The sequence below is a fragment of the Cnephaeus nilssonii genome (assembly GCF_951640355.1).
Source record: "Cnephaeus nilssonii genome assembly, chromosome: 9".
Lineage (NCBI taxonomy): Eukaryota > Metazoa > Chordata > Mammalia > Chiroptera > Vespertilionidae > Cnephaeus > Cnephaeus nilssonii.
Window position 1 is genome coordinate 88,905,530 of NC_137080.1, and position 72,089 is coordinate 88,977,618.

General features: G+C 41.4%; 1 protein-coding gene across 1 annotated transcript; it reads left to right on the top strand.

Annotated features, from left to right (window-relative positions):
- Positions 1-23,313: 23,313 nt before the first annotated feature.
- Positions 23,314-47,497, top strand: GLO1 (glyoxalase I). The gene is made up of 6 exons (XM_079780636.1): positions 23,314-23,468; positions 37,383-37,465; positions 40,953-41,093; positions 42,828-42,895; positions 43,756-43,845; positions 47,051-47,497. The coding sequence occupies exons 1-6, from the start codon at positions 23,385-23,387 to the stop codon at positions 47,137-47,139; spliced, it is 555 nt and encodes a 184-aa protein (XP_079636762.1). The 5' UTR covers positions 23,314-23,384; the 3' UTR covers positions 47,140-47,497.
- The last annotated feature ends 24,592 nt before the right edge of the window (positions 47,498-72,089 follow it).

Here is a 72,089-nt window from a genome sequence, read left to right on the forward strand (position 1 = left end):
TCCAAGGCCTGGTGGTTCAACTAATTCTAAAATTTGTGAATACCCAAACACATTTTTTCTTATTTAAGTCAGAGTCTATTTCTGTTGCTTGCAGTCAAAGAACCCTGGTACAATATAAAAGCTTAAATGCTCATTCATAGAGGCTGGGATGAGAGCTACCTCTACCTTTGATAAAAGAACCTGACTTTGTCCCATTAAGCAATGTGTACATTCCCTGGAAAACAACTGCTTTCTCAGCCTCCCGAGGGTAGCCATGTGACACAGTTCTGGCCAAGAAGACAACTGGGGCTTTCCTGAAAAAGTGGAGGTGTGTGACCGGTGAGGCCCTTTCCCACAAGTGCCTCACCCGTCACACACTGGGATACTAGGGCGGCTGGAAGTATGGGCCTTGGACCTGGATGTGATGTCCAGAGCTTCATGGGGCAAACATGAACACACAGCCAACATGTTAAGAATGGCAGAATAAAAAGAATCTGTGTTCTGGTGGCATTGCTGAGCATTTGAACCATTGCTAGTCACTGCCTCCCTTGTTACGAGAGAAAAACAGACCCACTATTAGGATTTCTGACTTACAGCTGAACATATTCCTGGGTGGCAGATCATAATAGGGGAATGGTTTCTAAAAATCACAATGCAACTGTACTATGGGATACCGTACAACATTGTTTTAACATAGAAAATGTCAACTGCAAAAAGCAAGTCAAAAATAAAACATATGCCGAAACCGGTTTGGCTCAGTGGATAGAGCGTCGGCCTGCGGACTGAAAGGTCCCAGGTTCGATTCCGGTCAAGGGCATGTACATTGGTTGTGGGCACATCCCTGGTAGGGGGTGTGCAGGAGGCAGCTGGTCGATGTTTCTCTCTCATCGATGTTTCTAACTCTCTATCCCTCTCCCTTCCTCTCTGTAAGAAATCAATAACATATATTTAAGAAAAAATAAAATACAAAAATAAATAAAACATATGATCACATTTTAAGTGATATAAGCATTTATATGTTAGCACATGCATATAATAAAGACATGTAGAGAAATATTTACCAAGCTGAGAAATGTGCTACTTTGTAGATAGTAAAAATAATGATTAAAAATAGGTCTATCCTTCCTTCTGACAATTCCCCTCCTGTGAATTCTTTCCAATACATTTCCTAATCCACATTGAATTAGCGTCAATGATTTTCATTGAGGCATTGTTTAAAGGAACAAAAAGTTATAAATAACCTAAATTCTAATAAAAGGAGTTAAGTTTTGAAAATCATAGTTACATTAGCCTCAGGGGGGGCGGGGGAGGAAGTAATCCATCAAGGAGTTAACAATGTTTATTTCAAGTGAGGGAGAATGTGGGTGATTTTTATTCTAATGGTAGATATTTTCTTATATTTCTATAGTTTTCAGCTATTACTATAATTTTTAATGAGTTGTGAAAATATGGGCCATGCAATAATGCACCAGGGTAAGAACTGTGAGAGACAGAAAATCCACAGAGCAGACCTACTCAGTACGTATGAGTTTACATATTTTGTTGGGGAAGGAAGATATACACATTCAACAATTAGATGAAATTAGGGGAATATAATCAGGTGCTGTACAGGAGTCTGGAGAGCATGGTCAAGTGTGGTTTGGAACATTCTGGAAGGCTCTATAGAAGAGAGTGCATCAGGTCAACTGGAGGAGGGGCAGGACTTGGCTGGGTGGAGAGAAGGAAGGCATTCTGAGAGACAGGAAGGTGGAGAAAAGCTCACAGAAATGACTCTGGTATGAACAGAAAACAATGAAGGGACTGGCTTACAGAGAGCAGAAGGCTCATGTCTGGAAGAACAGGAAATCAGACCAAACAGGTCCTGTGTGTCCAGGTTACCATGGGTCTTAGCGGGTAATTGAGCGGTTGCACCCAATCCCATAACTAGCAGCACAAGGAAAGATTTACTTGGCAGGAGTAAGTAGTGTGAACTTCAGAGGAGGAGTCTGGTAACAGAGATACTGGTTTTCAATCTGGGATACTAGGGCGGCATGAAGTATGGGCCAGCCATAAGGCAGCAGAGTTTAAAGCAAAAAGGGACCAGTAGGAGGGACACACACTGAAGATAAAACCCACAGGGTTTGGAAGGTAAGGAGTCTAAGGCCAAAAGGATGGCCTGTGCACCTAGTTATTAAGACAAAGGTCTAACTACCTGGTAAACTGTTAATTATTTTAAGAATAACGAGAACAGTAGGAGAAGCCAGATATTTCAACTGACAGCTGCAGCAGACAGATGTGACCAGGACCACAGGGAGCGGCTGCTGAGCTCTTGGGTGGTTTTGTGACTATTTCTAGTCATCTGAAAACGTGTGTACAAATTGGCGCCACCTGTTTCAGGGAAAATCCAATTAAATTCTAGAGAAAATCTGTATTCCCCAGGAGAGGTCAGTGATTTCTATAAGAATGTTTTCTCCTTAAGTCATTACAGTAGCCCAGATGGAGTGGCTCAGTTGGCTGAGCATCGCACCAAAAGGTTGTTGGTTCAATTCCCAGTCAGGGCACACATCTGGGTTGTAGGTTCAAGCTCTAGTCTGGGCACATACGGAAGGCAACCAATAGATGTTTCTCTCTCACATCGATGGTTCTCTTCCCCTCTCTCTCTCTCCCTTCCTTTCTAAAAATCAATAAATGTATTCTCTAGTGAGGATTAAATAAACAAACAAGCAGAACAGAAACAGACTCAGATACAGAGAACATTTGACAGTTGTTAAAAGTAAATAATTTTTTAAAAAATCATTATTAATACCTGAAACATATATATTTGGATTTAAATTGTATTGTTTTTAAGATATAAGCTTCTGATCAATTTTCTTTATAAATGTAAGATTTCCCATGTATAAGAGAAAAGACAGGCTGCACTTTAACGTTTATGAACTACTGGCCAGCACAGACCCCGGAAAACATCCTTACCCAAACCAGGCGCATCTCCTTCCTGGTACAAGAATTTCAATGTCTTACAACCATCTTTCATAAAAAAATAAGTAAATGGTTCCAGCTGTTAAATAAAAGGGAAAAAAATCAATAAAACGACGAGGGTACTACAATAAAATGAACCAAGCCCTGTGTTAGGCATTTTACATACTGTAATCTTCATCATTTTGTAGATTAAAAAGAAAAAAAGAGGCTCAAACAGTTTATTCATGATACACAGTGTCAGGCACATCAGAGGCAGAATTAGAATCTGAACTAATTTAACTCCAAAATTACTGTAGACTATAGGGTGAATTCTATTTCTGAACCTCACCAGAGGATATCTTTTCCATTGTTTTTTTTTTTTTTTTTTGGGGGGGGGTTGTTTTTTTTAGAGAGAGAGAGTGTGTGTGTGGAAGGGAGGGGGAGAGACAGAGAGAGAAACATCCATGTGAGAGAGACACATCTGATTGGTTGCCTCCCACACGGGGGATTGAGCCTGCAACTGAGGTATGGGCTCTTGACTAGAATCGGACCCAAGACCCTTCAGTCCATGGGCTGATGCTCTAATCACTTAGCCAAACTGGCTAGGGCAAGGGAAATTCTTAAAAGCGGGTTTGGGGAACAGAAAACTTGGCAGATTAATTGTTTTGTTTGACCAATTATTTGAGTAATTAAGTTTTTAGCAATTGTAATTTGACCCATATTGTAGCCAAACTAATATAAAAACAAATTATTATAATGACAGTCTTCTATATTTATGAGCTTGAAGTTCTTACTTAATTATGAGTCAATGTAATATTTTAATAAGTAGAAAATTAAACAGATCGTGTAAACAAAACCTCACACACATCATTTGGGAAATACAGTTACTGAACCCACTTCACTGATTTCATACATTGTCTCTCTTGAGCTGTGTGTTTCTCTTCACTTATTGACCATATGTGGGATGTATCCCAAGTCTGGCAAAGCCTCTCCCCCTAGGGCAATGGTTCTCAAACAAAAGTGCGCATCAGAGCAGTACCTAGAGAGCTTTCACAAATACAGAAGGCTGGGCCTGAACCTTTTGCATTTCTAAAAGGTTCCAGGTGGTGCCCATGCCCCGGGTCCTGGGACCAGGTTTGGGAACCACCACGTAGGAGGTGAAAAGGAGCCACAGTTATGTGCAAGGTTCTAGCCCTTAATTTTCTACTCTTCCACCTCACACATAAACTTGACTCTCTTGCACAATTATTTCAGGTTGTAACCTGAAAGATACAAAAGCTGTCAGCACAGCTATTCTTGCCCAGTTCCATAAATACTTCCTTGCTGCATCTGACTTTTATGTCCCTTCAGCTTTGAAAGCATACAAATTCTCAGAAGTAGAGCACTTGACTAAAAGAGATCACAATACCAAATGCACTCCATTCTTTTTTAGACACATTGTTCTCCTGAGACCAACAGAGTGAACGTTGTCATGGGCCAAGATCATGACTGCGGATTTAAAATTCACTTATAATATGTAACGTTTTACAAATAGTTCATCTGCGCTGCACCACAACCTTGCACTAGGTAAGGCGGCATTATCATGCCCCTGGCCGAAGAGAAAAGTGGAGCTAAAAAGAATTTGCGTGAAAGATCCGAGACACAACCACAGTGCAGAGCCCAGAACTGACACAGACCAGCACCTCCAGATCCGTGCTCTTTCCACAGAGCCGTATTGTTGCCTCCTTGACTTTGGAAAACACTTGTCATATAAGTCAGGAAAGCAATGTATGGGACTAACCTTGAGCAGTGCTGAACGAAGGGAACAGTAAAAGTGGAAGCGACAAAAGCGTGAATGCTAAGAGGGTAGAAATCTCTGGTTTGATGAAGGTCCCGGCAAGAAAAAGAGTCCCAACAAAAGAGCTTTCAATGCCTGAACCGGTTTGGTTCAGTGGATAAAGCGTCGGCCTGCGGACTCCAGGGTCCCAGGTTCGATTCTGGTCAAGGGCATGTGCCTTGGTTTTGCGGGCACATACCCAGTGGGGAGTGTGCAGGAGGCAGCTGATCAATGTTTCTCTCTCATCGATGTTTCTAACTCTCTATCCCTCTCCCTTCCTCTCTGTAAAAAAATCAATAAAATATATATTTTTTTAAAAAAAAGCTTTCAAAGAAACTTCATAACAAAGAGGCTACTTCTAGAGGCCAGAGCAGAGTCAGGGGAAACTGTGGCACTAGCACCAATATAACAGGACTAGCAACAAAGGAAAACCAGTAGCACCCCAAGGCCTGAAAGGGTAGGCATGGGGAGAATGGTGTAGCTGAAAGCAGGTTGAGAACTGGAGCTGTGGGAGAGGGCCCGCTCATGAGGAGCTGTAGTTATAGGAGAACATGACCATGGCCAGACAAAAGGCCAAGTGGGGAGGGTCAGACTTCTCTCCCCCTCTGCCCTCCAGTCTCCTGCTGGTGTCTCCCAGTGGCTGAGCCACTTGGAAGCCACAGAGCAAGGGAGCCCAGGTGATGGATTCCAGAGAGGTCATCCTTCCAGGCCACAGAGAAGGGTGAAGCAAAGTGGAGAATGGGTCTGAAGGTAAACAAAATAACTATACACCCTCTGTTGTCCACAGCTTTGTAGTGCTCTTAATAAGCTGCTTTCACACCAGGCTTCACATACATGGATAACTTTTCCGTATACAGTCTTCTCAACCACCACACCAACCTATGATACCCCTTGTTCCTCGTTCCATCTTCTTACTCACCTGTCCACCAAGCTTGATGCAAATTTACTGCATGTCCTTGCCTTGTCCTTTGGGTGAAATAAGGGCTCTCATCTCTCCCAGATTTTGACATTGCTTTTCCTCCTGGCTATCCTTTCTTCCCTCCACTGTGGCTTTGCAATTCACAGACATTTCTAAAGGCATCACCTTTCCTGTCTTGATTCTTCCCTTAAGCACTAGATTTCCCATTCCGTGCAGCCTAAGCAGGATCTGGCCTGGTCTGTGACGGCCTTAACAGAAGAGCCTAGCCACACAGACCCAAAGTCTGAGACACACTCCAGGAATGACAAGAGAAAGGGTTTGCAGAACATGGCACTCCCACTTCCTGGCTAGCATGCTAGCCAGTGAGAAAGACTTCCTCCAGGCACAGGATGCCAGTCCAGAAAGCCAGGGAACAGATATTTAAAGGTGAGATGACAAGAGATGACAAGCTCTATGGGCACTCATCTCCCTTAGTCCTGACAGCTGTCCTCCCCTGACAGCACTGGCCAAGCCCAATGCCCATGCCTATGCCCTTTGCAGAACTGCTGGGATTCCATTGTGGGGTCAGCCAAAATGTGTGGCCTAACCATTTTTAGGTGGAACAAGGTGATTACCCATCTGGTTTCCTCCTTTACCAAGTGCAGGAATGGTCCTTGGGACAGGCCTGAAGCCTGGGCCTACTGAGAAACATGTTTTTAGAAATTGGCCTTTTCTTCATCTCATAGTCGCTCAGGGATGTGTATAGGGTTTTGGGTTTTTTGGGTGTTTTTTATTTTTTGTTTTTTTGCACCACTCTTGAGTTTAAGAATGTGCAGATACATAGCGAGAATTGCCAAAGGAACCTAAATAACTAGTAGGGAAGGGAGGCCAGGAGTGTATTAAAACAAGCAAAAAAACAAAGCAAAACAAAACACCAGAAACAACTTGAGAATAACGCAGAGAAACCTCTTGCCATACGAGTGGAATCATCCACAGCCAAAACAGCCTGCGGAATCTGTGGGGTCCAGGGTGAAACGTAAGTGCAGGACTGCTTATTTTAAAAATTAAGAATTTCAAGATGGCGACAGCAGGTCACTAAACCCACTGCAGGGCCCTTCAGCACAGGGGCCTGTTTAACTATCCAGCCGGCATGCCCGTGAAGCCAACCTTGACCAGACCTGTACTTTCCCGCAGGGAACTTCGGTGGCCTGAGAAGCCATACCCTCCTTCCAGGTGTTTGCTATGGCACCTCTTGTTTTGTGTATACGTCTCCATGCATCTTTCTAACCTTCGCCATTAAAATAGCTCAAAGGTATTGATCTCTCTGCATCAATCACATTTCCCATCTCATGTAACACTCTAAGGGAGTTGGAAAATAAGTAATCCCATTCATACTGTCAGGGAACTGCCATTGATAAAGTTTTATAAGGCCCTGGAAGAAATAAAGGGCAGACAACTTTCCAGAACTTGACAACACACGACATTGCATCAAGCAAGAGAGAGGCTTTTTTTAGGAGCCATTCCACAGAATCGTGGCTCCTAGAGCAAGCTAACGAGTTTTGCCCACATTTGCTGGTCCCTGTGAAAGCAGGGTGCATAGATCCTGATGACGACAACCTCAGCACAATACCATCACCCACCCAACTCTCTCACCAGTGCATTTGGTGGGACAATCAGCTCACCACCAGCATGTATCTGCTCACCGGTCTTGCTGGGGCTCCAGCCCACTCCACTCCAATAGTCGATAAAATGCTCAAGCAGCTTTTTATTAGTAGCAGTTCATTATTAGTAGTAATTTTGTTGAGAAACTATTTAGAACCAGAGCTACCAGACAGGACGCTATGATACTGCTTCTAAGAGCTGCTAGGACAGTCACAGCTTACCATCTATCAGTATAGTTAGGGTGGCCATATAAACTCATCATCCAAAACTGGGACCCTTTTAGGAGTGAAAGGAGGGACTGTTAATAATTATGTCAGGAAAGTAGGCATAATCCCAGACTGGCCCTGGCACGCTGAAATGTCTGGCAATCGCCTCCTTGTTTTCTACCAGACTCAGGCACTAGTCACTGTTCCCTAGCTAAGATTTCCGCAGTTTTTCTATCCAAATGATCTACATATGTAGTTCCTATAAACTGTCCTTTTAAAATATTACTCTACCTATGCTTGCCTATTTCTCTAACTTCTAAAGTCATTTTGAATTAGAATTTTGGCCAAATTCTAGTTGCTAGCTCTTCTCTTTTCTTCCTTCTCAACAGTAGACCTAACTAGAAATGTCATCCAACTGGCTATATTTCTATAAAATAAAGCTTCTCTAGTCAGTGAAATTCCAACCTTCTCTTTCTAAATGTGTTGTTGTTCATGACTCCAGTTTCTTAAACCAATCACTTCTCCAAAGAGCAATTTGAAAAAGAATGACAAGACAGACTTACAGATGGGCAATCCAAAAGTAATTCTTCGACGGTTACTACGTCCAGGCCAAGAATTTCTGATATGATTTCAAATAAGTATTTGTATGAAGGGTCAATTTGCAGTCTTCGGCTTTCCCTTGCATCTCTAAACCTTGCCTAAAGAATAAACACCACATGTAAACACTGTAATTATAAAGAAAAGCTAACAATGTTATTTGTATTTGAAATAAAAGTGACATGTATGAATCGTAAGCAAAACCTGTCTCTCTTTCAATGTCTCCTGTAGGTTGGGAATGCCACTCATACTTCGGAGGTATTTGGATGACCTATGGGAAGACTGAGAAAGTGCTTCAGAAAGCATTGATTGCACCGTTCTGGGCGCGGGCCTGGCTCGAACTCTCTGTGTCTCCTCCTCATCATCGTCTGGAAACAGTATTCTTTCACTGGAAGGAATGAGATTCAGAAGATCGCTTCCCACAGAGGAAGGTCTTTTTTCAGAAAAAGAGGCCGCAGCTAACCCGGAGGGCGTCACTTCCGGGGCCTTAGCCTGCGGAGCTTCTTCGCCGTCAGGAGGAGGAGCCGCGTCTCCCGGAGGGGGCGGGGCCGGGTCTCCGGGACCCGGAGGGGCGGGGTCTTCGGGACCGGGAGGGGAGGTGCCTCGCGGAGGGGGCGGGGCCTCTTCTTCCGGAGGGGGCGGGGCATCCTGCTCCTCGCTCATGTTCGCCCCTCTTTCCTCCTGCAGAGCACCTTAAGCTTCAAAACCTGGAGTGTAAGTTATAAAAAGTTTTCTTTTGAAACTGTGCAATAAATTGAGTGTTATGTGTCCATTGATTCCCCCCCTTGAAGCTAGACAAGTAGCAAAATCATCTATTTCTCCCTTACTATGTTATCTACAGAAGCTAAATTTACAGGAAATTATTTACGTTATTTCATTTTTCAATTACAGTTTACATTCGATATTATTTTGTATTAGTTTCGGGTGTACAGAAAGATGATTTTTTTAAGAGTGCAGCGCGTGCGCGCGACACACACACACACACACACACACACACACACACGGTAGGGGCCTTTCAAACTATAAGAGCCCCTCCTGATTATGATACCACCCGAGGGGACTGAGGCTCCACACACACCCCATCCGTCATAATAACCACCTCTGTGTGTGTCTTCTTACCTCAGTTTCCTTGGAATTTATGTAAAGCTGTTTAAGGAAAAAACAAAAACGCAGCATTGAATTTCTGAAACTTATTAGAATATTCCTTCCAGAGTACATGTTCTAAGCAAAGAGTTCAATTCGTGCTCTAGTAATTGAGTGCTGGCATAGGGAAGAGATTAACCAATGAACTTATATGCATATATGCATAACCCATGGGCAGACAATAGTGCAGGGAAGGCCTGGGAAGGAGGGTAATGGGGGAGCAAGGGGGACACCTGTAATACTTTCAACAATAAAGATAAAATTTTTAAAAGAATCTTTATGGTTAGTAGTTTGCAAACACTGAATATAAGGAAACTGATAACTAGGTATTAATCACTATCACGACTGAAAAACAAATTCTAAATAATTTCTATGGTTGAAAAACATTTTTTTATTGTCTAAATAAATCATGTATCTAAGACTCTCAAAAGCATGTACCTGAGATTTTCGTTTAGGTGAGATTTTGCCTAGGGGAGCTGTAGAAATCTTTCTCTAACGATATAATTTGAGATGCAATTTCAATGTGTTGATTCATCATCTGTAAGTCTGTCTTGTCATATATAGAGAGGTCAGGGTTATTTTCAGGTTAGTTTTAAAAAGTCATTGAAGAGGGACCATGACCGAGGCTGGTCTGACCCAGGACAGTCTGGAATGTGTAAACCATTTGCTCCTAAGCGTTCTTGGTTAGGGAAAATACAACCTTGTCACTCATTCATTAGCTGACTGTAAATTGCTCAAATTGTTTGGCCTTGTTTAATTTTTTGTCTCAGTTTTCTTTATTCCAGTTGCTAAGGAATTTCTCTCTCTTCTTACTATCCTGCCACATTACCACTTCCAAACACTGATGCAACTATTTAAGTAAGAGAAGGAATACAGCTATGTTACTTTATATAGAAGAATTCCTTAAAACTATAGCAAAATTCTAAATATATTACATAGTTAAATGGGAAAAATCTGAGTAAATATCAATTAGGTTACCACATCATATATGTTTGTATATATGCTGGTTATTTACATCAACATGTTTGTAATAGCAAAAACAAGCAAGAAAACAAACACATTTCCTGGAAACAAACAAAATGTCCCTTCATAAAGGACCCATTAATTATACTGTAATTAATACTTGTACTGTAATTGTTCTATAATATTCTCCCTGTCCAATAAAATTTTAATGCAGACATTAGCAATTTTAGGATAAGAAAAAACTATATATACAGATATAGAAAGATCTTTTCTATATATTGTTACATAGAAAAGAACAAGGTACTGTACATTGCATAATAGCAATTGTATAAAGTTTTTAAAGTGTACTTATGCCACATATGGTATTTCATCTATTCCAAGAAGCACTTTAAAAAAAATGATTTTAGAGAGAGAGAGGAAGGGAACAGAGAGAATGAGAGAGAGGGAGAAACATCAATTTGATTTTCCACTTACTCATGCATTCATTGGTTGATTCTTTATGTGCCCTGACCGGTGATGGAACCTGCAATCTTGCTTTATCGGGACAATGCTCTAACTAATCGAGCTGTCAGGCCGGGGCCCTAGGATACACTTTAAAAAAGGTTTAATTGGCAATATTTTTTTCTTTCCTCACAGTTTTTCCTTTATGTAATTATGTATATGAAATTTGCATTTATGTAATTGCATAAAATTTATGTACTTTCATAGATCAGTAACAGTTTATATTTGGTAAAATGCACTAAAAGCTTAAAATTTAAATTAAAAATTAAAAGCTTAAAATTAAAAATATAAAATGTATGTAATTATATAAAATCAGTAATAGTTTAGATTTGATGAAAAATATTTAAAACTTTCCAGGGAAGATTCACAGTAAATTAACAATGACCACCCCGAGTGAGGAAGAATGGAGGATGTAGAGGAAGAACCTCACTTTTCAACTTTATAACTTTCTGTATGGCTCTTTAAAAAATACAGCCATGCCCTGGCTGGTAAGAGCAGCACCCTGTGCACCAAAGGGTCACAGGGTTCGATTCCTGGTCAAGGGTTTGTACCCGGTTTGCAGTACCAGGGTTCTGGGTTCATCCCCAGCTCCAGTTGGGGCATGTGCAGGAGGCAACCCATCAATGTGTCTCTTTCTCATTGATGTTTCTCTCTCTCTCCCTCTCCCTCCCTTCCATTCTCTAAAAAATAAAGGGGGAAAATGTCCTGGGATAAAGATTAACAACAATGAAAGCTAGCCATGTGCATATTTTACTTGTATTGTATGTGTGTATATCATATATAATAACATATATATGTATTTATATTTCATATATTTATATTTCCCCCTATCTATTTTAGGATTTAGCAAGACTAATTCTGCAATGAAGAGGCAGGTCCTTACACACTTTGCTGGCCCTAACAGCACAGAGTGAATGCAGGATAAACACTTGTTCATCTTCTCCCTCCTCTCCTCCCATCTCCTCCACTGATAAGTTACTGCCACATGCAACCATTTTAACCTTTTGCACTCGGATGTCGAGTGTGACGGTTATTGAATGTATCAATAATTTGAAATATTAAAAAATCCAAATAAATAAGTTTGTATGAAAAGAAACTCCAGTTTTTTATTCTACCCCCGCGCTTTGTAAAATCTGGGGTATTTAAAAAATTAAATCTCGAGTAGAATAAAGGAATCGAGAAAAAAGCAAGCGAGTGCAAAGCGTTAAGTTCTCACCACCCCTTCTCCTTAAGTTCAATTTTGGAGGTTCATTGGATGTCCCCAGTCACCCCTAGGCATTTTCAGGAGCTTTGAGGTGCTGGACTCCTCTACGCATAGAAATACTGAAATCAGCGAGTGCATGCTTAGGAGCGAAGGGGCCAGCCACTTCACCCACACCCCTTTCTTGGACCATTTCTATAAGCCCATCCCTTCTTCCTTCTTGATCATTGAGGGTCTTCTGCATTCCTGGCCTCTGCGGCTACCCACAAAAACCCAGGAGCCCCACCAAAGCAAACGCACAAATGCGGAGACAGACTGGTAAACACGCAGGGTGGCCAATGTCAAGAAAAGGTGAATTAACGAAGGGCAGAGAGAGACTGGCAGTGAAAGAAACTTCTGAAAAACACGTGACAGAGAGGGGAGTGTTCTAGGCAGAAGGTGGGATTAATGGGGTGCAAAAAGCAGGAGAGGGCCTAGTGGTAAATGCAGTGGAGACTTTTCGGGGGTAGGGGACCGTGGAGGAGAGGAGCAGAAAATAAGGCTGGAGGGATAGGTATTTTGTCTGTTTTACTTTTGAATTCTAAAAAAGGGGAGGAGGGTGTGAAGTCGCTTAGCTGTCCCGCGAAGAGACTGGACTTTACCAGGGGCAGTGACTTCGCTGGGGTTTGTGGCTGGCTGTTACTTGGGAGGTGGGAGACTGAACTTTAGCACCGACTCCACTCCCCGCAAAAAGGGGGCAAACCCGCCAGCGCCGGGCTCCCCGGCCGGAGCGCGCACTCCCCGCCGCTGCCCCAGCTCACCCGGGCCACCGAGCGGCCGCTTCGCTGGGCTTGCTGCTCTAGACCTTCTCCGCGGCCAAGGCTCGGCCGTTGGGAGTCCAACAGCGGTTCCCTCGGGGGCGCACCGCGCAGGCTCGGAAGGGCGCTGCTCCGGGAGGGTGCGAGGTGCGGGGCGCTGGCTGCAGGGACGCGGGCGCCCCCACCCTCGCCCCCGCGCGCTCTCTGGGGACGCGCGCCCTACGCAGCGGGGAGGTGAAACAGCGTTTAGGGGCCCAGCCACTGAAGAGAGACTGCCTAGAGGTGGAAATTTGGGGGGCGGGGGGTTGGGAAGGATTTCAGGATATGCTTTGAAGGGACTGGCCTGAAAGTGTAAATATATAAAAGAACGTTTTCTGTAACCTTTACATTTTCTGAAGTTAGTATTTCACTTGAGAACCTAAAATGTTTTCCTTTGAATTCCTTTACTCAGAAACCTATGACTGATGATGCAAAGAATATAAAGACTGAAGAAAACTGACTTAGAAGTCCACACCTGCCTCTTTCCACTACACTTCTGCTTTTCCTGCAATTCCCTGACACTGTGTGACGGGTGTGGTTTAATTGGGTGTTAACGTCAATCTTGGAATATAGAGCAGATCAATTTACAGTGAGGACTGAGAGATCTGCCAACTAGAAAAAAAAAACACAATGATCATTAAAAAATCACAAGAAAAGTTAAATAAACCAAGGTCCATCCATACTAAGAAGTAGCACGCAATGATTATACAGTGAGGTTTCGGCTCCATAACGGCCCCTGCACATCTTGCTGAGTACACCAAACTGCAATGCCTCACTGGCCTGACCCTGAGCAATCGTGGTGTGGCTAAGGAGCTCACCTTCCAAGCCAGAGGGACTAGCTTGCTTACTTTGTGCCACAAAAGATGCTGACCCCTTAGCCCTGGAACCCTCAGCTGCCTTCCCAATCCACTGCCTGCGTCAGGGCCTCTCGTGTGGCCCAGTGGGACCTGGGAGCAGAACTGGCCTCCCATGTGATACCCCTGCTGTTTGTTGGGCTGTGAGAAATAGAGTTTCTCTCTGGTCCATCTTTCGACTAGTCTACTTTGGACACTTCAATTATGGCAGGTTTACTAGTAATCCTTGCCATCTTCTCACTCAGAGGTATCTAGCTACACTAATAAAAGGATAATATGCTAATTAGAACAGACGTCTTCCGACGACCTTCCAGATGTCCTTCCTGACAAAGCCGGGGCCGGGCGAAGCTGCCCGTGGTCCCAGGCTCCTGCGGCTGCAGCCAGCCCAGGAGAAGCCGCCCGTGGTCCCAGGCGCTTGTGGCCGGCCCAGGCAAAGCCGGCCCAGGTCCCAGGTGCCTGCAGCTGGCCAGAGGGAGGGAAGCCTGGGTCCTGGGTGTGAGGGCCAAGGCAGAGGCAGTTAGGGTGATGAGGCCAGCAGGGGAGGAGTTAGGGGCGATCAGGCAGTCAGGCAGAGGTGGTTAGGGGTGTTCAGGCAGGCAGAGGTGATTAGGGGTGATCAGGCAGGCAGGCAGAGAGGTTAGGGGTGATCAGGCTGGCAGGCAGGAGAGTGGTTAGGAGCCAGTGGTCCTGGATTGCAAGAGGGATGTCCAACTGCTGGTTTAGGCCCAATCCTGCAGTCGGACATCCCCCAAGGGGTTCTGGATTGGAGAGGGTGCAGGCTGGGCTGAGGGACACCCCCCATGCACAAATTTCATGCACAGGGCCTCTAGTCCTATATAATAAAAGCATACTATGCTAATTAGACTGGACGTCCTTCTGGACAAAGCTGAGGCAGAGGCTACTGCCATGGCAGGTGGGGGCCGAGGCAGAGGTGGCCACTGTGGTGGTGGGGGCCAAGGCAGCCGCTGCAGCGGCAGGGGCTGAGCCCCTTGCAAGAATTTCGTGCATTGGGCCTCTAGTATATATATAAAAGCCTAAGTGATGGTTAGGACTGGATTGACCAGAGAACTGGACAACCAGCTGGTAGCTATGATATGCACTGACCACCAAGGGGAAGACACTCAATGCAGGAGCTGCCCCTGATGGTCAGTGTGCTCCCACAGCCAACCTCCCGCCATCCCTCCCCTCTCCCTCTCCTCTCCCACCTGGCTGGCCCTGATTGGCTCTGGGACTGGGCGAGACAGCCCCGATTGTCAAGGAGGGACCCCACCCATGCATGAAGTCGTGCATTGGGCCTCTAGTATCTGTATATTCTGAGGTAGTAGAAAACAAATTACAGACTATCATATCCTTTAAAGAGCTTTAAATATGTCTATGTGCCCTTACCTACAAATTCCTCTTCTGACAATATATACTAAAGAAATAATACTTAATATGGACAGAGCTTTTGTTCAAAAGATGTGCATTGCTGCATTTGGCTTGTGGCCTGTGATCGATGCAATAGTTTAATTGACTCTGGCAGAGAACTAGGTTCATGAAATACTGCCCATGATAGCACTCCTCAGGGTGCCTGAGATATGGAAAAAGTGCACCTTCCAGAGAGTTCTCTTGAGGCTTAATAGAAACAAAACACCATGCAGCACATATAACATTTTATGTGGTTAGACTGCCCAAGACCCTGAAAATTAAATGTCCCTAAAAATAAAATGAGAGAATGTACATGAAAACACTTAGCACAGTAGTACATAGTAGTACATAATGCTACTTGCTATTGTGCTACTTGTTAAATATTAGTATCAGTGTATGGAGTACAGGGGGGAAAAAATACTGAATTAGTAATCAGGGGACCTGAATATACCCTAAGACTATGCTACCCAATAACTCAACTAATTTATTCTGAAATTCAGATTGTGAAACTGCTTTAGTCCTGAGTCTCCTTATTCGTAAAATGAAATGCAGGAGATGAGTTGATCTCTAAGTTTCCTTCCTGTTCCAAAAATCTATAACTCCACGATGAGTTTGATTTCAAGCCTCAGCAACTGAGAGAAAGATGATATTATTGATAGAAATAAAAATGTCAAGACAACCAACTGGAAATGTCTAGATGCTGTAGGTAAGAGCAGTTAAAGTGCACAGATTTTCAATATTTGTTACATTATAACTGTCCTAATGTAGCCACTTGATCATATTATCAAATAATTTTAGTAGCCAACCATTCAAGTAAAAAATCTATGACTATAAAAGGCTAAGTGACTGACTCTCCACCTGTTCAGCCATCCAACCAACCGACCTGCCGCTATATATGCCGCGCACTGACAATTTAAAAATAGATGTTGACTCTCACATGTGCAATGCATGTAAAGCTCTCGCTGGTGCCAATTGCACACGTTTGTTTTGATCTGTCATTGTCCATCGTGAACTTGGTCAAGACGTCTATTATAGAGAAAGGGCAAATAGTGATATTAAAATATTTCTTCTAATTAATTTCCTTTCAATGTGCAGGAATCGTGCACTGGGCCACTAGTATATAAATATTGAATAACTATCCACAGTTCATTCTCTCTCAAGCTTTCCTTCCAGGATTATTGGTTTATGGCTGAAACAGCACATTAATACCCCCTGTTTAGTTGTCCATTCCATTTAGTAAAAAATAAAATAAAATAGACTGCCAATGCAGAAATCTAAAACAACTCACAGTAGAAACCTGGGCAACTAATAATAAGATGTTCATTAAGAAAAATTAACAACCATGAAAGCATTTTAAACATACTCTGAGTAGATTTCTTAATCTTAATATTACTAACAAAAGAAGCCTCTTATAGTGGATTGAATTGTGTTCCTTTAAAATTTGTCTACCTGTGAATGTGATTTTTTTGGAAATAGGATCTTCATAGATGCAGTTGAGGATCTCAAGATGAGATTATCTTGGATCTACAGTAGGCCCTTAGTCCTATGACTGGTTTCCTTAGAAGAGAAAGAAGAGGGAGCTTTCGGACACAGGGAAGAAGGCCGTATGCAGACGGAGCAGAGATTGGAGTTACAAAGCAAGAAATATCAGGAGCCACCAAAAGCTAGGAGAGGCAAAAAAGGAGTGTAGCTCTGCAGACACCTTGATCTCACACTTCTCGCCTCCAGAATTGTGCGAATTTCTACAGTTTTAAGCCACCAAGTTTTGGTAATGTGTTCCAACAGTTCTAGAAAACTAATATCCCTTCTATCAAAAAAGGAAACTCTTTTAAACTCTTTTTGGAATTTGTCTTCACAAATAGTTACTATTCTAAACTACAGATGGTCCCTAACTAGATGATGGTTTGACTTATGATTTTTCAACTTTATGATGGTGAGAGGAAAGTGAAACACATTCAGTAGAATCTGGGTAGGCTAAGCTATGATGTTCGGTAGGTTAGGTGTATTAAGTTCATTTTCAATTTACAATCAGCTTATAACTCCATTGCAAGTCAAGGAGCATCTGTATTCCTTCCCCACTACTGCTGTCTTCCCTTTGTTTCTATATGTGGTGCTTATTACTTTTACGTTTTAAAAAAGTATATGGTCGCCCTAGCCGGTTTGGCTCAGTGGATAGAGCATCAGCCTGAGGACTGAAGGGTCCCGGGTTCGATTTCAGTCAAGGGCACATGCCCAGGTTGTGGGCTCAGTCCCCAGTAGGGGTCGTGCAGGAGGCAGCCAGTCAATGACTCTATCTCATCATTGATGTTTCTATCTCTCTCTCCCTCTTCCTTCCTCTCTGAAATCAATAAAAAAATACAAAATTAAATTAAATTACATTAAAAATTATATGGTACCATATTGAAGTATACAGAGGTAGGAAGAATAACACATTTACCCAACATCCAGCTTAAGTTATGAAACAATGTCAAGACATTTATATCTCTCCCCTATTGTTGCCTTCATGGCCCCTTGAGGAAATTATGTTCCTAAATTTGGAGTTATTTATTCCCAGGCACTTCCTGATTTCATTACTAGGTGTGTATTTAGCCCTAAGCAATCTATACTAATAAAAGGGTAATATGCTAATTAGACCAGGTTAACCGGCCATCTTCTGGACGTCCAACTTCCTTCTGGTCAAAGCCATGGTGGTGGGGGCTGAGGCAGAGGCAGTTAGGGGTGATCAGGCTGGCAGGGGAGAGCAGTTAGGGGCAAGATCAGGCTGGCAGGGGGTTAGGGGCAATCAGGCCAGCAGAGGAGGGCAGTTGGGGGCGACCAGGCCAGCAGGGGAGAGCAGTTGGGAGCATTAGGTAGGCAGGAAGGTGAGTGGTTAGGAGCCAGTGGTCCTGGATTGCAAGAGGGATGTCTGACTGCCCGTTTAGGCAGGGATTGGGCCTAAACCGGCAGTCAGACATCCCCCAATGGGTCCTGGGTTGGAGAGGGTGCAGGCCAGGCTGAGGGACACCCCCACCCCACCCCCATGCATGAATTTGTGCACCTGGCCTTTAGTAGATTATATTGTGATACATTTTAAAACTTTGCAAAAATGGTACTGTGCCATATGGTATTTCCTGCAACCTTTATTTCATTTCCATTTGTGAGATTTATCTATGTTGAAATATGTTCCTCTGACTCATTTGTTTTCACTTATGTATAGAATCCACTGTATGAAAATAGTACACCCTATCTTCTTGCTGTTGAACATTTAGGTTTTATCACATTTTGTTTCTATTCAAACCACGTCTCTTATTCTTAGGATATAGGCACAATAATCCTCTAGGATATATACTTAGTAGTGGATCCTAGGATGTACTATCTTTAACGTTCCTAGATACTGTTAAATTACTCTCCAAAGTGTTTATAATAACTTAGGTATACACCAGCAAATGTATATGATTATCAGTTGTTCCACATCCACACCAACATTTGATTCTGATAGACTTTAAATTTTTTTTTAATATTTTATTGATTTTTTACAGAGAGGAAGAGAGAGTTAGAAACATCGATGAGAGAGAAACATTGATCAGCTGCCTCCTGCACACCCCCTACTGGGGATGTGCCCGCAACCAAGGTACATGCCCTTCACTGGAATTGAACCTGGGACCCCTCAGTTCGCAGGCCAACGCTCCATCCACTGAGCCAAACCAGTCAGGGCAGACTTTCAATTTTTTAAGTTTTGTCAATCTGAAGGGCATGGAAGGAACCTCCTTTTTAAATTAAATTGCTTTTCCCTATTTACCAGGACCATTTAAAATATCTGTCTATTCGTTATTTGTGTTTCCTCTTTTGTAAACTGTTTTTCTCTTTTGTTATGTTTTCTGTTGAATTGTTTATCTTTTTCTCATTGATTTGTAAGAGTTTTTGCATATTATGGACATCGATCCTTTGTGGGCTATGTTCTTCCACTCTGGTTTATCTTTTGACTTTTCAAAAAATTTTGATTTTATTTATTTTTAGAGATATAGGAAGGGAGAGGGAGAGAGAGATAGAAACAGTGATGAGAGAGAAACGTCAGTTGGCTGCCTCCTGCACACCCCCCACTAGGGATAAGCCAGAAACCTGGGCATGTGCCCTGACTGGGAATCAAACCCAAGGACTTCTTGGTGCATGAGACGATGTTCAACCACTGAGCCATACCTGCCAGCCTATCTTTTCCCTTTTTTATAGTGTGTTTTAGTAAAGATACATTTTTCTTTTTATATTTTATGCTTTTACACCTCATTGATAAATTTCTACCACAAATTCATAAAGATATTCTCTGATTTTTATTCTTTATGTTTTGAAATTTTGTTTTTCTCATTTATATCTTTGATACACTAGGACTTTGTTTTTCTTTATCGTAAGAAATAGAGAAATCTACATTTCCCCCTATAAATATAAACTATGATGTCCTAGCACCATTCATTGAGAACTTCATCCTTTCCCCCTGATATCTATATCAAGTGTGTGTGTGTGTGTGTGTGTGTGTGTGTGTGTGTTAGCTGTGTATTGTTGCACAGCAAATTATCCCAAAGCTTAGTAGCTAAAAACAATAAGTATTTAATTTTTTGTTTGTTTTTTTAATGTGTTTTTTTAATAAATATATTTTATTGATTTTTTTACAGAGAGGAAGGGAGAGAGATAGAGAGTTAGAAACATCGATGAGAGAGAAACATCGATCAGCTACCTCCTGCACACTCTCCACTGGGTATGTGCCCGCAACCAAGGTACATGCCCTTGACCAGAATTGAACCTGGGACCCTTGAGTCCGCAGGCCAGTGCTCCAGCCACTGAGCCAAACCGGTCAGGGCTAAAAACAGTAAGTATTTATTATCTCATGGTTTCTGTGGGTTAGGAAGCTGGGAATGGTCTGGCTGGGTAGTTCTGGCTCAGGATTTATCATGAATTGAAAATTAAGGTGTCAACTGGGGAAGCAGTCATCTCAAAACTCTACTGGGAGAGGACCCACTTCCAAGCTTACTCATGTGGCCACAGGCAGGCCCCAGGTTCTAGCTGCTGAGAGTAGACATCAGTTCCTTGCTCTGTAAGTCTTACCATACTGTTGATTACAACCTGACAGCTTGCTTACCTTCTGAGTGAGAGACTGGAGATAAAGCAAGTGAGAGAGCTCCCGATATAAGAATCACAGTCATATAATCTAACCTCAGAAGTGACACCCCATCGCTTCTGCAATAGCACAAGAGTGTGAATGCCAGGAGGTGGGGATCATAGGGGCCATCTTACAGCTGCCTAACACTGTTCCCATTTATTGACCTACTAGAGGCCTGATGCACGAAATTTGTGCAAGAGTAGGCCTTCCTTCCCCGAGCTGCCGGCACTGGCTTCCCTCTGGCACCCGGGACCCAGGCTTCCCTCACAGTCCTGACTTCATCCTGAAGGTCATCTGGAAGGACATCTGGTCTAATTACCATATTATGCTTTTATTATTATAGATACCAGTGGCATTATCACACTGTGTTACTGTAGCTTTATATTAAGTTGTTATCTGGAAGGTTAGGTCCCTACTTATTTATTCTCCAAATGTGTCTTGCCTTTTGGGAGGCTCTAAAAATAGAATCTAGAATTAATTTATTCAGTTCATCAAAAGCCCATAAGATTTTTATTGGAATTGCTTTATATTAATAAATTAATTTGTAAGCAAATCAATATTTTAAGACACTGAGTCTTTCTATCCATTCACCTGGTTTATCTCGCACATATTCTAAGAAGTTCACTCGAGGGATTTGAGGAGGAAAAAAACACACATACGCAGACAGTTTGGGTGTCTTTTCAATAAAATATCTCAGATAAATTTCTTTTGTCTGGGCTTGCTATACAAAAATTAAGTGTTAACACACAATATATATGCAGAGTTTGTGTATTGCCTCAATTTCTGTGTTTAGTAGCTTTAAGGTCTATCTCCATGTTAAAGTTCTGTAGTTCTAGTACATTGAGTTTTGATGATCTATCCCTCAATAAGTTAGTACTAGATATGCACAAAATTTGTTGAAATTCTTATCATGCCCACTTTTTTGCAGTGGACATCTATAGTTCAGTTTGAATCAACTCTCTCTTCTTTTGGAAACTGGTTTGCCGCCCCCCCCTACCCCCACCCCTGCAACCAGGTGAGTTCTAATCCAAACTCCAAACTGCCAATGGCAGTGCCTTGACCACAGGAGTAAGCACAGGTCTTAGCCTCGGCCAATCATAGCTTCTCCCTGGATTTTATCCAATTGGAATTCAGGGAAGAGATTAACTCCTCTCTGGTGAGAGATTGAGAGGCTAAAAACTTCAAGTTACTAGACAACTGGAGCAAGTGTGCCTGACAAAATGAAGCTGACATGAAGAAAGAAGTGAGATGAGAGACGGAGACATCTTGGTGGTGTCCAAGGGCATAGTCCCAGATTCCTGATGCCTGATGCCGAGGCATCCCTGCCCTGCTTCAGTTTGATTAGGTGAGCCAATAGGTTCCCGTTTTGCCTAACCTCTTGCAAGCAACATTTCTGACATCCATCTATCTTCTTGCTAATTTAAAGAGACCCTCCTATTCACTTAAAAACTCTCAGCTCTGGCTGGTGTGGCTCAGCTGATTGAGTGTCATCTCATGCACCAAAAAGTCACTGGTTCGATTCCCAGTCAGGGCACATGCCCAGGTTGTGGGTTCGGTCTCCAGTCAGGCTGTGTGTGGGAGGCAACCAATCGATGTTTCTCACATTGATGTTTCTCTTCTCTCTTCCTCTCTCTCTAAAAAGTCAATAAAACATTATTTAAAAAAAAAACTCTCTTTCACTCATTCATTTATTAACAAAGTTCTTTTCTAAGTTATGTATTCACCAGTAATGATAGTTAGTCTTTTAACAACAGGAAATATTTATTGAGCATATATTTTGTTCTAGTCATCATAGAACAGTGTGGATCCTGAGAAAGAAGATACCTGCTAAGAAGGGCTCTCAGTGGCTTAAATGGGCTCAAATTGAAAAAACAGAGCCTAGCAGCCATTTCTACACAAGGAACATCTCATGCAAACTGCATTTCAGGGAGAATCATGCACTAAGCTATCTGCCTCCAGCACTGAACTGCCCACCTGCATTGTGTTTCTGTCATTTAAGCAAGCCCTTACAAAGGAATTTCTCAAGCAGTGGGATTGAGGCTTTCCCCATCAAATTGGGACTGTACATCTATATTCCCATAAGCATCTTCACTGACCAATCAGAACAGTGTTTTTTTGGACCAATCAAACTTTGAGAATTTGGAGTCCTAATTTGCATAAAAACGGAACAATCAGGGAAAAGGGGCAGAGACTTTTACCTATATAAGTCAGCCTCCCTTTGGCTCAGACAGTGCACTTTCCCTTTCCACAGAAGACTGAAGATGAGTGAAAGCTGCAGACTGTGTTTGCATGGTTGGAGCTGAAACACTTTGATCAGACCAGTGCAGGAGCAGAAATAAGCACAGTGGAGCAGGCCTGAGTGGAGCGGAATAGAGCTGTCTAACCTGGCCCCAGAGCAACCTGGGTCAGTGCTGTTCCACAGCCATTAGCCTTGCTGTATCACAATTGAGTTGTTTGCACTAAATAGTTTCCTTCTTCACCACACCCCAAGTTGGGGATTCCTGTTGGCATTGAATTGGCACCAACAACCATCAGTTGACAACAGTGATGACTAAGTCTTCAAATGAAGACAATTAAAATATGTGTCTCAGCGGAATTAACTTAAAACACAGTGCAAGTTCTGGATCTTTGACTCATGAGTGTGAAACAATGACAAATCTCATTTGATCCTCAACCAAATCCTGCAAGGAAGCTCAGAGGGGCCAGTTATACCACGCTAATAAATAGTGGAACCAAAAACTTGAACCTAGTTTTTTTTACTAAGTCAATTGTTTTAATTATCCTGTTCTGTTTAAACTTAGACTTGGGGATTTCTATACTTTAAAAACAGTAACTCCCAGTTCTCTTTCCATCAGATTCCAATTTCCTATCAAGTTGCAGCCCTGAGGTATGAGTGGTTCCTGAACTTTAACAAAATTAGGTCATCAAGCAACGAAGAAAAACCACTCTTGTCAGACAACAGTGTTGTTTGTTTGTTTGGTTGATTGTTTTTCTCGCCCCTTAAGCGGTCCTCCATTAGGCGCAAGGCACCTTGGGAGTTGTAGTCTTGGGGCACAGACCTCTGTGGCTGGAGGCGCTGACTCACTGGCACTCAATCAGCACAGAACCAATTTGCTCTCCGCACAGCTATTGGCTGGAAGGCAGCGGGTGCCCGCCCCGCGGCGCGACGCCGTGGCTGGAGGAGGCAACCCCGGGCAGGGCGTAGTGTGGAGCTCGCCGCGTTCCCGGGTACCTGCGTCCGTGATACAGCAGTGCAGCCATGGCAGAACCGCAGCCCGCGTCTGGCGGCCTTACCGACCAGGCTGCCCTCGGTTGTTGCTCGGACCCGGACCCTAGCACCAAGGTGGGCGCAGAACCTATTTCTCCCGAGTCGGGGCCCAGCGTGGCGCATTTGGGGTCCAAAGATAGAGCAGATTCCCGGGCTCAGCCAGGCCCGGCTCGGACTGGATTCGAACCCCATTCGGACCCCCTTGGACGGGCCGAAGTGGGCTGGGGAGAGGACTAATGGTGTGCAATGGGGGTTCCGTGAGAAAGTCCATTTCTTCAGATTGTTTCAAAGCCTGCAACCCAACTTGCATTAACTTTTTAATTTGGGGATGTTAACTGGAAGCCACAACTAACTCAAGAGTCAGATTCGTTGCCTGTGGGTGTGCGTGTTCCCAAGGTCAGTAACCCGGGCGGATAAGAAGAGCAATTTCAGAACTAACTCCCAACCCAGGTTCCAAGGTCTCTGTCCATGCCGGCCTCTCCCAGCCTGCATCATTTTTCCATCACTGCCCTGGCTCCGGGCTCAACTCCTAGAAGCTAATTTGATCACTTCGGGTTTAACCCCGCCCAGAATTTCGCTTTTCCTTCGCTTCTACGTGTGTATGCTCACAGCCACCCTTCTGCCCTGCCTGTGCGAGGTAGCCCTAGGAGAGATCACAGAATCATGGAGCTTAGATCCGAAAGGAATCGTAGAAATTTCTTCACCGATCTACTCAGTGGAGGAATGACCTGTTGCACATGAAGGCTTTCATCCCTCCAGCTTGCTTAACGTGTCTGTACTAAGAGCCAGTGTAACTAACTCACTGAGGTGTGGTACTTTCGTGCGTTGTCAAGATTAGACACAGCAGTCACTGGGGGATTTATTCTAGTACTCATCAGTGTCAGTAAACGCCTTCGTGTATTTATTCAATGGGCTGGGGAATTTCTAAATTCCTTGAAGATTAAATGTGCTTTATGCAGCCCTCTAAGAGGGGTGCATGACTTTGGTCCCTGCTTGCTCTTTGCCTTCAGGGCAAAGAGTCATGCACCTGTAATTGCTAAAGCCTCTGACTAACATCTGGTACTTAGGCAAATATATATAAAATCTCTCACACTCATCTCACTTGTATACCTTCTCATAATAATACTTAGTTATTTCACATAGAGTCGTTCAGTATATATTAATTTCCCAGGTAACTGGGGATTTTATGTATTGGGCTAGTAAAAAAACATTTTCAGGGAGATCTTTATGAAATTTGTTCAGTACACTTCCTCGCATTCTTAACTTACACTTCTCATAATCTAAATTTCTCTTGGTGATTTGGAGTAGTTCTTTTTTGAGATCAGAATTTTTTGGCCTTTGAAGTACTACCATGTGGGGTACATAAAATGGGATCTGTACTAGCAGCTTATATATATTGAGTGTGTCAGGCCCTGGGTTGCTGTCTTAAGTACATTACTTAATTTAATCCTCACAACAATCCTGTGAAGCAGGCATTATCTCCATTTTACAAATGAGACTCTGGCACATAGGCATTGGGTAACTTGCTCAGGGAGGAGCCCACACTCCCAGCCTCCACTCTATTTGGCTTCTGGAGTACTGTTTTCAGCACTAATTTTGGAACTTGAGATGAAGTAAATTAAAAAACCTAAATGAATTAAATTCAGCCTGATTACTGATTACCTGCTATATATAAAGAACGTTTGGGGACACTGGGATGAACAAGATGAGGTCCCTTCCCCAAATATACACCAACTCTAACATAAAATGGAACTGGGAGTAACGTGCTATTAAAATTAGAAAGCACCCTGGGAGCACAGGAGGTAGAAATTCTTGACGATAGCATCTGTGATATGGTGTGGGCACAGGGTACCTGGAGTCTGAAGACCTACAGTTGAATCCCCAGTTCTATCATTGGCTGCAGTGACTTTAGCAGGGCACTGGGGCTGAGTTTGTAAAAGGAGCATAAAAAGGGCTACTATGATGATAAAGTGCATTGGTGTTCTCAACTCTATGAAAAGTTATACAGTTTAAGGTTGCATTTCAATTGTGGGGATCTGGGACTACTCAAGCAGAAGGCGGGGGTGGGCCCATTTCTTGAAAGATGGATGGGATTCCAATGCCACATGGGAGACAGAATTACATAGAAGGGCATTCTAGGTGGAAGACACCTCTGAGCAGAAATGTGCTGAGATATCAGAAAGGTTCTGGAGAGGGAAGTTATGTGTTTTTGGTTGAAGTCTGGGGTCATCTAAGCGGTGAAGCAGTGGTAGAGAAAACTAGAATGGTAGGGTGAATCCAGATCATGGAGAAAGCTTTGAATGTCACATCTAAGGAAGCTGGATTTATATGAGTAGTGAGGAACCATTCAGGGTTCTGTTGAATAGGTTGGAGGGATCCAAGCCTGAGGTGATGAGGTTGCCTAAAAGGCTCGTCCAGAAAGTGAGGTAAGTGATGAGGTTGCTATGAAAAGGAGAGAGCAGCAGTGGTGGAAAATCCACTCACTTGTTGATCATTTGCATCTCTGACATAAAGGTAGACAAAAGAATGTACAGCTGACCATATCCTGGGCTATATATTATTTGGCTAACTTTCTTCAAAAGGCCAAATACTTCCTTTCCCAAGTAGTAATCTGAAAGTCAGTCTTTCTACTGTTTTCATCAATGTCCTCTGTTACAGTAATTTGGAGTGGTAGGTGATAGAGTTGGGGAAAACTTTCAGGGATGGTGACATTTAAGCTTAGTTTTACCAAATACAAAGGAGGTAGCCAGGTAGAGTTGGGTGCAAAGGTAACGGGAAGAAAGAATGGAAAGGAGGAAGAAAGAACAATAGCCAGAGAGAAGCATCCTATATGATAAAAGCCTAATATGCTAAGTGTCTGGTCATCTGGTCATCCGTGCAATCAAAGTATAATATGCTAATGATATGCTAAGGCCGCTCAGTCACTCACTATGACGTGCACTGACCACCAGGGGGCAGTCAACTGGTTGACCAGTCACTATGATGTGCACTGACCACCAGGGAACAGACGCTCTGACCAGTAGGTTACCTTGCTGCTGGGGTCTGGCGGATTAGGATTGAGCGAGACAGACCGGACATGTCCTGGAGCCCTCCCTCGGTCCCTCCCCAGCTGGCCAACCTCCTGTGTCCCTCCCCAGCCCCGATCATGCACCGGTGGGGTCCCTCAGCCTGGCCTGCGTCCTCTCGCAATCTGGGACCCCTCGGGGATCAGAGAGCCAGTTTTTACCTGATCCCGCAGGCCAGGCCGAGGGACCCCACTTGTGCACGAATTCGTGCACCAGGCCTCTAGTAGTATATATAAAAGCACAATGACATCAGAAAACTGATGCAGGGACCTACAGGTAATGATACTGAAGTTATAAGCAGTGCAAGTTGAGGGGAAGGTACACAAAGCAGTCATTGGGATGCTCAAAGAAATTATGATCACTCATTATGTTCACTTGTTTTTCTCACCTTGTAAAGATTTGTATTTATGTGTTTTATTAGTATATTTGTGCATAATTAAAGTAAGTATACATTTATTGAGGGTGCATGCTTCTTGTGAACTCATAAGGGTATGAAATAAAAAACATTTGAGATTACCAGTTTAGGGAAGTAGTGAAAAAAATGAAGTTAGAGAAGTATGCATCAACCATATGTACTTGCTCTTGATACTTTATCTTTTAAATAATTTTTTTTATTGATTTTAGAGAGTGAGGAGAGAGAGAGAGAGAGAGAGAGAGAGAGAGAGATCGGCTGCCTCCTACACATCCCCTTCTGGGGATCGAGCCCGAAACCCGAGCATGTGCCCTGACGGGGAATAGAACTGGTGACCTCTTGGTGCATGGGATGATGCTCAGTCTACTGAACTACACCAGCTGGACAATACTTTATTTTAAAAGTTGTAATGCACTGCTGAAGGATTAATTTTTAATCCAGAAATGGCACAATTGGGTTTTCATTATATAAAGATCAATCTGGTAGTATTTTAGGAAGATCATTTTGGACTGCGTTGTAAGCCTGCAAGAAGCAGAGACAAGGAGGCTATTGTAATCACTCAGGCAGGTGATCATTAGAAAGGCAAGGAGAAAGATTCCAGAGGGATTTAAGCAGTCAGGTTGATGGGATGCTTGGATTGCATTATGGAGGAGTAGAGAGGGATTAATCTAGGAAGACTCCAGGTATCTGACTCGGGCTAGCAAGGGATTCTAGAGGTGTTCCTTGATGGGAATATAGGAAGGAGCATTTATTTTGGCTGTGATGAATTTAATATTTTGACCCAGATGGAATTGACGAGTGGGCTGATAGAGACATCACTCCAGAGCAAGGCCTGGGGAATGCAATTTGGGATCAAAAGCAATAGTTGGTAGTAGAATTCTGGGTGTGTTTCATAAGTATAATAGAAAGAATAATAAGCAGAATAGCTTACTCTGAGCCAGGCACTATGCTAAGCACTTTCATGCATTATCCCATTTACTTTTCAGCTGAACCCTACAGGCTGAGAATTATAATTATCCCCATTCTAAAGACATGAAAACTGAGGTTTAAGAAAAGTAATGATTTACTCAAGGTAACGGTGATATAGTCAGCATTTGAACCATATTGCCTCTGAAGAATTATTTCTCTCACACTGCATGAGACTGGAAAAACCTCATGATACTGAGGGTTTCTAGGGTTTTCCTGTTTCTCTTACCTGTTGTAAGAGTGGTCTGGCAGGTGTGTTTACCAATATCACAGGTAATTTTTAAATTTAAGAAACTTACCTTTATGTTTCCTAGCTATTTCTGTCTCTCTTATCTATAGGGAAAGTATGCTTGAAATATGTTGTCTGTTGATTTATAGAGTGGGAAAGAAAGGACCAAATGAAACCAATTTAGATAAGATAGAATGAAAGTGAAGGAGTGGCTGAATCATTTTCTGGAACATTTGTTAAATTCCGACACAGGTTGAGTCAGGGAAGTAACACTAGAAGGAGGAAGGTAGTAAAGAAAAAAATAAGTTGTACCATATTGTGCATCAACCATGAGCCCCAGCTGTCACATAGTAAAACAGTGTTGTTGCCCTCAGATATACTTTCCAAAAGGATCTTTCACTGAAGGCAATCGTGATTTTAAAAAGTCAGGAAAAAACATAACTGTCACTTTTTGTTTTATAGGAGATATGACAATAGGGTAAAGAGTTCAGCCCTTTCCCCTTTGATGTGATTCTGATCTTTGGTTAACTCTAGCTTGTTTCCCAGGAAACAATTAAAAATGGTGTTTGTTCCTTGGGAATACCATTTATGGTAAAAATAACTCAATTGGTAAATTGCATCTGGAGAGGGAGAATTATAATTTCCTAATAGGAAGCCATAGCTTTGGGCTTCCCTGAATGCAGTGACTTTTGTGGAGATTCTGGAAGCCGTGCCTAAGGAGTTGCTACTAGAGGTACTGGCTCCTGCGGTGCACCAGGTGGTTCCCACGCCTCCCCAGTGTGGATCTTCCCCCTGCAGCTGGGCTGTCTAGCTCCTTTAAGCACTCCTGCTGGAGAGGAACACCTAACGCTGCTCTGGTGTCCAGCTCTTTTCCCGACTGACACCCTTTCAGCCTGTGGTTGGTTGTTTAGTTGAGCCATAAGACTTCAACTGCTCGCGGTGATGCAACACCTTTGAAAATTGCTTGGGAGAGAGTGTTGGTAGGCTCCAAAGGGCATTGGCATCACTGTTACTAAGGCCAACACACACACTTTAGGCCAAAGAAACTTCAGTTTTTCTGAAAATTTGGCTTGTGCTAAATTTAAGTGTGAAGTTTCTCTTTTCTGAAGACTGAAGGGGATAGAGGCAATAGAGATCTTGATTTTGAATAAGATGTACTATCTTACAAAGCCCCTTAGTAACAGTTCTAGAGAAATGAGTGTCTTCATCACTAGAAAGAGAATCTGAGAGGTAGAAACCACAAAGTCAAGCAATGTTTTTGCCATTATTCTGGCTTCTTGACAAGTTTTGATATATCCTGAAACAGACATATAGTGACCAAACATTGTTGGGGGCAGTTGTATAAAATCCATTTGTAGACTTCTTCTGGGAATGGAGTGTACATACTTTTTCCTATTCCTCATGATAAGTACATTATATATAAAACAAACATAGGAGACTGAAAGGTGAGGAGAAGGCAGACTGGCTAGGGACCTCGAGACCCTAAGACCACCATGGGAGTGGGTTTCCTCAGTTTTCTTTTTGCCTCATATAGCCCAGACTTGGAGCTAACAAAGCTACCAATCTGGAAATGCCAATGGGTGCAGACCAAGGAAAGCCTCTCTCTCTCGCCTCAGGACCAGGAAATGGGCAATATATCCTGATAAAACAGAAACTTTTAGACAACAACTGCTCTGCTACAACCAAGCACCACAGAAAAAAACTATGGCTGCAGCCCCACCTACACCAGCAAAGGCTGAACGGGGAGTCTGGTCTACCCAAGGGGCAATAATGAAGTGCCTAGCCTACCCCTGCCACGGTGGTGTCAGAGAAGACTGAATAGGGAGCCAGAACTTTCATCTCGCCAGGAAGTAACAAGCTTTCCCCCTGTGCTGTGTCAGTGGAGAAACATGGGAAACCTGAAATTCTACCCCAACCCAGCAGCAGAAGTATTTTAAGAAAATCATAAAGGAGAGAGTAAAGGGATGTAAAGAGAGGTAAGGTTTCTATACTTGATTCAAACCGATAAATAATGACACCAAGTGACTGTGATAAGTTACTTATATACAAGGGCGGGCAAAAGTAGGTTCATTATAATAATAAATAATACAATAATTAAATAAATAATAATACAAGAATAAACTCTGTTTCACATACAACTGTAAACCTACTTCTGTCAACCCTGTATATAACGAAACACCAGAGCAACTATTGAAAATGCTACACAAAGAAATATGTGTAAAAATACTCTAGAGAAATAAAATGGAATTATAAAAAAATGTTCCAGTGATCTATAGAAGGGCAAAGGAAAAGAAAGAAGACAGTAATAGCCGGTTGCTCAGTGGTCATAGCGTCAGCCCATAGACTGAAAGGTCTCAGGTTCGATTCTGGTCAAGGGCACGTACCTGGGTTGCAAGCTGGACCCCCCGGCCCAGTCAGGGTGAATGTGGAAGGTAACCAATAGATGTGTCTGTCTCACATCGCTGTTTCTCTCTCTCTCTGTCTCTTCCCCTCTCTCTAAAAATCAATGGAAAAAATATCCTCAGGTGAGGATTAACAAAAAAGAAAAAAAGAAAGAAAACAAAAAACAAAAATAAGTAAAATGGCCAACTTAAGCCCTAATGTTTCAACAATTACATTTGATGTAAATATATCAATTAAGACAGAGTAGATTGAAAAACATGCCCTTGCTTATCCATATATGATGGAATTTATTGTGCTGATCATTATGTAAGTTAAGTCATTATGCTGTATACTTAAACTTACATGGTACTATATGTCAATTATATCTCAAGCTGAAAGAAAAATTAAAATATGCCCCAACTACATGCTATCTATATGAAACTCCCTTCAAATATGATAGAGGCAGTTAAAGTAAAAGGATGAAAAAATATATATTATGCAGACAGTAATCAAAAGAAAGCAGGAGTGCCTATATAAATATCAAACAAAGTAGATTCCAGAGCAAAGAAAATGATCATGGGGAAGTACATGATGTAATGATAAAAGGGTCAGTTGACCTAGAAGGCAGCAATCCTGAATGTGTTTGCACCAGACTGCAGAACTGCAAAACTATGTGATGCAAAAACTGATCTAATGGAAAGAAGAAATAGACAGATCTACAGTTATAATTGGAGGATTCCATACTCCTCTTTCAACAATTAGTAGAGAATTAGCAAGTAGATAGATTTAACAACACCTTAAGCAAATAAGATCTAATCAGCAAGAACATGTAATCAACATTTATAGAACACTCCACCCAATAATAACAGAATACACTTTTTTTAGGTGCCCACAGAAAATATTCCAAGGTAGATCATGACACAGGCCCTAAAACCAATTTGAACAAATTTAAAATAACTGAAATAAAGAGTGTGTACTTCGACTATAATAGAATCAAGCTAGAAATCAATAGCAGAAACATAACAGGAAAATCTTCAAACAATTGGAAACTAAATAATACATTTTTTGAATAATCCATGGGTCAAGAGAATTCTCAAGGGAAACATTTTAAAAATACATTGGAGAGTTTGGCTGGTAATGCAGGCTGTGAAAGAATTCACAACTAAGACAAGAAATGTAGTGAGGAAACTTATTTTCCTTTCCAAGGGAGGAAAGGGCCAAGTATTGCTAGTCAATACAGGGCAGGGACCAAACTGGCTTTTGTTTCTAAAGAGCAAGCAACTGTAGTTGCTAAGTGACAAGGAAGGGAGGGGGATTGTGTTGAATTTGAGCAGATACCAGGGGTTGTCTTGAAAAGTTAGTTTATTTGCTTTCCAGGAGACAGTCCAGCAGATGTCCTATTTCTTCCAAGCCTGTAAAACACACTTAGAACAAAGTTATGAAGAGTTTAAAAGAGGCTTGTTTGACGAGGAGGGGAGAGGGGAACTTTCTACTAACTAGAAACTCCTTGGTGCGAATTATCCCTGAGTTGTGAAAACAGCAGGGAGAAGGGGCATGAAAGATTGCAACCTTGAGAGTAGCTTATCTTGCCCTGAGTTTGAACAGAGGAACTGTTTGAATCAGAGGAGCCAACAATCTTGGGGTTTAATTACCAGATGCTGTGGAAGGCCACTGCAAAGAAAAGGAGAGGCCTTTTTCTGTCTTTACAAAAATGAAAGCGGAATATCAGCTAACAGGGCTAAGGGGGAGAATTTATAGCACTAAATGCATACATTAGAAAAGAGGAAAAGTCTCAAATCAGTCATTTAAGATTCCTCCTCAAGAACCTAGAAAAAGAAAAGCAAAATAATCCAAAGGAAGCAGAAGGAGGGGAATAATAGAGTAGAAATCAATGAAATTGAAAACAGAAAATAGAAAAAAACACACAATTAAACATAGTTGATTCTTAGGAAAAAGCAACAGAATTGACAAACTGCTCTATAACATAAGGAAATCAAATTCATAATTAATCATCTTCCAAAAAGCCTATCTCCAGGCCTAGATGATTTCACTGAAAAATTTTTCTAAACATTGAAGAGGAATTGACATCAATTATACACAGTCCCTTCAAGAAAATCGAAGAGAAGGGAACACTTCCCAGTTCATTTTATAAAGCTAGTATTACCAATGTACTAAACCAGATGAAGACAGTACAAAAAGAAAAAACTGCAAATCAATATCCCTCACAACTATAGACATAAAAATATTTGACAAATTATTAGCAAATAGAATTCATCAATATATATAAAGAATTACACACCATGACTAAGCAGAGTTTATTCCAGGTATGGAAGGCTATTTCTATGTTCAAAAATCAAAGTAATTCACCACATTAGGAAGCTAAAAAAGAAAAATATGATCATATCAATTGATGTAGAAAAAGCATTTGACAAAATTCAATACCATTTATGATTCCTTCCCCCCCACCCCCATAAAATAATAGGAATGGGAACATCTTCAACCTGATAAAGAACATCTATAAAAACCTTACAGCTAACATTGTGCATAATGGTCATGCGTTCTTCCTAATTTGGGGGAACAAGGCCAGGATGTTTGCTCTCACCACTCTTATTCAACATCAGGCTGGAAGTTCCAGCCAGTGTAATAAGGCAATAAAAGGAAATAACAGTCATACAGATTAGAAGGAAGAAATAAAACTGTATCACATTGTACATTTTTAAGGCAGAGAAGTAGATAGCTTGGGTTTTCTATTTACAGTAGTAATTAACATTTCAAATCATTTTTTAAAAAACTAGTGTAATATATTGAACCCTCCCTCAACAAATTATGGACTTACATTGACTTGTGTTAGTTTGCTATTACTGGTAAATGACTTAAAACAACACAGATTTACTATCTCAGTTCTATAGGTTAGAAGTCCGACATGGTCTCACTGGACTGAAATCAAGGTATTGACAGGGCTACATCTCTTACTGGAGGCTCTGGAGGGAAGTCCTTCCAGAGTCTTTCAGATTATTGGCTGAATTCAATTCCTTTTGGTTGTAGGACTGAGGTCCCAGTTCTTTGCTGGCTCTCAGCTGGGGACCATCCATAACTCCTTGCACACATGCCCCTACATCTCCAAGGCAGCAGTGGCACATTGAAACTTTCTCACCCTTGGAATCTGACTTCCTCTCCTGCCATACCTCTCCGCTTCTATGTTCTTTGCCATCTCTCATTCTTTTCTCTGTTCCTATACAAGTTTTTAATACCTCATTAGATTACATTGAACCCAGCTGGATAATCCAGGCTAATCTTCCTATTTTCAGGTCAGCTGATTAGTAACCTTAATTCTATCTGCAAAGGTCCTCACAGCAGCAATTATTAGGTGTACCGGTTAATAATGCAGATTTTATAATCAAAGAAAACACGATAATTTCAAGAGAAACATCAAAAGTGCTTTATTCAAAGTAATGCCCATCGCTAGCTAAACATTTCCCCAACTTTCAGGTAATTTGTGGATACCGTCCCAATAGAACTTTTCTTGTTTTGAGGCAAACCATTCAGAGACCCAATTTTCTACTTCTTCATACGTTTTGAAGTGCTGCTCAGAAAGTGCATGTGCCATCAATCGTAAAAAGGGGTAATCTGAAGGAGCAAGGTCTGGTGAATAAGGTGGGTGGGTTCATACTTCCCAGGCAAGATTGTTTAACGTGTCTTTAACTGGTTTTGAAGTGTGTGATGGTACATCATCATGAAGCAAAATTACTTTGCGTGTCTTCTGGCACATTCTGATCATTTCACAATCAAAGCGTGGTTCAAATTGATTATTTTTTGTTGGTAGTGATCAATATTAACGGTTTCACCTGGTTTTAGAAGCTCATAATACACCACACCTTCCTGATCCCACCAAATGCAGAGCATTGTCTTCTTTCCGAAGCGATTTGGCCTTGCAGTTGATGTTGATGGTTGACCTGGATCAACCCATGATTTTGTGCATTTGGGATTCTCAAAATAAATCCACTTTTCATTGCCTGTCACAGTTTGATGCAAAAAAGAATTTCTTTCATGCCGTTGAAGCAACATTTTACTGATGACTTTTTGATTTTCCATTTGTCTTTCATTCAGTTGATGTGGCACCCATTTTCCTTCCTTTAAAATCTTTCCCATTGCTTGCAAACGATTGGAAATTGTTTGCTGAGCAATGTTTAATCTTTCTGCAAGTTGTTTTTTAGTTTGACATGCATCTTCAATAATGCTTGTAATTGTTGGTCTTCAAACTTTTTTTGGTTGACCTGGACATTCTTTGTCTTTCACATCGAAATCATCACATTTAAAGCGTTTAAACCAGCGTTCACAAGTATCTTGAGATGGAGCATGTTCACCATAAGCTTCCCAAAGTATCCGATAACTTTCAGCAGCACTTTTCTTCAAAATAAAGTAATGAATTAAAACTTCCTGCAAATGCTCTTTTTGGGCACGAAATTCAACGTTTTTAAGCATAAAAATATCTATGATGGTAACACCTTCAGCAACATGACATATGAAGTTTTGAAGCTTGCTGTCAATACAACAAAATAGCATACATATCAAATCGCATATATATCAACATATGTGTAACTCCATCTATTGGAAAAAAAAATCCGCAGTATTAACCTGTACACCTGGTAGTGTTTCCTAGAATAACCAAGAACATCTTTAGAATTTAGTTCTTGCCTGCAGCTCCCTCCAGAGACTACAGTGTATTGGCTGTGCACCATGTGTGGTGTGAGGAAGGCAACTGTCCCCCGTGAGGCCTGCCAGAGTTGTAATTGCCTTGGTTGGACTTACATTGTGGCCTGGAGCCAGCCTCAAGCAAATACTGTAACTGATAGAGAAGCAGCAGTCACTCACATTAGCTGAGAAGAATATTCGCTATTTTTGTAGGGTTCACAGTGCCTGTTTTAATCTCTGCTGGAACAAGAGTAGGAAGCGGAATTGGTTCTGTGGCTTTTATTTTGGTATCACTCCATTGCAGTCGCTGAGCAACTTTGGAGGGATATTTGCAGTTATGTTCAACGGGAGAAATCAAAGCCTAATTGTGAGTGCCAGCTAGTTGCCTGGATGTCAGTAGCTGCTTTTTTCTTTTTCAGCTGTTTGCCGAAACAGACTTTTAGGAATGTGACACCTGACTGCGAAAAACTGTCCAGATATTCTAGAAATGTAACTTCAGAGCCAACTGCCTTCTGTGCGATTATAAACTGTGAATGAAGAATTAAGTGATTACATTCATTAAGATCAGGGTATTACAATAGTTTTTAATCTAGTTTTGTTTTAAATGAGAATTTCAATGCTTGCAATAAAAGTACAATTTTGTTATTTAAAAATTTAGCAAAATAGCCCTAGCCAGTTTGGCTCAGTAGATAGAGCGTTGGCCTGCGGACTAAAGGGTCCCAGGTTTGATTCCGGTCAAGAGCACGTACCTTGGTTTCAGGCTCCTCCCCGGCCCAGACCCTAGTGAGGGTGCGTGCAGGAGGCAACTGATTGATGTGTTTCTCTCACATCGATACTTCTCTCTATCTTTACCTCTTTCTTCCACTTTTTCTAAAAATCAATGGAAAAATATCTTTGTGTGAGGATTAAAAAGAAATTTTTAGTAAAATATAAGAATATAATTTCCTAATGATGCTGAATGAATCACATGTATTTGTATTGTATACTAGAGGCCTGGTGCATGAAATTTGTGCACGGATAGGGTCCCTAGGCCTGGCCGGCGATCAGGTCGATTGGGGCCTTCCTTCCACGCCGCCCTCTGGTAGTCAGTGCACGTCATAGTGAGCAATCAAACTCCCAGTCGGTCAAACTCCCGAGGGGACAATTTGCCTATTAGCCTTTTATTATATAGGATGATGTGAGTTACAGGGGGGATGTGTCTGTGTGGCTGTGAAAGGAGAGGTCAGAGTTTTCAGGCCTATCTTGTGAAGTCCTTGGTTATGACAAGAATATAAATGTGTTAGGAAGCACAAACATAGTTAAAAGACTCATGGTCTGAAAGATACCTGTGGTAGAAGAAGACCTGAGCTTAGCATCCGAAAGTTGGGGGCAATTCATTTCATCATTCTGAGTATGTTTCTCATCTATTAAATGTGGATATTAATACCTACAGGCAATAATACCTTATAGTATGTACCTAATGAAAGTAAACTCCCTAGTGATGTCAGACCCCAAGGCAAATTATTAATGCTAATAATAATCTTAACTCCATGAGTTATTATACTCTCTATACCCTTTTATCAGTCAAGTCAAGTCTCTTGTTTCCTGATTTTTAAATTGGACAATTTCACAATGGTGTTAGAAACAGTAATTTTTACGCTTTTAGGTATTTAGGAGTTTAGGATCTTGTAACTCCTTGCTATGATTACCAATAAATAGTTCTGTGAGGGCACTTGTGTGTTCATTCAACAAATTTTACAGTGATTGGATCCTTTATTTATAATGTCACTGTTTAGTTTGGGACACCCAAAAGCAGACTGGAGATAGGGGTTTAGTTCTCAGCAGTTTATTTGGGAAGTAGTCAGAGAAACCTCTGGGGAACAGAGGTGATAAAAAGTGTGTAAGCGTGAGGACATTTGGGCTTGGGCTTGCTGGGAAGCCTCTGAGAAACTGGAACCTGCCTCAGAATTGTCCCACTAAAGGACAATTGATTGAGTGTCATTCCTGGGCTGTAAACTCCCTGGTACTTGGGACCTGCCTACCCTTGTGACCAGAAAATACCCTCGGGCAGAGAGCCCAAGTTGTAGGTAGTAGGTATGGAAACTTTCCAGATGATTTCCATGGTAGACAGAGGGGACAAAAAGTGTTTTCTTCCTAAACATGGTTACAATGGTGGACTGTTTGCATCTTGTTACAGAAGGCACAGTTAATGTTGGTACAAGTGGTAAAACTGGAAGGTGTTTAATATGTACTGTTCTCCTTAGGATTTCCTGTTGCAGCAGACCATGCTGCGAATTAAGGATCCTAAGAAGTCTTTGGATTTTTATACTCGAGTTCTTGGAATGACGTAAGTAAACTATATATTGGCGCCTGCGATGTTTAAATATATAGCTTTGCAAATACAGGGAATGCTTTCAAATATATTTTTAAAAATGGGTTCAAGTTTGCTTCATAAATCACAAAAGTCCTTCTGGCCAGCTGTCAGGGACTGCTGTCAGAGCTTCTGTCAAGCTCCTCTGTCCCAGCCAGGCTCAGTGGGCAGCGAGACACCAATACTTGTATTTTCTCTAACCCCCTTCTCTCTGAGAGCTGCCAGTTAAATCCTTAGTATGCCCAGACCCTTTTGATGTTAGAGCCACTTTTAGCCTCTTGTTTACTTCAGAAAAGGTATAGATATAAAGACCTATTACTTAGAAAATGAATGAGTTTACCTAAAACTGGCCATCTGTCCCATTTGTCTATAAAGTGTTGTCTTTTGCTGAACAGGTTATCCTCTGATCTTGTCATTCTTAAAGTGTATTTGTTTATTATTCTTTTTCAAATTGTAAGAGAATATTTATTTAGAAAGTTAGTAGAAGTGAGCCAGCTGGGCTGCGTAGGCTCAGGAAATAGGTTAGAGAAGCAAAAGACGGGCCCTTGGAGCTTAGGAGAGAGAAGGGCAAAAGTAACTCTCCTGGAGAGAAGAAGCAAAGAAGAGGGGGACAGGAAGGTGTGGGCGGGCTCCCCAGAGCTTATTTTTCTTGATTTGAGGTTTTCTGTTTGTTTTTTATAATAAAGATAAAGAGTAAAATGATCTTTAATTTGCTGCCTAGATAACTTCCATTGACATTGAGAGAAAAATTTGGTTAATACAGTATATGTCTCTGTTTTAAAAATCCAACCAATTCAGAAAAATACAAAATGAAAAGTAATAGCCTCCCTCTCCCAGTTCTCCCCAGAGATAACTGCTATAAATAATTTATTGTAGTTTTTTTTTTTTTCAGAAAAAGTATTTTGCATATATTCATGGCATATTTAAAGGACAGAATGCAACCAAACTAATTGCACACTTGCTGTTTGCAGGCATTTAACACAGTATTTCATTCCATCTTCAGAGTAGGCCTATAAGGTAGCTTATGTCCCCATATGAAGGAAGAAACCAGAGGTTAAACATTAAGTAACTAGCCCTGAATTTGAAGCCAGGTCTGATGAACTCCAACGCTGACTTTGTTTTTAAAAGCCCCCAAGAGGGGGGCGTGACATTGTACTGAAAGATATGCTCAGCTGAGAAAAGCAGGTTTCAGCAGGATCATGTGCTGCATCTCCCACCTGACGGGTCTGCAAGGCTGTGCAGTCTGCTTAAGTTTTCATGACTGCAGTATTTGAGGTGTTTGATTCTTTATTATAAACAGATAGAGTAAATCTTATTTGTGGTAAGTCAGTGCATAGATTTTATCGGCCAGGGCATATTACATACCAGTGATAATCAAAAGATTTCAACAGAACTCTAGAAACTTTTCATTTGTTATGCTTCAGTCATTCCCTCTTGTTATGAACTAGAGGCCTGGTGCATGAAATTCATGCATTGGGCAGGGAGAGGGGTGTCCCTCAGCCTGGCCTGCACCCTCTCGCAATCCGGGACCCCTCGGGGGATGTCCGACTGCCGGTTTAGGCCTGATCCTGCAGATCCCACAGGGATCAGGCCTAAATTGGCAGTCGGACATCCCTCTTGCAATCTGGGACTGCTGGCTCCTAACCACTCGCCTGCCTGCCTGACTGCCCCTATCCACTCTGCCTGCCTGTCTGATCGCCCCTAACTGCTCGCCTCTCTGCCTGATCACCCCGAACTACTATGCCTGCCTGCCTGATGGCCCCTAACTGCTTGCCTGTCTGCCTGATCGCCCCTAACTGCTCGCCTGCCTGCTTGATCGCCCCTAACTGCTTCTGCATCGGCCCCCACCACTGCGGCTTTGTCCAGAAGGTCATTTGGCTGTCCGGTTTAATTAGCATATTACGCTTTTATTATTATAGATGAGGTCATCTTGGAGCATTTAATCCTAATCTAAAGAAAATTATATGCATCCTCATACTACCCTATTCCTTGCAAAATAATCTTATACTCTGAATTCACTTTATAGGCCATAACTTCACTGATCTTTTTTAAAACCTCAGGATTAATAATCTGTCTACTCTTTCTCTCATATCAGTCTCTCCTTTTCCACTGGCTTTTTTTCCTCAACCTACAAAAAGCTTAAGTCGTCTCTATTCTAGGATAATTCTTGCCCTCTGCTCTCTGGCCCTCCTGCCCATAGTCTCCCACCATCTATGAAGGTAGACCACGCTGCTATTTGACTTGCTCCCCTCCCTTTCTCTCCCAGTGCAGGCAGTCCAGCTTCTGCTGCCCCATGCTGCGGAAACTGCCTCACGGGACCTTTCCATATCTGGTGACCTGTTCCCAGTCTCAGGCCTGTTTGACCTTTCTGCAGTATTTGATACTGTTAACCACTTAATTGTTGACAGTCACCTCTTCTGTGTCCTTCCTTCTTTCTTACCACAGATCCTCAATTTTTTCCCTAGGAGTTTTGGCTTAGTAAGAACTCAGTACATTTATTTATTTATTTAAAAAGTATTTTTAATTTAAGTTTTATTTTTCAATTATTGTTTACATTTAATACTATTATTTTTTTATTGATTTCAAAGAGTAAAGAAGAGGAAGAGAGAGATAGAATCATCAATGATGAGAATCATTGATCAGCTGCCTCCTGCATGCCTCCTACCAGGGATCAAGCCCACAAACCGGGCATGTGCCCCAACCAGGAAACGAACTCTGACCCCCTGGTTCATAGGTCGATGTTCAACCATTGAGCCACATGGGCTGGGCTATTTTGATTCAGTTTCAAATGTCCAGGTTAGTGATTAGACAATCATACTTTCAATGCATTTATTTTCTTTAACTGAATGTCTTATACCTGAAAATACAGTAAAGTAACACATTATATCTTTTACTAAAGATAAAATTTTATTTTGAAGATATCTTTTGCCATTTATAAACAAGTACCATAATTCTGGCTAAGTTTCATTATATTTAAAGAATTGATGATATTTGAAGAAGTGATGAATTACAAAAGTTTGCTTTTTAAATTTTTATTTCACTGAGATTTACAGATGAATAGATGTTGTTTTTTAAATCCTCACCCGAGGATACTTTTTAAAAAAATTATTATTGATTTGAGAGAGAGAAGGAGAGAGAGAGAGAGAGAAACATCATTGTGAGAGAGAAACATTAATTGGCTACCCACCAACCAGGAATCGAACCTGAAACTTGGGTGTGCGCCCTGACAGAGAATTGAACCTGCAGTCCTTTGGTGCACAGGACATGCTCCAACCAACTGAGCCACAGCGTTGAATAGATTTTTTTTTAATGAAATATTTGTCATTGGCTTACCTTGCTTTTCTTATTAAAATGGCCTTATTACAGAGTTATTCTTAGTAGAACTTGAAAATTATTATGTTGATTTTAGCATGAATCAACCTTTCCTGTTGTCAATTGATTCAGGATTGTTGTTTAATTTCAGGCTACTCCAAAAATTAGATTTTCCCACAATGAAATTTTCACTCTATTTCTTGGCTTATGAGGATAAAAATGACATCCCAAAAGATAAAGATGAAAAGGTAGCGTGGGTATTCTCCAGAAAAGCTACACTTGAACTGACACAGTGAGTATGAGTTTTTATCTTTTTATATAATCTATATTTTTTAAAGGCTTGTTTTTGTACACTGTTTTCCCTTACCAGGCTAATTCAAACCTGGTCTACCTAACCACTTTGCATTTGTAACAGGATGTTTGAGTGTTTTTTCATGGATCTTTGGTCTTTGTGTTGGTCTTGTGGCATAGGTAGGACAAGTGAGATCATTTGCTTTTTAGGTAGAGACTCTAAGACTGAAATGGCAAGATATTTGCCAAACTATAGCTAACAAATGTTTAGGTACTACAACTAAGTCTTCATAAAATGTTGAAATAGGTATTCCTCTTTTTATTCTTTATGTTGTTTTGTGCACTGTTTTGTTGTTGTTGTTGTTGTTGTTGTTAATCCTCACCCGAGGACATTTTTTTCCATTGATTTTTAGAGAGAGTGGAAGGAAGGGAGGGTGGGTGGGTGGGTAGGAGAGAGAGAGAGAGAAAAAAAGAGAGAGTGAAACATTGATGTGAAAGAGACACATCTGTTGGTTACCTCTTGAACACTCCCCAACTGACCGACTGGGGCTGGGATTGAGCCTGCAACCCAGGTACATACCCTTGACCAGGAATCGAACCTGCAACCCTTTGGTCCTTGAACCAACACTCCAACCATAGAGCCACCCTAGCTAGGGCTCTGTGCACTCTTTAGTAACCAAAAACAGCATTTGTTTCAGGATATGTGATTTAATGTGTCCCCTGATTCAAAACAGCTCTGGAATCAGACAGACCTAGACATGAATCTTGACTCTGACAATAGCTCTGTGACCCTGAACAAGTTATATCACCTCCATAAGTGACATTCTCATTTATAAAATGCAGATACTATAATATAGCCCATGAAGCTGTTATGAGGATTTTACTGAGCACAGTGAGTGATAGTTGCTTTTGTTATTGCTATCCAGATGCCTGGTTTAGTCTCCTTAGTCTAGTTAAAATCATACTTTGCCCATTTGCCCTTTCTGTAGTTAAAAACTTAATATTTATAACAGCAGAGATTAGACCAAGTATATCAAATAATATATATGACTAGCATTCCCGTTGCAGGAAAAATCCTGCAATAGGGTTTCCTGCTGCACTCTACCCCACCCTGCCTGCTCTCCTCCCTTGTCCCCCGCCCCGCGATCTCCGCCAGCCCCCCTGCTTTTCTAACTTCTCCGCCAGCCCGCTCTCCTTCCTTCTCCCCTGGCCCCGCCTCCGCTCCTCCCTTCTCCCCCGGCCCCACCTCCGCTCCTCCCTTCTCCCCCGGCCCCGCCTCCGCTCCTCCCTTCTCCCCTGGCCCTGCCTCCACTCCTCCCTTCTCCCCCGGCCCCGCCTCCGCTCCTCCCTTCTCCCCCGGCCCCGCCCCTTCTCCCCCGGCCCCGCCTGCTCAACTTCCTTCTCCCCCGGCCCCGCCTCCGCTCCTCCCTTCTCCTCCCCCCGGCTTGCTTGCTTCTCTGCAGCTTTGCTCCCTTCTGCAGTTCTTGGCTTCTTTCTACGCTGTCGCGATATGCAAACTAGCTGCCATCTTTGGATAATTTGCATATTCGTCCTGATTGGTTGGTGGGTGTGGCTTGGCTGGTGGGCGTGGCTTGTGCGTAGCGAAGGTGTGGTCAATTTGCATATTTGTCTATTATTAGATTAGATAAGATTACAAAGACAGATTGTTGCAACCTTTTTTTCAGAATATCTGTTCTACAGGTCCCTTGTAATTGTGTTTTCCTTCCTTTCATAGCAATTGGGGCACTGAGGAGGATGAGACCCAGAGTTACCACAGCGGCAACTCAGACCCTCGAGGTTTTGGTATGTTTCCCTATTTGTATATAATATATATGGGTTTGTGTGCTGTTTGCACCGCATTCCTTTTTATGATTGTAAACAATCTAAAGCATTGAGGATAAGTAATTTATTAGGAGTAGGTTTATTGTTATTTTTATTTTCACAAATAATTTTATTTAGGAGTCATTTAATCTCATAGTCTCAGTCTGAATATTACATCTACTCTCTCACAGTGATTTTACTTTTCAGTCTCTGTGTTATATTTCCAGTAGGTTTTTAATGTAAAAACCAAAAGCTGTGGTGAATAATAATCTTGATTTTTGCTTAGCATATACTTCTGCCTTGAACTAAAACCTTTCAGTAAAGATAATGGGGTTATAGGCTTAAATTGGCTGTTATGTAGTCAGTGTCAACCACAAACCTATTAAGTATGAGTAAATGATTATTCTTTTGTAGGTTATTCTTAATAGATTGAATAACCTATTTTTAATAGTTTATTCGTAATATATGAGTCAATTTTGGCCTTATTTTCAATAATTTATCATTCAGAGCAACTAATTAATTTATTATACCCAGCCAGTTAGACTTAGATTTTTATTTTTTAATACAGGGCAGGACAAAAGTAGGTTTACAGTTATGAGTACATGAAACAGAGTTTATTTTTATATTATTCACTAATTATTGTGTTACTTTCCATATCAACTATAATTCTACTTCTGCTTCACCCTTTATATTATAGTTTTCTAACCTACTTGATCCAGTCTGTCTTTGGCTGCCTTTTGTTTTGAAATATACTAGTTTTGGAAGCCACTTGTGGCACTTGGCCACCCTGTTGCAATGATTTCTTCCTTCTCTTTGCCTTGTTTTGGGGGTGGTCACCTAAGGTCACATTGGAATTGCAGTTCCTGATGTACATGGTGCTTGCAAAAGATTTGAAGAACTGGGAGTCAAATTTGTGAAGAAGCCCGACGATGGTGAGTTATAGAACTTTCACTGAGCACCCATGGGAGGGCACTGTTGTAGTAAAACCCTTTTGGAGCAAGTAACTTTGAAAAAGTCTACTTCAACCGGCTTAATGAAAGATGGCAGTTATTGGAAGAATACCCGCTGAAGGACCTGAAAGACAGCGACTAGGGTGCTTCACAAGGCACAGGATATAGGGAGCCATCAAAGACTTAGGCTCCTCACCTACCCTCGGACCCCACCTTATTCTCTATCTCAGGTGTTATCTAGCCACCCCAAAATAAGTTCCTTAAAGTCTACTTTATCTGATATGAATATGACTATACCAAATCTCTTCAGTTAATAATGGCCTAGTATTTCTTTTTCATCTTTTACAACCTTTGCATGTCCTTAAGTTTTATATATGTCTAAATTTTGTTGGATTTACATGTAGTATAATTTATTTTACTTAGATTTGTTTCTGCCATAATTTTTATTTCAGTTTTCATTTGAAACTCTTCACTGTTTTCACTGTTTCATTTTAATTTTTTATTTCAATTAAAAGATTTGATATCTAGATATCTTCCCCAACAGGAAAAGAACTTGTTCCCTTTTACTCCCATCATGTTACTATTGCCCAGACTTGGATATGATTAATTTTTTAAAGATAATAAATACGATTTCAGAGTATTTGATCACCTTTTCTCCATATGTCTCTTACAGCATTTTTTAGATTTTTCTGTCCCTTTATTAAGTACCTCAACCCAAACTGTTTTCAAAGGATTTGTGAGATAAACTTTTGAAGCTTTGTATGCCTGAGAACCATGCCTTCAGACACAAATGGCAGTTTTGTTGAATATAAAATTTTAGGATTATTTTTCTTCAATCTTGGACATAGAACTCCATTGTCTTAGTTTTCCAATGTTGCTGTTGAAAATCTGTGTCTGATTTGTATTCTTTCGATTTTTTTTTTAATTTATTGATTTTTAGAGAGAGGAAGGGGGAGAGAGAAATATTGATTTGTTGTTTCACTTATTTATGCATTCATTAGTTGCTTCTTGTATGTGCCCTGACCAGGGAATGAACCCACGACCTTGGCATATCAAGACGACACTCTCACCAACTGAGCTACCAGCTAGGGCTGATTTGTGTTCTTTTGTATGTTCTTTTCTATATTCCATTTTGTTCTAGAAGCTTTTAAAATTTGTTATTTCTTTTTCCTTGCCTTCTTTCTAGGAGATTTCCTCAAACTGGCATACTAGTTAGCTAATTTTTCTCAAATGTATCTGTTCTGATAGTTATCTTTTGTGTTCTCATCTAATGTGTTATTTCAGCTATTATAATTTTGATTCCTAAGTTTTGTTTGATTGCTTTAACTTTTCTTTCTTTTTTTAATATATTTTTATTGATTCAGAGAGAGGAAGGGAGAGGGAGAGAGAGACAGAAACATCAATGATGAGAGAGAATTATTGGTTGGCTGCTTCCTGCATGCCCTACACTGGGGATCGAGCCTGAAACCCGGGAATGTGCGCTGACTGGGAATGGAACCATGACCTCCTGGTTCATAGGTCAACACTCAACCACTGAGCTGGGCCCTTTAACTTTTCTTGTTCTTGTTTCATATTGCTTATATTTCATATTCCTTATCACTTTTACATGTTTTAATTGTTCTTGGTCCATTGGTCTAATATTTTTTCCTCTTTTTGAATCTATAATCCATTGTTTATTTTATGATTATATTCCTCAAATTCTTGTTATTTTGGTCTCAGGGAATATTTTTTATTGCAAATATTAGCTATCCCAGCCCATCAGGCAATGTGAATGAGGGGAAAGCCAGATTCAGTCTTTACAACCCAGTGACAGGAAGGTGGGCTGGGCAGAAATCCCTAGGCACTGAAAATGACAAACACCTCACATTCCACAGAACAAGTCTCTTGGTTAGATCTTCCTGCTTTGTCCCTCCAGGACTAAATATTAGCAGTATTACTAGGAGACATTCCTGAGATTGTCACCCCCTAAGCCTGGTTGTGTGGAAAGTGAAGGCTGGAGGGGATCAGTCAGTTCCCACGTGTTTTTCTCAGGCTTCTGTGTGCGGTGCCGTTATTTACTCCTGAGGACATCTGAACCGGTACCACAAATCCTCACCCTCTTCCATCCCCCTAGTGTGGGGGTGGTGCTGATGCCCCAGCCACCGGGAGGAGCAAGAATCAAATTAACAAAACTCTTTCTGTTTATTCTCCCACAGGCGTGATGGGCTGCCATGATGGTCCCCCTTCCACACATAGACCAGTTAAAACAGTCACCCTACCTCATTCCCACAATTCCTCTCCACAGCCATCACCCAAGGGGTTCTTACTTTTTCCCCTACTTGCTATGTTCCTCTGGGGTGATTTTGGGTAAAGGAACTAGAGATAGGAGTCAACTGATTCAGCATCTTCATCCCATAAATTTCTGAGGTCACATTGTTCCATTTAAGCCAACAGCTCAACTTGCTAGACCTACTAGCCTTTCAATCCCAGTTATGAATTCCTGTGAGAAAGAACCGGATTGGCAGACCTTGGGTTACTCAGAATAGTCTTCACAGGGTTGTATGATTCAAGCATCTGGCTCTTTGGGCTGTGGGTGAGCCATGCCCCCTGCTCCCTCGAGCACCTCATTTTCTTCTTCCTCTAAAATAAGACAATTTCTGCCCTAGCCAGTTTGGCAGAGCGTCAGCCTGTGAACTAAAGGGTCCCAGGTTCTACTCCAGCCAAGGGCACATGCCTGGGTTGCGGGCTCGATCCCCCCCACCCTCGCCGCCCAGTAGGGGGCGTGCAGGAGGCAGCCTATCAATGATTCTCTCATCATTGATGTTTCTATCTCTCTCCCTTCCTCTCTGAAATCAATATATATATATATATATATATATATATATATATATATATATATATATATATATATATGACAATTTCTGTAATGACTCAACTGGTAGCATGAAGTGATATTGTAAAGAGGTGGGACTCACCTGTTACCTAAAAGATGTATCCAGTCCCACAGTTTATTTCATTACAGTATGTTCCCAGCTATGTGTAGAAGATAGAATATTAGTCTTTCCAAAAAACATGCATTTGGGCAACAATGACAACAGAATTGTTAAAAATTAATACTATAAAGAATGCAAATTAAATTTGAAGTAACAAAAATCTTTTTAAAGTTTTTCAGGGTTTTTTTAATAATGAAAATCATTTCATTTTACAGGTAAAATGAAAGGCCTGGCATTTATTCAAGATCCTGATGGCTACTGGATTGAAATTTTGAATCCTAACAAAATGATAACTATTATTTAGGTCTGTGAGAATACTGCTTTGAGATTTCCATAAAGATACTGTGGGAGTTAAAAAAGAGAGACAGGGAACTTGGATATTTTCAGATAACAGAAGCATCGAGGACTGATGGTGCATTGTCTCAATTCAAATTATTCTCAAGTGCATTTCCCTCCCTGTTTCAGCTGTGCTTTCCACCGACCTGATCAGTCCCTCTAGTTTTAAAGTAGTGCTTTGCCTTGTGTCCTTGAATGTGGTTGTATAACATTAGTTTTCTAGGTAATGATTAGAACAGTTCCCTTCAGAGGCTGCATTTGCCTTCTCCCTCCCAACTTGACTTCTCTACAAGTCTGCCTTTGAATCATCATTTTAAAACACATTTAACATGTTTCCTTCTGGGGTTCAGTCCTCAGAAATAACGTTTCACAGTGGAAAGTAAAGAGCACTGACCAAAAACAAAACTTTATGTGCACTTGAAATAGTATAAAGTGTTTATTTTACAAGAGAGAAGGCACTCTTGGGAGGAATTCAGAATCATGCTGATGAGGATGCTGACAGAAAGACTAATTTCTTCTTATGTATAAAGTGCTTTCGAAATTCAAGGACTAACCTCTTTATTTTGGGGGTGGGGAAAAGGGTGGGAATATTTTTCCTGGGTTTGCAAACACCAGATTAGGCGGTCAACATGCTTTATCTTGTTTAATGCTCCCAACTATCCTGTGAGAAAGAACACAGGCTAGACATGTAAAATAACTAATTAGTGGAAGGCAATACAAATAGGCATGAGTACTCAAAATTCCATCATTATTTTTAGCATTCAGATGTACCTCACAGGACGTCCCCCACTAGCCTCCTGTTGTAAAACCTTCAGTATCTTAGCATTATCCTCTCAGCTCTTGGCCTGAGAACCGTGGTGAGGGAGGGAGCAGTGGAGGAAGTCTGTAGCACTCAGCTGCTCTGGGGATGCCCCATTGTTCTTGTGTGAGTGGTGCTTGAGTTACTTGTGAAGAGCCCTACACTAAGGTCTTTCAGATGCCGGTAGTCATTTAGGATAAGTTATGACCAGTGATAACTTAGGTATCAGAAATCAGCTCAGTGGTCTTCTCTGCCATGATTGACATTTGATGGATTTTAAAAAAACAAACTGATTTTTAAAAAATCTCTTCAGGCCCAGAGAATAAGAGCATCCAATTTGTTGAACTACATTCAGGTTTTCTGTAGACTGTGGTGGAAGATCTTTGGGTCGGCCATGCCAACTGTGCTTACACTGCTAGAAGCCCTTGACATTTCCTCTTTGGATGGAATGGATTTATGTGAGCAACTCAAACAAACGGCAATACTTATAGACAAATAAAATAAGCATTTAAATAAGACTGTGTTTAATTTGTAAACTCTCCAGCATGTTCTTTCTTAAAAGAAGAAAAAGGCTGCCCTCGGGGAGTAGTGCAAGGATGTGAAGGGGCTTGCAGGCTTGTTCTGAACTGGGAATAGATGTAATTCTGTATATCCTGCAAAGCAGATAGTTCCTATGGATAATGAGGCGTGGGAAATGTGGGAAGAGGGAAGTAAGGAAGGAATAAAGGGTTGAAGGAGAAAAAAGTATAAAGAAGTATGACCACGTATCAAAAGGTGAGTTGTGGGAACCAATGAAGACTGGTTTCACATGTTGGGTATAACATCAAATGGGCGCGTTATTAGATTCATAAATTCAGTCGTTTAAACCTTATTTTCACAGAAAAGCCTTCTGTACTTGCTAAGAAAACTTATCAAAAGATAGCCCTTGCTTATTCCTTAAACTTATCCTTATATGCAAGATATGAAAAAATATCTATTGTATCACCAGGCTTTGCTAGCAATTAGGACAATTCACTTCCAAATTAACCTAGCTGAGAAGTGGTGATATGAAAGGGTGAGGTTGACCTCAGGAAGTTTTCCTTATGGCCATGTAGTACTCCATTGTGTCTAAGAACTATATGGTTTAACTCATATGTGGAATATAAAACGGAAACTTATGTACACAAACAGCAGTGTGGTGATTGCCAGAGAGAGGGGGAAGGAAGGGGTCCTAATATGAGGTGACAGGAGAAGACTTGACTTTGGGTGGTGGCACATGGTCCTATATACAGATTTTGTAAATTAGTAATCCACACATGTAACCTGTATGTTCATGTAGACTAATGTCACCCCAATAAAATTTAAAATAATGGGAAATAAATAAGATATTTTCCACAGGTGTTTTGAATTAGGAGCTGATGGCTGAGAGGGTCCCTTACAGCTTCCCTCCATAGCATTATGACCAGGATTTCACACAGTGTACTAAATATTTCTTAGTAGCACAGCTGCTTGTGAAGAGGGTCATATCAATAAGGATGCTTGTTGCTTGCAATGAGACCCAACTTTACCAAATGTAACAAGCACTTCAGCGGTTCTAGAATGGGTTGATAGAGGGTTCAGAGATACCAAGAACCTCCGTTTCTGTCCATCTTTCCCAGCCTTTCAGCGGTTTCTTTTTGGGCTAATAATACTTGTGACCAAAGATGCCTACCATGGCCCTAGCCGGTTTGGCTCAGTGAATAGAGTGTTGGTCTGCAGACTGAAAGGTCCTGGGCTTGATTTCAGTCAAGGGCATGTACCTTGGTTGTAGGCTCGATCCCTGGCCCTGGTCAGAGATCATGTGGGAGGCAACCAATCAAATGTGTCGTTGATGTTTCTCCCTCTCTGCCTCTTCCTCTCACTCCACTCTCTCTAAGAATCAGTGGAAAAAATATACTGGGTGAGAATTTTTTAAAAAATACCTACCATGATTCCAGGTGTCATGTATAATCCAACTGTCCAGTGAAAATAACCTTTTGTTCCTCCGCAGAATTCCTCAGACCTCATCAGAACTGGGTCACTTGCCTGGCTCTAATCACTGGCAGTGAATGAGCCACTGACTGAAATGGATTATATTTACCCAAGTTGCCTGCATGAGGGCAGACACTGGGTTCAAATTGAGATGGCCAGAATGGAGGAGCAAATAATGGCTTCTGAGTAGGCAGACAAAGAAACTGCAATGGTGAAATTAAATATTGAGGACCTATTTGGTACAGGGTGCAGTAAGAAATAATAAGATACTTCCTGCCCTCAAAGAGCTTAGTCCACAATTGTGGTTCTCAGACTTAGCAGACCCTATTTGTTATAACATCGAACATTTACAACACCCATCACACCCACTATCCTAAAATGAAATTTATATGTAACTTCCCTATATACACAGTTTTAAAAAGGGTCAAGCCAATGCCTTTATTATAATATAAAGGATAAATGGAATCAATTTCTAAGAAAATGTTTCAATAAGTAATCAGATATTGATATACTAGAAAACTGAGTTATATCAGGTGCTTATACTCAAGTATGGAAGAAGTAAAACTATTTAATAGAGTACTGTAACACTGATATTTTAAGATAAAGACTGAATTCATGATTCAAGAAGAGCTATAATGTTACAACTTTAAATGTATATTGATAACAGCTTTGTTTTACTGGTTAAAGACCATGAATAATATTACTGTTGGAAACATTTTCCAAAATGGTGATCAATTCTTGCTGAAATTTTGAATAAAAGAATAATATTCTTTATAGGATAGTGTTGTCCCTGGTGAATATTAATGCTTTATATGTACAAATAAGTAAAATAGAAGTTACAGGCTCAGATAATAAAAGTCAGACTTTACAATTTCTTAAAATTGAAATATAATTAACATACATTATCATGTAAGTTTAAGGTATGCAATGTGTTGATTTGATACACTTATAGATTACAAAATGATGACCACCATAGCATTAGCTATCATCTCTATCACGTCACGTAATTGTCATTTCTTCCCTGTGATGGAACAGTGAGGAGCTCGTCTCTTTACAAGTTTGAAGTTCATAACAGTGTTGTTGACGATTCACTATGCTGTGCATTAGCTCTCTAGGACTTACTTGTCTGCTAGTTGCAAATTTGTATTTTACAATTTTTTAAAAAATATGTAGAATAGTTTTAGATTTGTAGAAATGTTGCAGAAATAGTACAGAGGTGATCCCATATACCCCATACCCAGATTTCCTTATTTTTAAGAGATTAGTAGGGTTCATTTGTCACCACTAATGAACCGGTACTGATACATTATTATTAACTGAAGTCTATACTTTATTCAGATTTTTCGTTTTTACCTACTTTTTCTGTTACAGGATCCTACATTACATTAGTCTTCATGTCTGCTTAGGCTCCTTTAGAATGTGATTGTTTTTTCAGACTTACCTTGTTTTTTGGTAACTGACAGTTCTGAGTCCTAGTCAGATACTTTGTAGAGTGTTTCTCAGTTGGAATTTTCTGAAAATTTTCTCATGATGCAACGGGCTATGGGTTTTCAGGAGGAAGACGAGAGGTAAAGAGCCCCTCTCATCCCCTCAAAGGCACGCACTGTCAACATGATGTGTCACTGGCGTTAACCCTGACCACCTGGCGCAGTGCTGTTGTCAGGCTTGTGTCCACGGTAACGTTATTCTCCACGCCCCACCCCACTTCATACTGTGCTCTTTGGAAGGAAATGGTATGTGAAGCCCACACTTAAGGTGTGGGGAGTTCTGCTCCTCCTTGAGGGGGAAAATGGCTTTATACCTAAATGAATACTCACTGAGACGTCACAAAGTTTTTCGGATCATTACAGGAAACCTCACATCTCTGCCCCTCGTCCACTAAGTGCCAGTATTGAAACCTAACCAAAAATGCCCCACAAGTCTCTGAAGCAACCTCTAGGGGTCAGTACTGCCCTGTTGAGAATCACTGGTCTGGTCTGAGACTCCCAGTTCTAGTTTCTATAGAGTGTGAACTTAAAGCAGTTACAAAGGAATCTGAGTTCAGAATCCACAGTTTTATGCTCTCCTTCTTACATATTTTTGTTTGCCACTAGTTCAGCAGCCATTTATTTTAGCTGTTTGCAATCCTCTAGAAAGTTCAATTTGCCTTTTACATAAACTCAGTTTATTTCATTAAATTATGTAGTTATCGTTATGAGGATAACTGGCTTGAACATGTTGGTAATGGAAACAACTGCCTTGGGAAGCACACAGCTCATTAGGGGAGTGGAAGTGCACAGGTGTCCTGGAGCGTGGACAGCTAGGTGCAGTTAGCCTGCCGGGACATCGGCTCTTCACCGAGGAAATGATGAGCCACGTTCATCCAAGCATTAGTAAAGTAGAAACTGGCTAAGAGAATTTTTCCTGAAAATGCATCAATTTGAGCCCTAACCGGTTTGGCTCAAGTGGATAGAGCGTCGGCCTTCGGACTCAAGGGTCCCAGGTTCGATTCCGCTCAAGGGCACGTACATTGGTTGCAGGCACATCCCCAGTAGGGGATGTGCAGGAGGCAGCTGATCGATGTTTCTCTCTCCTCGATGTTTCTAACTCTCTCCCTCTCCCTGCCTCTCTGTAAAAAAATCAATAAAATACATTTTTTTAAAAAGAAAATGCATTAATTTGAGTCCTATTAATATTAGCAAAGATTATAGGATATTTTTAATTCATCAGTTTGAGTCATTGATATTAGAATGATTATAGAAGATTTTTTATTTTTATTTTTTAATTTTTTTTAATTTCTTTTATAGAAGATTTTTTAAATGTCAGTATCTATGACTGCTGTAGATGTAATGTAATAGGCACTTTTATAAACATTATCCTAACTGTTGATACACTGATTTTGCAATATGTTTCAAGAGTCATTACAGACTTTAAAATATTCATCCTTTTATCTGATACTATTGTTATTTTCTGAGAAGTCTGTTTCCTAGGAAATAATCAGATTTTAGTTTTAAAATTATATGCAATTTGTTGTGTCCATCATTATTCATAATAGAAACAAATGTATAAAAATGGGGAAATAAATTAACTATTCTAACACCCACATATGGTAGAATATTATCTATTTTTACACCAGTAAATTGTATTCTCAAAGAATATTTAAAGATGCGGAGGCCAGCCAAAACCGATTTGGCTCAGTGGATAGAGCGTCGGCCTGCAGACTGAGGGGTCCCAGGTTCGATTCCGGTCAAGGGCATGTGCATTGGTTGCGGGCACGTCCCCAGTGGGGGGTGTGCAGGGGGCAGCTGGTCGATGTTTCTCTCTCATCGATGTTTCTAGCTCTCTGTCCCTCTCCCTTCCTCTCTGTAAAAAATCAATAAAATATATTTTTTAAAAAAAAGATGCGGAGGCCTGGTCAGGGTGGCTCAGTTGGTTGGAGTGTCATCCCATATACCAAAAGGGCTCTCTCGGGTTTGATTTCAGGTCAGGTCACATACAGGGGTTGTGGGTTCAGTCCCAGTTGGGGCACATATGAGAGGAAACGTGTCAATGTTTCTTTCTCCCATCAATGTTTCTCCCTTCTCCCCGCCCCTTCCTTCCTCTCTCTAAAATAAATAAAAATATCTTTGGGTGGGATTTAAAAATAAGATGTGGATAAATAAATGCTCATGAGATATTAAGTGGAAAAAAAACAGTATGCAAACTAATGAACATATGTTCTTGATTTTTTTTTTTTAAAGAAACAAGTATACAAAGAAATGACTAGAATAAAATGTACTAGTACCAAGTTCTGATTTGCTTTAGCTGCTGGGATTACCAGTGATTTTATTCCCTTCTTTAGGTTTTTCTGTATTCTCCAAATTCTCTAAAATGAGCAAATATTTCCTTTTATAATCTGGAAAAACTGAGATATATTGCTTAATATGCTAACATTTACTATTTTCACCTTTTGAGTAAAATGAAGTTGTTCTTTTAATCCTCACCCGAGTATATTTTTTCCATTGATTTTTAGAGAGAGTGGAAGGGAGAGGGAGAGACACACCTATGTGAGAGAGACACATCTATTGGTTGCCTTCCGCATGTCTCGGACCAGGGCCGGGAGCCTGTAACTGAGGTATATGCCCTTGACCAGAATCAAACCCGGGACCCTTCAATACGCAGGCCGATGCTCTTATCTACTGAGCAAACTGGCTAGGGCTAAACTGAAGTATTTAAATGAACATGTTCTTGTCTGCTATCTAAACTTCTGTTTAAGATGGTAACATATAATAAAGATGAAAAGATGCTCTTAAGTTATTTTAAATGCTTTATATGTTTAAAAAGACTTAAAATTCAAAATAAGCATATTCAATTCAGTGACATTTAAACTTTATTTAAGTTTTAAAAGTTGAAACAGGTCATTGATAGCCCATGAAGGAAGTTGGCATTATCTTTTTGTCCACACTACCCACTCTTAGCTGACTTATTCTGAATGAACTTTTTGTTGTTGCTTACATTCATTTTGCACATTAAATTGTAGTCTGAAATTGTACCATAAGTACATGGTACAGTATACGCACAAGCACCACCCTGTGTTTATTTAGGAAAGTGCCAGTCAGTGTATCTTGAAAACCATTGTAGCATAGTCACCTACCGGTATTTGAAACAGCCTCACTATTCCCAGGATGGCCTCTGTACCAGCAGCATCACATCACCCGATGCTAGTTAAAAGTTAAGACTCAGGCTTCACCGCAGACATACTGAATCAGAATCTTTACTTTCAAAGGATCCCTGGGGGATCGGTGTGAATAAAAAAGCACTGTTGGACAGGCTCCTTTTTAAAGTCACTAATATCAGAGAATTGTATCCAAAAATAGGAATTATTTTTACTCTCCATTATAAAAATAGTAAGACACCCATTTGTGGTAATGAATATAAGGGATATGTATCTAACCCACAAACTCAGGGGTGTAAGAAGTGGAATTTCTAATGGTACATAATTAAAGCCCCCATTTTCTGAGGGGGGTCATTGGAAACAATCTCAGTAAATTCAGGATCTTTCCTGAGGCTTTTCTCTGAGGTAAAGTCTTAGGTTCCTCTACTGTCTAGAAGGTTGGAGGAAGGTGGGCATCTGATCTTCCACAGGTGAACCATCCTATTGGCATTTGCTAAAATGTCAAGTACCCTCAATAGTCCTCTGTTGTAAATCTGTAGCTTGCTGTTAGACCATCATTCATTCTCACTGTTGAGGCTACTTCAGGTTTGGCACCTCCCTTGCTGCTTCATTCATCTGTTTCCATGCTGTGTTAGCCTACAGGGAAATCTTTGGGGCTAAGACTTCTGCACCACGCTTACCTAGGGAGCACTGGACCGTGCTGCTCTGGCATCACGCGAGGCCATGGGAAGCTAGCCCTGAGGTTTGTATACGGTCCTATCTAGTAGACTTCTCTCACAGCCGGTTCTTCCCAGGGATCTTGCCGACTTCCAGGGGTCCCACCCAGGAAGCCAAATACCGAGGCCCTCGCCTTCTAGATCTCCAGACTCCCATATTGCAGACCTGTGACTCCCCTTTATTTAACCCACAGGTGCCGAGGAAGGTAGAGCATCTGATCTTCCACAGATGAACCATCCTATTGGCATTTGCTTCACAGGGACTCACCAGGTGGTGGAGCACTCCCTCCTGACTCCCTCCTCAACCCAAAGCATGAAGGTTTCCATTTTTAAAAGTCAAAGGCCTTTTTTCTTTTTAACATCCCCAGGCCTATGTTGCAGCTGCCTGAATGAGGGAAGGCCATGGGTTACAGAAATGCAGGAAGAAAAATTAATATTTCAAAATATGCCGCATGAACAATGGGAAAAAGGATTTATGTCCCATTATTATGATAGAGGAGTGTGCTGAGCATGACTAGGAGCACACAATCATATTAAGTGTTCTCATAGAGCAAGAGCCTGGGAGTATGAGACAGATCCTGTACGAGAACATTATAGTCCGAAGAGGCAAACTGCATAAAACAACTGGAGCATGGGGCAAAGCAAAATGTCGGCAAGAGTAAAATAGGTATAAACACAATACTAATTACCCTATTCTGGGCTACTAGTGGCAATTACAGCATCTGAACTAGTTTGAAGAGTCCACTCCAAAACTGGTGGTTCTCATAATTTGGCACGTATCAGAATCCATGGAAGGCTTGTCACCCCAGAATTCTGATTCAGTAGGCCTGACGTGGGCTCTGGAATCTGCCTTTCTAACAAGTTCCCAGACGCTGCTGATGCCGCTGGTCAGGGACCCCACTCGGAGAACAGCTGCCCTAAGTGTCAGCACTCCCCATGGATTTGCAGGTTTAATTCTACAAAACCGCTGTGACATCTATCTGTTCTGCAGCCCTTCCGCCATCCCTTATCCTTTCCCTTGCAGCCCCACCACCACCATCACCATGTGTCTCTTGGCTAGTCCCAACCTTCCTTCCAAGTGACATAGATGACTTGGCTGTTTCTGATAGTCCCTCCTCTTCGCATTTCTTCAGAGCTCTGAAACACTCCTGGCCGTTTTCCTCTACACTCGCTTGTTCCTCCTGGTGTACTACATGCAAACCCGGTTCCATTGAGGACATTTTCTCCCAGGTCCCCAGCATTTTGTTTTCACCTGCTTTCCTTGTTCAGTAAGATCTGCAGGAATATGACTTGTAAATGGACTGGAGACCAGAGAGTGAGGATTTAATAAAGAAGAAATCTGAATTTAGCAAGATAGCTGGATAGAAACTCAATAGACAAAAATCAATATACATAAATTTTTAAATGACTTTATTTAAAATAGCATCTAAAACATCAAATACCTAGGAATAAATCTAATAAGATTTGTAAGACCTCTATAAACTAGAACAATAAAATTTTAATGACAAATTTAAAAACAAATAAATGAAGGGATATACCATGTTTACAAATTAGAAGAATCAATAACCAGAAATAAGTTATCCCAGCCAAACTCACAAAAGGATTTTTATGGAATTTGGCAAGCTGATTCTAAAATGTATATAGAAATGCAAAGGGCCAAGCAGACATGGATAAAGTGATAAAGCAAACTTGGATAGCTTTTTCTACCAGATGTCCAGACTTACTATAATGCTACAATAACTAAGACAGTGAGGTATTGATATAATGATAGACATATAGATCAAAGGGAAAGAATAGAAAGTCCAGAAACAGATCCTCAGGTAATGGATACTAGATTTATGAGAAAGTTAGCACTGCAAAGCTGTAGGTAGAGGACAATGTTGTAGGTAGGTGCTCAGGGAACAGGCTCAGAAAGGGAGGCTGACGTACAGGTGGTTTAGTTGGAATTGCTTTCAGGAACCATGCCTCTAAGGGAGTGAAAAAACCGCAATCAGGCAGGAGGACAGGTTTAACCAATGCAGTGGCAATAGAGGCCTCCGCCAGTTCCACGAGGAGCTCTGAAGCTGAGGTGGTCTCTTAGAAAGGTCACGGGTTGAGGCCAGGGGCCCAGGCCTGGCTTTTGTACCCCTACAATGACCAGTCATTTGATGTACATGCCCCCAAAGAGGGAATCTATCTTTTTTTAAAATATATTTTATTGATTTTTTTTACAGAAAGGGAGAGGGATAGAGAGTTAGAAACATCAATGAGAGGGAAACATTGATCAGCTGCCTCCTGCACACCCCCTATTGGGGATGTGCCTGCAACCAAGGTACATGCCCTTGACTGGAATCGAACCTGGGACCCTTCAGTCCACAGGCTGATGCTCTATCCACTGAGCCAAACCGGTTAGGGCGAGGGAATCTATCTTGAGTAAGGCAGCTTCCTTCTGCCAAGGAAAATTCCTGGGGAGAGACCATATAACACAGTAAATACCCAAAATAATTGAAAGCAGAGACTAAAACTGGTATTTGTACACCAGTGTTTGTAGCAGCATTATTCACAAAAAGCCAAAAGGTGAAACCACCCAAATGTCCATTGATGAATGAATGGATAGACCAAATGTGGTGTTTGCATACAATGGAATATTGTTCAGCCTTAAAAAGGAAGGAAATTCTGACATATGCTACAACATGGATGAAAATTGAAGATATTATACTAAGTAAAATAAGCCAGACACAAAAGGATAAATATTGTATGATTCCACTTATATTACATGAGAATGGTGGTTTCCAAAGGCTGGAGGGAGTGGGAAATGGGGAATTATTGCTTAATATGTACAGAATTTCAGTCTGAAAGATGAAAAAGTTCTGGAGATAGATGGTGGTGGTCATTTCACAACAATGTAAATGTATTTAAAGCCACTAAACTGTATACTTTAAAATGATCAAAATGGTAAATTTTATCTTTTGTGTATTTTACCACAATAAAAGAAATCAATGGAACTCATTGTGTTGCCTGGTAAGTGTTCCCCTTGGGGACGAAGGGCCTCTGGGCAAGCAGAACCTAGAGTTGTGGCAACAGGAAACAAGTTCCCAGTGGATAATTGGGGCAATGGTAGTAGTCAGAGGGGCTGCTTATATTTCCTCCCCCAACCCTTGGTTTCTGAACCCATATAATGCCTATTAGGAGTACAGCACGAATTATGCTAATTGATTTAGGGGATATAATGTGTCTGGTGGATGGCACCTCATCATTGCAGGGTACCATCTCTGAACTGGCACCCCAGCTGCATCTTCAAAGACCATTTCATGAGTGTCTCAGAGCAGCAACTTCTGGGTGGTGCAGAGTGTGATGGGTCCAGAGAGTTCCATGGTCCTGTGCTCACTACTGAACCTCCTTTTCTGTAAAGTGGACCCCTTGGGCTTCCATCACCAAGAGAAGAATATACTCCAGGGAGCTACTGCCCTTCTGGCCTGAATCCCAGAATGGGACACATGGAGCAGAGACACCCCAGGTGTCCCACGGCCTGAAGCAGATGATCTTAAGCTGATATGAATGAGCAAGACATAAATGCTAATTAATGCCCATGACATTTTTGTGGCTATGTGTTACACAATATTTCGTGGCAATAACTGATTGGTATGCTTCTATATCTCCCTGCTTCCCAATTTCTTAATTTATTTCTGCACCTCCATTAGGTGGAATGATTTCTTTCCTTACTGAAAATATTTTTAAATCTCAAGATACTTCTGGTCAAGATGGTGGCATACGTAAACGTGGTACTCCCATCCTCCCACAACCCCATCAAAATTACAACTAAACTACAGAACAACTATAATGCATAACTGCCTGAAATCTGGCTGAATGAAAGTCCTACAACAGATTTAAAGAAGGGAATTAAAGAAGAAGCCATGTTGAAACTGGTAGGAGACGCATAATGGGTTGGTTCCACACCCATGTGTAGCAGATAAAAATCAGGAAGACTATCTCAGCTGCAGGAGGCCCCACTGAGGAGTGAAGGGTCCCAGCCTGCAGGTGGATTCTTTATCTGAGACTCCATCAATCTGGCTCACACTGTTTGCCCCGCCCTGGTGATTCCCTGAAGTTCCCCCCCCCACACCCAAATTTGAGGCCAACCAAGCTGTTTCTCCAGTGGTCTTCCATACAAATGGCCTGTCTTGGCCCATGCTTCTGATTTTCCTAAAATCTTTCAAATAAGCAGTATCTGGCCTCAGTGTTCACTATACATTTCGTTAAATGGCCTCAGGCTAGGCATTAGCAGCAGCCAGTCTTGGTTAGCAGCTTAGCCTGGCCTGGGTACCTCCAAGCCCAGCACAGGTAGCAGCCATCTGAAGTTTGATTTACAGCTCATGCCAGTTGGCCCCAGCAGAACACAGGTGGTAGCTGACCTTGACCTGAATCTCATGGAAGGTCCCAGAGTAAGAGCACCTGGTGGACTGCTTCAGAACATGATGAAACACCACCACCCAACCACCTCCACAAACAACACACTCAAGGGGCAGACTCAATGGGTACCTATTCTGTGGGGTGGGCCCCTGAACAGCTGATCCTCCATGGAGATCAGAGTTTGGTGGTCAGTGATCACAGCCAGTCCTTGCAGATGATCGACCTGGGGGGTAAATCCCTCCCATTGATGTGCTAATAGCAATCAAGGCTCAATTACAAGAGGGTGTGCACAGCCCACACAGGGAGGGCACACCTGGAGTGTCAAGCTTGGGTGATTGGGAAGGCTGTGCCACTGAACCCTAAAGAACACCTATTACATTAGGCCACTTTACCAAGCCCATGAGACATAGCAGCTCTAATACATAGAAACAAACACAAGCAGGCTGCCAAAACGAGGAGAAAAAGGAACATGGCCCAAATGAAAGAACAGAACAAAATTCTAGAAAAAGAACTAACAAAATGGAGACAAGCAATCTCCCAGATGCAGAGTTAAAAACAATGGTTATAAAGACACTCAATGAACTTAGGGGAAGAGTATATAAACTTAGTGAGAACTTCAATAAAGAGAAAGAAAACATAAGAATGGAGATAGAAAACATAAAAAAGAACCAGTCAGAAATAAAGAATACATTAACTGAAACAAAGGATATATTTCAGGAAATTGATAGTAGAGTAGATGAAGCTGAGAATCAAATCAGCGACTTAGAATATAAGGAAGCAAAAAACAAACAAACAAACAAACAAAAAAACCCAATCAGAACAGAAAAAAAAAAAAAGAATAACAAAAAATGAGGATAGTGTAAGGAGCCCTGGGACAACTTCAAGTGTACCAATATTCACATTATGGGGTTGCCAGAAGGAGAAGAGAGAACAAGAAATTGAAAACTTAGTTGAAAAAATAACGACAGAAAACTTCCCTAACTTGGTGAAGGAAATAGACTTCTAAGTCCAGGAAGCACAGAGAGTCCCAAACAAGATGAACCCAAAGAGGCCAACAAGAGGTATCATAATTAAAATGCAAAAGGTTAAAGACAAAGAGAGAATCTTAAAAGCAGCAAGAAAATAGCAATTAGTTATCAATAAGGGCATCCAATAAGACTTGTCAGATGATTTCTCAACAGTAACTTTGCAGGCCAGAAGAGAGTGGCAAGAGATATTCAAAGCGATAAAAAGCAAGGACCTATAACAAAGATTACTCTATCCAGCAAAGCTATCATTTAAAATTGAAAGACAGAGAAAGAGCTTCCCAGACAAGAAAATGCCAAAGGAATTCATCACCACCAAAGCAGTATTATATGAAATGTTAAAGGGTCTTCCAGAAGAAGAAGAAGAAGAAGAAGAAGAAGAAGAAGAAGAAGAAGAAGGAGGAGGAGGAGGAGGAGGAGGAGGAGGAGGAGGAGGAGGAGGAGGAGGACAAAAAAATGGTCAAAAATACATATTTATTAACAAATGAATCTTTAAAAAAAAGGAAGAAGCAGAATAGAAACAAACTCATAGATACAGAAAACATTTTGACAGTTGCCAAATGGGAGGGATTTGGGGGAATGGATGAAAAAGGTGAAAGGTTTAAGAAGCACAAATTGGTTGTCACATAATAGTCATGGGGATGTAAAGTATAGCATTGGGAACATAGTTAATAATATTCTAATTACTATGTTGGTGTCAGATGGGTGCGAGATTTATCTGGATGATCACTTAGCAAATTATGTAATGTCTAATCACTGAGGTGTACACCTGAAACTAATATAATAATAATGTATGTCAACTGTCACTGAAAAATAAAAAAATGATTTTTGAAAAGTACATTTAAAAATATTTTTTTCCTCAGAACTGTTTTGGTCACATACCACAGCTTTTCATATGTACACTCTCGTTGTTATTCTTTTACAATTTTTGTAATTTCTCATTTGATTTTCTCTTTAACTCAAGAAGATAAATTCTATTTTGGTATCCTCTTGATGTTAATTGTAGGTTGTTGCATTGTGGCTAGTGAGTGTGAACTGTGTTATTTCTTTCTTTTTTTCTTTGTGAAGAAGCATATGCTTGATTTTTGTAGATGTTCCTTGGAAAGGACAATAAGTACCTTCTGTTATGGGATACTAAATTCTATTTAAAACTGGTACATCATAAAAAAGTAAATAAAACTGTTACATCAAAGTCACTGAGAATTTAATTAAAATCTTCCACAACTGCTATATCCCCATTCCCCTCACTCTTTAGCTTTTCCTCCTCCTTCTTCTTCTTTTTCTTTTGCTCTTCCTTCTCCTATCATCGTCATCATTATTGTCTACTTGATGCAAAAAATTCTTTAAAAACCCCACATATATTAAAGTCCTCCTATAAAGTTGTAGTTTTATGAAAATCTTGCATTTTAGGAAAATTTTGCCTTGCATAGTTTGCTCCTATAGTATTTTATATATAAAGGTTTATAACATATCTTCATTTATTGGGTTTTTATCACATAAAAATCAATTTTTTTCTGTGTAATGCCATTGGCCTTAAATTCCAGTCTGAAATTAATATTACCACCTCTGCTTTCTTTTTGTTTGCATTTATGTGAAATTTTTGCTCTTACCTTTTTTAAAAAAGTTCTACTTTATTATTTTTAGCCAAAGTATATAGAAACAAAATTAATAACTTCCTTCTCCTTCCCCAAACACACCCACCTTGAAGAAACATATTAAAAATTGGTATATACCTATCCGTAAATTCATAAATAAATATAAACATGTTGTGGTGGGCTGAATAATGCCTCCCAAAATATCCAGGTTCTACTGGTCTTTGGGCATGTGATTAAGTTAGGGATCTTGAGATAAGGAGATCCTTTATCCTTGATTATCTGGGTGGACCCTAAATGCAATATTAAATATCCTTTGAAGGAGACAGAGATAGATTTGATACAGAAGAGGAAAATATGACAATGATAGTAAAGATTAGGATGAGGTGGCCACAAGCTAAGGAATACTGGCAGTCACAAGAAGCTGGAGAGAGCATGGCCCACCGACACCTTGATTTCAGCTCAGTGACACAGATTGTTTTACTTTTGACCTCCAAAAAGTCTAAGAAAATAATATGTGTTAAGCCACCAAATTTCTGCTGCTGTAATTTGTTACAGCAGCAATAGGAAACTTATACATATACTAGAGGCCCGGTGCACGAAATTCGTGCACGGAGGGGGGTTGTCCCTCAGCCCAGCCTGTACACTCTCCAATCTGGGACCCCTCGAGGGATGTCCGACTGCCCGTGAATTGTTGCAACATCCCACTGGGATCGGGCCTAAACGGGCAGTCGGACATCCCTCTCACAATCCAGGACTGCTGGCTCCCAACTGCTTGCCTGCCTGCCTTCCTGATTGCCTCTAACCGCTTCTGCCTGCCAGCCTGATCATCCCCTAACCATTCCGCTGCCAGCCTGTTTGCCCCCAACTTCCCTCCTCTGCCGGCCTGGTCACTCCTAACTGCCCTCTCCTTCAGGGTTGATCACCTCCAACTGCCCTCCCTTGCAGGCCTGGTCCCTCTCAACTGCCCTCCCTTGCAGGCCGGGTGCCTCCCAACTGCCCTCTCCTGCTGGCCATCTTGTGGTGGCCATCTTGTGTCCACATGGGGGCAGGATCTTTGACCACATGGGGGCAGCTATATTGTGTGTTGCAGTGATGATCAATCTGTATATTACTCTTTTATTAGATAGGATAGAGGCCTGGTACAGGGGTGGGGGCCAGCTGGTTTGCCCGGAAGGGCGTCCCGGATCAGGTGAGGGTTCCCTTGGGGTGTGGGGCGGCCTGAGCGAGGGGCCTGTGGTGGTTTGCAGGCCGGCCACGCCCCCTGGCAACCCAAGCGGAGGCCCTGGTATCTGGAATTTATTTTCCTTCTACAATTGAAACTTTGTAGCCTGGAGCGGAGCCAAGCCTGGGGCTCCCTCTGAGGCTGGCAGCCATTTGTGTTGGGGTTATAATTGAAACTTTGTTGCCTTAAGCGGGTGGGCCCGGCCAGGGTGTGCAGAAAGCTTTGCTTCCCCTGTTTCCGGCGGCAACCCTGGCCTGCTCTCTCAAGCTCCATTCTGCCGCCATTTGTTTGAATTTGTTTACCTTCTATAATTGAAACTTTGTAGCTTGAGTTTGTAGCCAGGGCAGGCGGAAAGCTTGGCTTCCTCTGTTACCTAGGAAACCTTGCTCTCTGTGGCTGTAGCCATCTTGGTTTGGGTTAATTTGCATACTCGCTCTGATTGGATGGTGGGCGTGGCTTGTGGTTGTGTCGGAGGTATGGTCAATTTGCATATTTGTCTATTATTAGATAGGATTGTGTATAAGTCAAAATTTTCCCCCTTTAAAATATTTTACAAATATAACATCATATTCTTACAGTGCTCTTCAACTAGCCTTTTTACTCTTAATAGTGTATCAATTACATATGAATAGGTTAATATCTATATATCCTATTATTTGAAAAAAAATTTATTGATTGATTTGAAAGAGAGAAGGAGAGAGAGAGAGAGAGGTTTGTTGTTCTACTTATTTATGCATTCACTGGATGATTCTTGTATGTGCCCTGATCAGAGATCAAACCCACAACCTTTGTGTATCAGGATGACACTCTAACAATGAGCTACCTGGCCAGGGCTAGATCCCATTCTTTTTAATAACCCAATATTATTCCACAGTATGTATATAATTCATTTAACCATTCTTCTATGCATGGAAATTCTAGTTGTTTCATTTCTTATTGCAAATAGTACTGCAGTAAACATCTGGTATGTGCGTGTTTGTATGTGTGTTTTATATGGATTTTTTAAAAATTCTCACCTGATGATATTTTTTCCATTGATTTCTAGAGAGAGTAAAGGGAGGGAGGAGTGGGAGAGAAAGAGAGACAAACATTGATGTGAGAGAGACACATCGATTGGTTGCCTCTCATACATACCCCTACCGGGACTTGGGAACCTGCAACTGAGGTACATGACCTAGACTGGGAATCAAACCTATGACCCTTTGGTCCATGTGCCAATGCTCTAACCACTGAGCAACTGACCAAAGCTGTAGGGATTTTTTTTTTTTTTTTGAGGGGAACATAGACTCTTATGAGGATCTATGGGTAAGTACATTTTAAATTTTAGTAGATGCTGTCAGATTACTTTCCAGGAATGTTGCAACAATTCACACTCCTATCTGATCTGACTTTCCTCAGTACAACTGAAGTTGAGCATCTTTTCATATTTTTTGGCAATTTGCATTTTTTATTTTATTTAACACTTTAGTTCATTTTCTAATTTTTTCTTTAAATTATTTGCCTTGATATTTTTTCTGTTGTGGATTTTAGAAACATTTCTCTAGTCTTTCAGTTAGCCTTTGATTTTACTCTCCTTCTTATTCTTGCCCACTTAATCTAAACATACTCTTCTCTATGACTTAATCAAGAAATCCCACCAGTCACTTCCTCTAATATAGTATTTTGGAACAGATATTTCTCTCTTATTTCTCATTCTAAATCTATCATTGCCTACCTGATGGGTCTCAATGACTTAATATATCAGTTAGTATAGGTTAGATTATGCAGTAACAAATGACCCCTCAAGTCTCAGTGACTTACAACAAAGTTTTATTTCTGCCTTACACTATGTCCACTGATTATTTCAGTTACAGCTATGGACACAGTCTTTATCTGGAATATTGTTAGTCATCTTGGCAAACCGACAGAGAGCATAAAAGTTTCAGCTGTAACGGACACACTAGTTTTGCTCACATTTCACTGACCAAAATTAGTCACATAGCCATGCTACAGTTCACTACAGCAAACATGAAATCTACCTACAAAGAAAATCACTGAATACCTATGAAGAGTTATCCGTCTACCATACACACACAGATGTGTGTGGGCAATGGAAATGTCCTATCACAAGTCATATAGAGGCATTTACTTGAAGGAAGTAAACCAAGACAAAAAGAAACAGAACAGGCAACTCCCGGTGTCAGTGGAATCAAACGGCTTGGTCCAGTGCTGCTTTTATTCTTCTACTGAGAGGTACACAAGGGTCAACTTCCTGGGGAGCTTCAGGCAGCCACTGGACTGAACGATCTTTTTCCTAAGTTCAGATGGAGACTCTGGAGGCTGCTGGCTCCCCAGTTCTCTCTGGCATAGTACATCAGTGCACAGATGTGTCCCTGTGCCTGGATCATAATGCCCCACATCATCCTCTCAAGAACCTGAAGCTCAGCTGAGATCCCTTTCAGGATCAGGCCTCTCTTTAGAAACGAGAAGTAGTCAAGGATGTTTGTCCAGAAAACACTCCGACTTAACATTTTGTTCTTGGTCATTTCATTTTGGCTTCTTTCTCTAAGTCAAGACGTTTTCTAAAAGTTCATCCTAAGTCCTTTACATCTTTGCCATCCACCATCCCCACTATGTGTGTCTTGAGGTCTCATCTCTCTTGCGACATGATCACCAACTTTTATTTACCACCACTGTGGTAATCATTAGTGCTGCTCACTGATACCTGGTTCTCTTCTCTTTCTGGAAGCCTGATAGGATGCACTTCCTGGCCCCCCTGGGGCTGGTTCTGTGGTAGTATGACATGAATTGTGAGTAGAGGTGATGTTTGTCACTGTTGGCTAGAGAATGTGTTAATGTGAGATGTTTTTTTCCTCTGGAAAAAGCTATCCATATTTTGGGGTTATATTAATTGTTGCATAGTCTAGCCTATGTTGACTGAAATTATCATCCCTTTTCAGGTATTTAAAACTCACGACTCAGACACATAATAATCTTCGATATGTCTTTAGACACAGTGGGTAGAAAATGTTCCATAACTTTTAAGGGACAGGTAGACCCAGCACTCTTATCTTTCTAAATCACATTTAAATTAGCTCAAGCATCCAGATGCCATTTAGATGGGAAATTCAGAATAAGTCTACTGGGTGTTTCCCACATATCCTACTTTGATTTTTTTGCATACCTTTTGTATCACAATTACATAGGGTATTTGTTGAAAACAGACTCACATGGTACCCCTCAAATCAGAACCTCTGGAAGTAGGACTCAACATGCCCCCAAATCATTTTTATGCACTTAACACATGATCTTTCTTAGTCTGAAATCACTGTGCCTACCTTGCCTGTCTGATCCACACATGACTTCTAGATCAACACTATCCAATAGAACTTTCTACAATGATAGAAGCTTCTATACATGCACTGTCTAGCCACATGTGGCTATTGAGCTCTTGAAATATGACTAGTCTGACTGAGAAACTGAATTTAAATTTAATTTAATTTAAATGTCACATGTGGCTAGAAGCTATCATACTGGACATTGCAGTTCTAGATTGTGAGCAAGAACTATATCTTTAGCCGAAACCGGTTTGGCTCAGTGGATAGAGCGTTGGCCTGCGGACTCAAGGGTCCCAGGTTTGATTCCGGTCAAGGGCATGTACCTTGGTTGCGGGCGCATCCCCAGTGGGGGTTGTGCAGGAGGCAGCTGATCGATGTTTCTCTATCATCGATGTTTCTAACTCTCTATCCCTCTCTCTTCCTCTCTGTAAAAAATCAATAAACTATATAAAAAACAAAAATCAACCTTCTAAAAAAAAAAAAAGAACTATATCTTTAATCTCTGCATTCTCTCTGTGCCTGGCACAGAATAACTCGGTAAATAAAAACTGAAACAGAAACTAGGCCTATGTTATTTCCATCTTTTAAAGTTATACCAAGGAAAGAAGAAGAAACACCAAAACAGGATTATAAAACTTATGGTATATTGTACTTGTTTCTCTTAAAATTTTTCTTGTGATGAAAACTTTTATGACCTACTCTCTTAGCAACTGTCAAATATGCAATACACTATTATTAAGGCCTGGTGCATGAGATTTGTGTACTGGGGATGGGAGAGGAGTCCCTCAGCCTGGCCTGTGCCCTCTCGCAGTCCAGGACCCCTCGGGGGATGTCTGCCTGCTGGCTTAGGCCCAATGCCCCCCCCCCCCACCCCGGGAATCAAGCCTAAGCTGGCAGTCAGACATCCCTCTCACAGTCAGGGGCTCTCGCAGTCCGGGACCCCTTGCTCCTTACTGCCCACCTGCAGCGGAGGTGGGAGAGGCTCCCACCACCACCACTGCACTCGCCAGCCATGAACCCGGCTTCTGGCTGAGCGGCACTCCCCCTGTGGGAGCACACTGACCACCAGGGGCAGCTCCTGCATTGAGCATCTGCCCCCTGGTGGTCAGTGAGCATCATAGCGACCAGTTGTTCCTCTGTTGATTTGCATATTAGCCTTTTATTATATAGGATACTCACCATTTTGTATGTTACATCCCCATCGCTTACTTATTTTGTAACTGGGTAAGTTTGTACAGTTCACCCACCCCCCAACTCTGCAAGCATCACTCTGTGTTCTGTACCTTTGAGCTTTATTTTTAAAAATTTATTGGAATAACTTTGATTTATAACATTATACAAATTTCGGATGTACAACCTTATAATTTGACACCCATATATACTCTATTGTGCGCTATAATTGAAGAATTATAGTCTCCTTCCATCACCATACATCTGACCCTCTTTACTCTCTTCATCCTCCCTGAGACAGCCCAGTAAACCAGGACAGGTGGAAGAGGGAAACTGATACTACTTTACTATTTTGTTCTTTTAGATTCCACATATAATAAGTAAGATCCCACGATATTTTTTTTGTCTGACTTATTTCACTTAGCATAATGCCATCAAGGTCCATCCATGTTGTTGCAGATGTCAAGATTCCATTCTTTTTATGGCTGAATAATATCCTGTTATGTGTGTGTGTGTGTGTGTGTGTGGGTGTGTGTGTGTGTGTGTGTGTATACGGCATATATATATATATATATATATATATATATATATATATATATATCACATGATGGTGGACAGAGGGAGCAACCTTCAGGCAATCCATGATTTTCCTTAAAAAACAATTCTTAAAAATAAATGAATAAATAAATAAATAGGAAAATTAGGTTTTCAAGTCCGTAAAGTTCTATCTGACAGAGCAGAGGGTCTTGCAAACTCACAGACACATCATTTATTTATTTATTTTTACAAAGTTTATGTTAGTTACCTACATTTAGAGGTAACTAACGTGATAAATTTTCAAATCTGGCAACCCCAGATGCTCATACTACCACATGAAAGCAATCTGCTGGGTTGTAGAGCAGTTACCCTCCCGTGTGCTGGATCAGGGCCAGAACAGAGTTGCTTTCTGAAACCCCCCTTAAAGACTTTCAGAATAAATCACCACCGCTCCTTGCCTCCTGCTTTGTGCTGGTTCCTGCAACAGGTTGTTGTCCTGACCTGGTCAAGCATGTAATTTCCCAAATCTGACAGCACTCAGGTATGAGTACCTGTGACAATTCCCACTGCTACAGGGATCCACTTTGTCTTGCGGCCTCCCAAGACATCCAATGTATGTAAACTTCCCTTAATAAACTCTATTAATTACCAGATTGGAGTGGCCAGCCTCTTTCTTTGGTCGTTCCCTGCCCTTTGCTTACGGAGGTACGTTTTCAGACTTGCGGCTTTTCCCTAGTCTGTATGTACTAACAAAAATATATGAGGATTAGATGAGCAAATGTAACAGACCATGGCATGTATAAAAAATAAATCTTTTCTCTTGGATCTGGTGGGAAAGTCAATTAGTCTTGCATTTAATTTTTCACGTGTTCTCCCTTTCCCCCAAACTAAGTACACTGTTTGGAAGTAGTTGTACAGAAATATTCATTGAGATCACAACAAAACCACTTAGAAGGAATGTTAAATGATCAGCATTGGCTTAGGACAACCCCCGCTGTTTTTTATCATCATGGGAATGCCTGGGTATAGCTATTCCATTTTTGAGGCACAGTGTCTACCTGAGAGAGTTGGTAAATACAATATCTTGATATCAATTAGGCAAAACTGATCACTTCCTCACCTGTAAAACTTTATACATCCTTCATTTCACTTCATACAGAATTCTAATATAGCATATATACATTGTTACAGTTATAGTTTGTTGAATTTATGCCTTGCTTTGTTTAAAAAAGAGCTATGGCAATTAGTTACATACTTATGTGTTTATCTTCCTCCCCAAAGTGAGAGTGTCTTGAATACCTGTGTCATGTCCACTGTTTGGTGAGATGATCTGAGTAGGATTTCAAATGGGCTATTATAAGTAAACTAGAGGCCTGTTGGACGAAGAGATTCGTGCAATAGGCCTTCCTTCCCTTGGCTTCCAGCACTGGTTTTCCTCCGGCACCTGGGACCCAGGCCTTCGCTCCGGCCAGAGTCTGCCTTATTCGTCTTTGCTGCAGACTCCAGCTGGAGTCTGCCATCTTCGCCTGTGCTGCAGACTCCGGAGTCTGCAGTCTTCATCTTCATCTTCGCTGTGGCCAGAGTGCTGCTCCTGGTAGATCCCTTCGCCCCCCACCCTCCCTCTCATAGCAGGCGTCCTGCCCCGTCAGACCACTCAGTGCCTGGAGCAGCTGGGCGGCTGCCAGCTTTCTCCTTCTAATTTGCATATTCCCTCCTGATTGGCTGGTGGGTGTAGTGGAGTGATGGTTAATTTGCATGTTTCTCTTTTATTAGTGTAGATGAGTCTAATATAAAGTGGAGGGGATTATCTAGGAATTTATGTGAAAATCACTCAGCCTGATTCTCTCCATTGGTAGATGAGAAAAACCAAAGCCTGGGAATAGAATAGTTACGTGGTTTCCCAGAGGTTATCTAACCAGACTCTGAAACTCACATCAACTAGTCCAGAGGCCAACCCACCATATCCACCTGCTTTTCAGAACCCAGTAATTTGGTGTCTATCTCTTCTGCCTCACTACAACTACTATTGTTAGTTACCAAACACTTTTGTGTTACTAAATCCAGTCACTGCTTTTTACCCTTGAAATACTTGACCCATTTGTGGTCTCTTCCCTGCTGACCTTCTCCATCTTGCAATTCTTTCCTACCATGGCTTCAGAGGCATTCCCCACCTACTTCTTTTATCTCTCTGGCCATTCTTCCTCAGACTTTTCTTGGCTTCTGCTCATCTGCCATCCTTTTAAAGTAAGTGTTTTCTGGGCTCTGTCGTTGGTCCTCTTTATTGTTTCTTCTATATTTTCTCCCTGATCTATGCCTAGTACTTATATTACCAATAGTAAGTAAATGTGTTTCACAACTATTTTATTTTAACTCAATGTCGCACCATTCACAGACCTGTGTAATTCTACTGCTCATTAGATAGTTCCCTCTAGATGTGGAGGTTTCCTCCATCAAGTCACAGTCACATTGCAGTAATCTTGGAGGGAACCTAATTAATTGCACCCTTCTTTTCCAGATAAAGGAGAATGCAGCCAGCGACCAACTATCATCTTCACCACTGACTGTATTAGTTTCCTATTGTAAAAAACTTACCACAAGCTTAGGGGCTTAAAACACAAATTTATTCCCTTACAGTTGTGGAGATCAGTAATCCTAAAATCAAGGCATTGACTGGGCTGCGTTCTTTCTGGGGGCTCTAGGGGAAATTGTTTCCTTGCCTTCTCCAGCTTCTAGAGCAGTGATGGGCAACCTTTTGAGCTTGGTGTGTCAAACTTCACCAAAAAACTGAGCATAACTCGGGTAGTGTGTCACTTTGAGGAAAAAACATTATTTCGCAAATGTTTCATCCTCAGGAGCAGCAAATGTTTCATCCTCGGCATGCGGCCGCCTCAGCGGACGCGTGTCATCAGAAATGGCTACGCGTGTCAGTGCTGACACGTGTGTCATAGGTTCACCATCACTGTTCTAGAGGATGCCTGCATTCCTGGCTCCATCTTCAAAGCCAGTACAGACTGTCCAAATCTCTCTGATCTCTGCTCCCATCATCCTATTTCCTTTTCTGACTATGACTTTCCTGCCTCCAGCCCAGTCTGATTCCAAGATAATCTCCCCATCTCAAAATCCTTACCATGTAAGGTTAACATATTCACAGGTTCTAGAAGAGTAGGACATGAACATCTTTGGGGCATTATTCTGTACTAGAGGCCCGGTGCACGAAATTCATACACAGGTGAGGTCTCTTGGGATGACCTGTGGAGATTGGGCCCTAGCTCGTGCCCCCCCCCCCCCTCCCTCAGCCTCATAGCCCCAGCCTGTGCCCCCAGCCTTACAGCCCCGGTACCTCGCCTGGGCCTGGCGCCGCCCACTTGCTGGCCCCAACCCCCACCTCTAGTCGCCATCTGTGGGGTGACTGGCGGGTGGTTGGGGCCCCTGCTTGCACCTGCCTTGGCCTGGCACAGCCCACTCGCTGGCCCCACCCCCGGCTGCTGGCACTGGTCACTGTTACCATCTGTGGGGCGATCAGTCG

What these genes read in the sequence shown, in the direction of transcription:
- GLO1 (XM_079780636.1), top strand. Translation starts at nt 23,385, where the DNA reads ATGGCAGAACCGCAGCCCGCGTCTGGCGGCCTTACCGACCAGGCTGCC. An exon ending in CTCAGACCCTCGAGGTTTTG is followed by an intron (nt 42,896 to 43,755) that starts GTATGTTTCCCT and finishes TGGTCACCTAAG; the next exon opens with GTCACATTGGAATTGCAGTT. An exon ending in TGTGAAGAAGCCCGACGATG is followed by an intron (nt 43,846 to 47,050) that starts GTGAGTTATAGA and finishes TTCATTTTACAG; the next exon opens with GTAAAATGAAAGGCCTGGCA.